At 54.4% G+C, this 68,889-nt stretch overlaps 2 protein-coding genes across 6 annotated transcripts; both read left to right on the top strand.

The window, feature by feature from the left end:
- Positions 1-9,851: 9,851 nt before the first annotated feature.
- PNPLA3 (patatin like phospholipase domain containing 3) lies at positions 9,852-25,982 on the top strand. Of its 2 annotated transcripts, XM_004771161.3 has the most exons (10): positions 11,182-11,463; positions 12,406-12,513; positions 12,751-12,983; positions 13,864-13,929; positions 16,559-16,768; positions 17,620-17,680; positions 20,283-20,498; positions 21,198-21,330; positions 22,482-22,586; positions 23,534-25,982. In XM_004771161.3, the coding sequence occupies exons 3-10, from the start codon at positions 12,771-12,773 to the stop codon at positions 23,622-23,624; spliced, it is 1,095 nt and encodes a 364-aa protein (XP_004771218.1). In that variant the 5' UTR covers positions 11,182-11,463; positions 12,406-12,513; positions 12,751-12,770; the 3' UTR covers positions 23,625-25,982. The 2 variants fall into 2 exon arrangements, with proteins under 2 accessions (XP_004771217.1, XP_004771218.1); XM_004771160.3 differs by lacking the exons at positions 11,182-11,463; positions 12,406-12,513 and adding an exon at positions 9,852-10,212.
- A 2,015-nt stretch (positions 25,983-27,997) lies between these two features.
- Positions 27,998-62,093, top strand: SAMM50 (SAMM50 sorting and assembly machinery component). 4 transcript variants are annotated; one of them, XR_001176274.2, is made up of 16 exons: positions 27,998-28,505; positions 32,888-32,998; positions 35,473-35,574; positions 37,643-37,730; positions 39,677-39,783; positions 40,484-40,614; positions 41,041-41,128; positions 43,142-43,270; positions 43,705-43,776; positions 44,587-44,673; positions 46,999-47,069; positions 50,211-50,278; positions 54,549-54,695; positions 55,391-55,532; positions 55,708-56,666; positions 61,937-62,093. XR_001176274.2 is itself a non-coding variant. In XM_004771159.3 (15 exons), the coding sequence occupies exons 1-15, from the start codon at positions 28,485-28,487 to the stop codon at positions 61,980-61,982; spliced, it is 1,410 nt and encodes a 469-aa protein (XP_004771216.1). In that variant the 5' UTR covers positions 28,324-28,484; the 3' UTR covers positions 61,983-62,093. The 4 variants fall into 4 exon arrangements, 1 of the variants encoding a protein (XP_004771216.1); XR_001176273.2 differs by lacking the exon at positions 61,937-62,093 and adding an exon at positions 57,613-58,317; XM_004771159.3 differs by lacking the exon at positions 55,708-56,666 and having other exon boundaries at positions 28,324-28,505.
- Positions 62,094-68,889: the final 6,796 nt, after the last annotated feature.

Raw genomic sequence — 68,889 nt, 5'->3', positions numbered from 1 at the left:
GGTCCAGCTTGTGGACCAGGAAGTGACAGTGCTGAGCTGGGAACAGAAGTGGTCAGTGACCTTCAGGCACACTCTCACGAGTTCCAGAATTCCCTGCGCACTCACGCCCACTCTCCCTCCCTGCCAGTCCCATACCCACAGAGCAAGCTTGGTCCTCCTTTGGGACAGGACAACAGCTCAGCCTGGGGAGGCCAGGAGGAGGGGGCGGAGCTCAGGGACCAGGGTTAGCCAGGCACAGCAGCGCAGATGGGACAGCAGAGAGCTGGTCCCCTGCTCGTTCTCTGCGGACTCCTTGTGGATGGGGGTGGGATGAGTGTGGTTCCAGTGGACCAGCTAAGGGGACCTGGAGACAAGAGGCAGGGCACGCAGACTGGACTATGGAACGTATCAGCCTTCCCCTAGGCAGTGTCCCGGGCAAGCCAGGGCATGGTCCAATGGTCCAGTGAGTGGACAGGGGAGCTCACAGGGACAGAGAGAGCAGCTGGGGCAGTGCAAGGGCAGGAGCCAGGGCTGGCCCACCTCTAAGCCCATGAGGACCCATCACTCTATGAGGCAGGACACCTGAGGGAAGCCCTGGGCACCTTCAGCCCCCACCGGCCACCTCGTTCCCAGCCCTGCCCATTGCGTCTTCCTCTGCCTCCTCTGTCCGACGGCCTCCCAGCTGCCTTTCCCCTTTTCTCTGACATTTATCCAGGGAATTATTTGGAGAACAGCCTCCCCAAAGACAAATTTTATCTTCTGTGTCCGGCTAAGTTCTTGGCCGAGGCCGGGAATCCACGTTGGTTCCACATGCTTTCTGCGGTCGCCCAGCTTTTAAGAAATACGATTATCTGGTGACTCCTCATGCGAAGAGCCTGAGGTGTCACGTGGGGTCTCACGCGGAGCCCTGAGGTCACCCAGCTGAAGGGGCCCACCCCAGCCTGCCAGTCCCACACAGACTTCCGGAGTGACCTGTACAGAGCCACGCTCCCTGCCCGTGGCCTCCTGGGTGTCCGCAGCGTCCCCTCCCCCACCCCCTGGCAGCCCAGTCCTGCCTGCTCTCTGGAGAACTGGGCAGGCCGCCCCATTTCAGGGCTGTTTCCAGGCGCAGAGCCCAGCCAGAAATTCCACCCCAGCGGTCTCCTGTTACCTCATGTTCTTCTCTGGGTCCTGTGTCTCCGATCATACCTGCGCCCCGCGCACAGGACAGCCCAGCGCCTTTCATCCCGGTGCTGCCTTTTCTCCCAGAAAGTGGGCCGGACACTCGTCCCCGCCGCGCCCTTCCCAGAGCCTGTCTGGCTGCTAAAGCCCAGCCTTCCCCTGAGGTGGCACCCAGGCAGCACCAGAGTGTGGGGTATTCGGGGTCCGAGGCCGGCACAGGTCTCCCCTGCTTTGTGTCAAGTGACTGCTTTGGTCTCCTCGGCTTCCCTCCACACTGTCTTCCCAGTTCCTTCCAGGGGAGTCTGTTTCCTTCATGACAAATGCCTCTAGGCGACTGTAAATAGACAGAAGGTTGCCCTTTTTTTAAGTAAAATTATATGTATCTATGCGCCAACCACCTTTTTTTGAAACACAAATTCTAATCTTTTCAGCACACCTTCAACTGTGCCGATTTTAAAAATTGGATTTCAACGTGGAGGGGGCCGTTCGAAGCCCTTGAGGGTGCCTTCCTCAACTTCCTCAAAGCTGTGGTCCCTGTGCCCCCACCCCCACACACGCAGACGGCTTCAGGCACATCTGGCCCCACCTCTTGCTGAGCCAGGCCCCTGGCCACCTGCCCAGGGTTGGCGGTCAACACCAAGGTGAGCCCCACAGATACAGCAGGGCGGGAGAGGCCTGGGGGCCAGCATGGGTGGAGATTCACAGTGGAGGCAAGAGCCAGCGGGGGCCAAGACAGTGAGGCGGGGCCCACCTGAGAGTCTGTGGGAGGTGGGCTTGGCTCAAGGCGAGGGGTCTGGGCAGGAGGTGCGGCCGGAGCCAGAGGCGGATTCTCCCCAAGTCTGGAGGAAAGGTTCTGTTCTCGAGCTGGAGGACTCTGGTTGTTAGTTAACACACACTTCTGGTCCCTTCTCCTCCAGCCCCCAGGGAAATCACTGAGCAGGCCACCACCTCCTCGCAGGGAACACCGCGTCCTGTGAACGTCTCCTGTTTTTTCAGATAATCCTCTCCCACACAGGGTGTATGGAATCCAGTGCCCTTTGGAAGAGGGAAATGTCCAGAAGGGTTGAGCAGAGTGTTCCCCTTTCCCAGCCTGAACGTCCTGCCCTTGTTCACGAGAGGAACATGGATATCAGGGAGGCCAAGTGGGGGTCGCTCGTCTGGGGAGTTGGGGTGGTTTGCACCTTACGGACATCTTAGATACCCAGTGAGACCCAGGATGCTCACTGTCCCTTCATTTCCCCACGGAATTGGGGGAGACTTGGGCCTCTGTGCTTTCACACTGAGATGAATGCTGAGTGCCCGGGCGCAGTGTGCTAGGAATCCGCCCATTTTACAGATGCAGAAACCGAGGCTCAGCAAGGATAGGTGACTTGCTTAGGGAACAGTGAGTAGGTTGCAGGATCAACATCCCAGATGGGATCTGTTGGGCCCCCTGGCCTGGTGAGAAAGCTGAGAGGGGCTAGGGCAAGGACCTGAGGCGGGTGCTGAAGGGATAGCTGTGGTTTAGCCCCCGGAAGCACAGATGGGGGTAAAGACGCGGAGGTGACTGACCCACAGCCCCCCGCTGTGTTTGAAGTGTTCCTGTGTTCCCACCACGTTCGGGGTGGGCCTTAGCTGTCTTCCTGCAACCCCTGGCCAGCCCTACTGGACCGGATCTTTAGGGCTTCATTGTCTCCTAGTTGGAGAGGTGGGGGAAGTATCCCTCCACATTCACCTTAGATGCGTCCCTGCCAGGGCTGCTTGGAGGGAGGCAAGGACGGGGTCCAGCCCAAGTGGGGCCACGGGATGCGGCAGGAGCCAGGCACACAGCAAGCACCTGCTCGCATGATGAAGCGTGTGTGGGTGAAAGAAAGAGGAACTTTGGCATCCGAGGTCTGCACTGGATTGCCAAGGAGGGTGTGGTTTTGTGGCTCAAGTGTTGTCTTGTAAACACCTAGGAGACAGCAGGTCATGGGGGAGGGGCCACGGACTGACCTGAGCCTTTGTCTCAAAAGGTTGCCAGTTCGAGCTCGGCTGGGTTTTCTTGATGAGGGTCCTTGCATGGACAGTCAGTAGTGTCCCCCTCCCCAACAGTGGTGCTGGTCCATGCCAGCACTCGCTCCTCCCTGCCCCCCTGCTCCGGCCAGAGAAGGTGGGAGGTGGGGCTCCCCCATCATCTCACCAGTGGGGTGCTCACCAGTGCTGCGAGGAAGCCTGCAGCGCGGTTGGCCTTTGACGGGTCCCAGGGCTCCTGAACTGCAGCCTCCTTGGAGGAGGGTTAAGTGTCTGAACTCATCACCGATTTGGACAAACACCGACACACCTGTCTCGGGCCTCGCCCCTTAGCAGGTGACCTGGGCTCCTTCTTGAGAAACCAAGCTCTGAGTCTGGGACTCCCTCTGCTTGGCTCTCTCTGCCCCCCCCCCCCCGAACCAGCAGCCCAGCCCTGGCTCCCTCCCCACACACCCTGTGTCCTGCTGAGCCCCTCCCATCCTCAACCATGCTGGTCCCCCCAGGAAGCCGGGTTCTCTCTCGGTGGGCAACGTCCTTGCTCCTCGCCTCTGCTTCCAGACCACCCATCTTCCTAGTCCTTCAAACCCCTGGTGCTTTGAGCCCCATGGCCGCTTCAGTGACCATACCCGAGCCTGAGCTGCCGGTGTCCGTGGATGGCCTCGTGCCCTGGCTCACTGCTTTCTCTGCACCCCGTGAGCTCCCTCGATGGCCTTGTCTTCCACCCCACTCTCCCATCCACCCACGCTCACGCCCTCACGTTATCACCTCCGCCAGCTGCTCCGCACCCGGGACCCCATTCTCATCCTCCCAAGCCAGGACCCCTGCCCGCTCCCCGGCAGGGTGCTTTCCCACCCAGTGGTGCTTCTGCCCCACCGACAGCCCCAGACCACTGAGCCTGCAGCTCTGCCCACGCCCACAGTCCCTCCTTCCCCTGCTTACATCCTGTGGTCCACCCACTGAAAGATACACTGAGGCGAATTCAAAATTGTAAGGGCGTATTAGAGCTAAATTGATTTGAATGAGGCAGTGCCAAACATGGAGTGGTTAGGAGTGCTCCCCAGCTGGAGGTAGGGACAAGACTTTCTGGAGAGGACAGAAGCAAAGCAAGGGCTTTACTCCAACTGATGGCACCTGGGGAGCTTGGCTTATTGGGGAAAGCTCTTTGGGTAGTCCTTAAGGTTTGATTTCTTTTTTTTTTTTTTAAGATTTTATTTATTTATCGGGGGGGGGGGAGAGCCAGCACAGGCAAACAGAATGGCAGACAGAGGCAGAGGGAGAAGCAGGCTCCCTGCTGAGCAAGGAGCCCGATGTGGGACTCGATCCCAGGACGCCGGGATCACGACCTGAGCCGAAGGCAGCGGCTTACCCAACTGAGCCACCCAGGTGTCCCAAGGTTTGATTTCTTAATCCTGAGGCATGACAGGTGTGACTGCTGACTTTGGTGCCACCTCCGTCTGATGGCCTCTGCGTTTGATGAACTGAACACACCATTGTACCTTTTTCCTTGCAAATACCTTCAATCCCTGCTCTTTCTCCCTCCATCACGCCACCGTAAAAATCCCAGCCCTCTCCAGCTGTTGTATACTTTCACAAGAGCGGGTGGCAGCTGTTAGTGAAATGGATCCAATCCCATGGCTCAGTCCATTCATGACCCCGGGACTCACGGGCTCGCACCCACGCAGCCCTACCCCCTTTGGAGGAAACTTTCTGTTCCAATCCATATGCACCTTCCTCACAACCCACTCTCACCCAGCGACTTCATCGTTGCAGAGAACACATGCAATCCCATGTCCCGTTGACCGACCCACTGGGCCACAGTCATGCCCCATGGTTGACTGCTTCCCAGCCCCATCTAGAGTCACTTGTCCCTGGGAACCTTCCTCCTCCCACTGGTCCTCTTCCCCAAGAGGTGTCCCGCAGGGTCCTCCTCTCTGTTGCATACAAATAATTGTATCTCTGCTGCATACAAATGTTCTCTTTCAAAAAGCTCCCCCCCCCCCCCCGCTGGCTTCCCTCTTTCCCTCCGTTCCCTCCAGCTCTTCAAGGAGCTGTCCCCTTTCTTTCCTCCACCCACTGCCAGCCAGTTTTTGTCCTGTGTGCACAGCCAAAGCTGCCCTTCCCTGGGAGTCTGTGACACCTGCTTTCTAGGCTCTGCCCTTCCCCCCACTTCAGCCCCTCCCCCAACGTGGACCTTCCCTGTTTCTCTGTTTACTCCTCCTGTGTGGTCTCCTCCTGTGCCTTGGCTTTAACTACCACTTCTACCCCAACCACCCTGAAATCGGGTGTTCTGGTTTCTCCCCGAGCTCCAGGTCTATGAGTCTCACTGTTGACCTGCCCTTGGTTGTCTAGCCTGCCGGTCCAGTTCAGCGTGGCCAAGGCAGGCTCCCCATCTGCCTATCTGAATTCGCTTCAACCCACCTGTCAAGTCCATTTTCTCTGCCTCCCAAGTAGCCCCCAGTCCACCCACCCCTCTGTGGCCAGCTGCTGGCTGGGGCTCCTGCAAGCGCCCCTAAGTGGCTGCCAGCATCCTGTTCCTGCTCCCCCTGCCCTGGGGCTCCTGTCCTGCCTGCGGCCCAGCCACCTGTTTCCACGAGCAACAGTGAGACCACACACCGCTTCTGCGAGGAAGGTTTTTCAACACATGAAATGAAATTTAAAGAATTACAAAGAAAACCGCTTATTGTCAAGTGCAGTTATCAAAATGTGTCTTAATTGTGATATACGAATGGATGTCCTTCTTTGTACATTTAATAAGACCTCACATGGGGGGGGGGGCTTTTCAGACACCGTGATTTTAAAGGAATAAGCAGAAATATTATCTGGACCTCTGCAACTGTAAGCTGGCATAAAAAGATCTGTGATTTCTATTAGGAAGAGAGTCCCGGGGGATTCCAATAATGCTACTGTAATTTCTGTCCCGCATTTGCATCTGATGGAAATACTAAATTGCAGTTAGAGGCGGTGAGAATGAAGGTGTCATTCTTTCCCATCTCAGAATTCAACCTACTGCATTCTCCCCGTGGGGTTTTAGACTGCGGGCGGGTCTTCCTGATTTGTGCATAGGACCCTCACCACTCTGCCCAAGCTCGCAGTTTCCCATTGCTGCAAGAATAGAATGGAGACGACTTAGTGGGCTGTCCCAGGCCCTTCCGCCTCCCTCCAGTGCCCCCCTAACCCCTCCCCTTCTCTCACCACCTGTCAGCCTTGGAGACCTTTTGCCTGGTCTTGAACTTTCTAGCAGTTGGTCAGCACCAGTGAGGTGATCTGCCCATTCTCCGCCTTCCACTCTCCTTAGAAGGGTGACCTTGCCCAAAGCAATCCATTCTTGGCAAATTATTTCTTTTCCCTTCCCTACTCCCTTCTGCCTTTGAAGTGTTCCCACCTCTCCCCAAGACATGCTGTTTCTGTAGGAGTGAGCCCCCCACCCCGTAGTGTCCTGCCTCTATGACTCCTCCCTTGCATCTTTCCAGCGTCTCCTGGGATCGCTCTGGACTGGAATCCTGGTTTCTGGGTCAGCTTCTGGAGGAACCCATCTAGGGACGATGCTGGTCAGTAGAAACACAAGCCGGGGTGTGTGGCAGGGAGTGTCCCTCTGACTTCTCCAAGGCTCAGTGACAGGACCCTCAATGTTACCCACGTCCTGTTAATTCTTTAAAGTTCTGGACGGGGACGGTTTGTGAGAGAAGCCTAGAAATGCATGAATATAAGTTTGTGACACAGGAGCCTTCATAAAGAAATGAAGACCCAAAGAAAGGGTTCAACTTGAATGTTTTTATGCTCAGTTTAACGAAGAGTGGAAAGTTGGGGAGAAATATAGGAGAACAAAAGACAGGTGGTAAGTGTAGTGAACTCTGGTGGAAACTTAGCAAAGCCCTTGGTTCGGATTCGTCTGTCCCCGAATCTTTGGCGAGAAGCATCCTGCTCTCCTCTGGGCATAGGGAAGGCACCTCTCACGTGAGGGTCTCTGACCCACTTCAGGGGAGGGACAGAGTCCTTCCTGGACCTGCCATTCCTCAAATTGCTTCAGCTTAATACATTCAACATGCCAAGATACTATATTTTGGGGTAGAGTGTCTTAAACCCCGTCCATACATAAATTGGGGAACTATTCAGCCTTAAAAGGAAAGGGATTCTGGGACTTGTTCCAACATGGTTGGACCTTGAGGGCATGGGACTTGTGAAACAAACCAGTCATAAATGGACAAATACTGCAGGATTCCACTTCTCTGAGGTCCCCAGAGTGGTCAAACCCAGAGAGATGGAAAACAAAACGGCAAGTGCCCGGGCTGCGGGGACATGGAAGAGGGACTGTTTAATGGCGATAGAGTCTGTGTTCTATGAGATGAAAAAGTTCTAAACGGAGAGTGGTAATGGCCACACACATTGTGAATGCACTCAGTGCCACTGAACTGTACCGTTAAAAATTATTGAAATGGTGAATTTTATGTTCCATATATTTTAGTACAGAGAAGATGGAGGAGGAAAAGGAGGAGGAGGAGGAAGGGGAGAACAGGGGAGGGGGAGGGGGGGGGGGGGGGGGAGGGGGAGGGGGAGGGGGGGAGGAGGGGGGAGGGGGAGGGGAGGAGGAGGAAGGGGGGCAGAAAAAAAGTGACTTCTAGCCAGAGCTGGGAGACTGAGCCCAGGCTGGGGGCAGAGGGCGGGCAGGAGGCTGACGCAGCACTAGTCCCAGTAGCCTAACTTGGCCTTCGGTGCTTAGGAAATGTCAAGCTTGAGTACGAGGCAGGGGGTTCAGAAGCAAGCCAGGGGCATTGAGGGGAGGATGATGAAAGGATCAGGACGCTGGGGTTGGTGGTTCCGGAAGCCAAAACCTCCCTCACACTAAGCTTCCAGACTAGTAACTGGGTGAAGGAGGCCTGCCCTCATGTTACCCAGCTTTGCAGGGAGGCGTCGCGTGGACTGAGCCAACACAGCGAGAACAGGCAACTCTGAGCTTCGGGTTCTATGAGGGAAAGAAACTCTGGAGCCCACGGAACGTACCCATGCTCCTTCGTGGAAGTCAGGAGACGGCCCTCATTATTCATGCGGTTATATCACTGAGAATTAGGCTTATCACACTCAAAGAGTGACCTCTGCATTGCTGTTCCTATAGGAAACACAGGGTGAGGCTCCTGGGTGCTTCCCGTCATAGCACTTTTGTCAACCAATCAATACATAACCTTGAGTTGCGTGTGATTTTTGTTTAGAAACATTTACTCAGTATATCCCGGGGTCTTGTTGACGTTGAACTCACAGCCACCAGTTCTATAACTTGGGCCTGGGTAGTTCCTATCTAAGAGTGGTATTTTCTCTGTAAAGCAGGACACAGCCTTCTTGCCCTTGGGAACACCAGAGAGTTCTACGGGACTACGTGTGGGGCCATTTTATTTTATCTTTTTTAAAAATTTTATTTATTTATTTATTTGAGAGAGAGAGAGCCCAAGCAGGCAGAGTGGCAGGCAAAGGGAGAAGGAGAAGCAGGCTCTCTGCAGAGAAGGGAGCCCGATGAGGAACTGGATCCCAGGACCCTGGGATCATGACCTGGGCCAAAGGCAGATGCTTGACAGATTGAGCCTCTGATACCCCATCTGGCAATTGTAAACAGCCATATCGCCAACAAATAGCACAACAATGTGGAATCAATCAGCAGATCACAAGAAAGACACTTGTTTACAGCAGGGGTGCTGAACCAAGAAGGCGGGGCATCACCTTTTCTGACCCCTGCTGGATTTGAGCACATTGGGTAATTCTCCAGCCGGTTCCCATTTCCCCATTGCCCCTGTGGGTACAGGCTCAACAGCAGCAGGGGATGCCTTGGACTTGGGAAGCTTTGTGGGTGGAGAGGTCACGCACAGGTGACATTTTGAATCCTGACTGCAACTGTTTTCAGTCGAGGACCCTGAGGCACAGAAAGGGGGAGGCCTGATTCCAAAGTCCACACTCCCTGCATTCCCCCTCCGGCCTTTGTGGAGGAGGGAGGGGGTTTCTCTGTGCCCATCAACAGGAAGTAGGACGGCCCAGGAGACCCGGATTTCTGGCTCTGTAACTCTGGGCAGACACCCAACCTCTTTGCTCAGGCTGCTGTGGAAATGCTCTGTGCCATTCACACCAGCCAAGGGACAGCTTAGGCACCTCACCTTCTTAAGAGCACCAGCAATGATTTAAGCCCCAGCCTGCCGGATTCCCACGTTCCCGCACCGCCCGCAGCCACACACCCCTAATTCCCAATTTTTACTTGTAAGTGAAACTTTGAAATGGAAACCTCATGTCACTCTCTTTACCACTTGCCACAAATTGAAACTATCTTAGGAAAAACTGCAGGAAAATCAACCAAAGCCGTTCAATTCTATTTAGATGCTGGTGCCTGCTTAAGGTTTGCTGTCCCCGAATGAAAAGGGAAAGGATAGTGTCCAAGGATGTTAAGGACCTAAGAGGGCCACCTTCACTTTCTCCCTGATTCAAGGGATGACAAGAAACGGAAAGGGAGCCCTCGGTCTTCAGGACATCCATTGCCATTGGGGGACGCACAACTGCTCTCCGATCCCCATCTGGGGTTGAGGCCCTCTTCTCCCTCTGCCACGGCCCCAGACTCCTCCCAGCACCCCAGCGGCGACAGAGGTGGGGTGAGAGAGCGCCCTGCCACCCCTCTCCGCCCCCACTGGGCGCCCGGAGGCTCGGCGGCAGGCCCGAGGGGCGGGGCTGCCGGCTGACGTCACGCAAGGACTGTCTGAGCGGCGGCGCCGTGGCCGGGCGGAGAGCGCGCTCGGGCCCGGAGCAGTGCCGGGCGGTCCCCAGACCCCGATCCCGACGCGGGACCCCTCCACCTGCTCGAGCGCGGGAGCGCGTTCGACTCCCACTGCGGGCTCCGAACCCGAGACCCCCGCCGTGCCGCCGCTATGTACGACCCCGAGCGCGGATGGAGCCTGTCCTTCTCGGGATGCGGCTTCCTGGGCTTCTACCACGTCGGGGCGACCCGCTGCCTGAGCGAGCGCGCTCCGCACCTCGTCCAGGACGCGCGCATGCTGTTCGGCGCCTCGGCCGGGGCGCTGCACGGAGTCGCTTTGCTCTCCGGGATCTCGCTCGGTACGTACGTCCGGGGGCCGCCGCCGGGGCTCCGCCGGGTGGAGCTGGGACGGGATACGGACACCGCGCGGTTCGTCCTGGGGTGGGGGGGGCGCCCATCCCCAGACCGATGCTACCTCCGCGGGTCCTCTTGCTCGGCGCGGGGTGGGGGTTTCTCTGGGGCCGGCCCGGGAGGGGGGTGCGCCTGGCCTCGGCTCTTCTGGGCGTGGGAACCCTAAGCGTATCTGCCCTACTGTGGCGCCAGGGCTTACAGGAAGCCCCTCGCCCCGGAACTGAGAGTGAGCTCAAACGGAGCATCGCGGAGGAGGGGGCAGGATGGGGGCGGGTGGGGAGGAGGTAAGGGTGGAGCTGGTCCCTGCGGTCCCTGCCATCAGGTCACAAGGCGCTGGACGTTTTGCTCTGGGTTGGACCCGGAGGGGGACATTTGGCTGTGTCCCTGGGCAGGCGCCGTCTTCCCTCTGGAGACTACAGGGACTGGAGACAAGCCTGGCCCCTGCTGGGGGTAGGGTGGGGTGTGCTGGATAGCGTTTCAGGAGGGAAACACTTCGGAGTCCTCCTGGGCAGGTTTACTGGTTTGGAGTGGAAGGGTCATGGGGGAGGTTGGGGGATGCTGTGGGGTGGGGGGCTTGGAGGTGGTACTAGACCTTTCCTACGGGCTGGGGTGGATCCCTGAACATCCCCCATACCATCCTTCCCCTCCAGGTCAGTGCCCTGGAAACGAGGTCCGGTGCATTTGAATCTCGTGCTAATTAAACATCTGTGTGTGTAGCTGGTGGTGGGAGGGCAAGATGTGGGCTTGTGCCCAGCTGGGCCAAACTAGGGTGTGGCCTGGGGTTCTGAGGCCCCGGGACAGGAACTGGGACAAGTGGCAGCTGGAGCTGTTGCCCCCCAAAACCCCTAGACGGGAACAGAGTGCCCCTCCTCTGACCCCTTTCAGCTTCCTTAGCCATCTACTCTTCGCTCTTCCCTGGGGACTGTGGCATTGGACTTGGCCGACAGGGAGTGACTTTGTTCCTGCGTGGCCAGGAGTCCCTGCCAGTAAGGTCAGCCCTGCCATTGGATAGGCTCCGTGAGCAGACCCTGGGCTGACCGGGAGGTGGGGATTGGGAGAGAGGCCCTGGCTGGCTTTTCCATTGATGGGAGGGGAGCAAAGGGCAGGAGTGTGGCCTCAGGGAGGATTAGACCAGCCACATGGCCAGTCCGCACACTCTGGGCTTTGGCCGCGATAAAAGACAGCCCTTGTATGTCAAGGTAACCTGTACTGACTCCAGGACAGAGGGGGTTCCTAACTGGCAGAGGACAGGTGCAGCCAGGGTCTGTACCCTGTGGGACAGGGGGAGGCTTGGGGACCACCAGGTCCTTGGAAGGTGGGGTCTAGAGGTTTTGGCAGGAGCTGCTCCTCCCATTCCATTAGCCCTGCTTTAAATTCCTGTCTCATTTGGGGACCACTGAGGGGCATTTCCTCGGGCCACAACTTGGAAAGAATTCCTGCAAGTCCTTCCAAGCCAAGTACTTGGTGGCAGAGCCCGGCAGAACGTGTCAGCTTTGCCCCTTCTGCCTGGGCTCAGAGGGGCCACATGTGTAGGGAGAGGCGAGCTGAGGTCAGAGGTCTGCCAGGATGGACAGGCTTATGTGTGTCCTTCTGCATCTCTTGATCTCCGACGGGCTTGGTCTTGGGCTGAGACTGGGGGCCTTGTATGTCAGGGCAGTGCGGATCAGCCGGAGGGCGTCCAGACCCAGGGGTGAGGCTTGACGGGGCATGAATGTGGCCTGTGCCCGTGAGACAGTGGTAATTCTGGTGTCAGAGGCTTAAGGGTAAGACTAGTTCTTCATGAGGAACCTTCTCTGACTTGAGGATATTACAGATGGTAGCTTATCTAATCCCTTGTGTCCCCAAAGTTAAAAATGCACAGTCTGAGATGGTGTGGGTCAGTGACTTTCCAAGGTCACGTGGCCAGTAAGAGATGGACTTGCCCTTGGGCCCCAGCCTGCACTGACTCTCTGCTTCCTGCAGAGTTCGGTCCTTTGTGCTAAAGCTCTGATGCTGGGGTGTTTCCACTTCGGGCTTTGGGGGATGGAGCAGAGGAGAGAATGCCTCTGGGCCTCGGGAGGCTCGTTCCTGTGGCGGGACCTAGGGCAGCGTTGTTCAGGAGAGATACAGGGTAGCCGTGTGTGTCATTTAATATTTCCCAGCAGCCACACTGAAAAAAAGTGAAAGAAGGGGAATTAATTTCATTGATCCAAATGCAGCCGGAATATTATCATTTGCGCACCTGATCAACACAAAACACGATTAAAGAGGTATTTTATTTATTTATTTTTTGTATGAAGCCTTTGAATTCCGACGTGCCGTATACGCACCTCAGACGGGAATGGCCACGTTGGAAAGGGGCCCATGACCGCACGTGGCTGCTTTATCAGCGTGGGCCTGGAAGCAGGCTGGCCGCTTCCTTGCCACCTGGGGTTCGGGTCTTGCCACAAAGCACTGCCATCGCCGGGGTGGCACAGTCCTTTGTGTGTTTGTCTCCTGCCCCCCAGACATCATCACGGAGATCCTCATGGACATCGCCCGAAGTGCCAGGAGCCGGAAGATGGGCATCTTCCACCCCGCCTTCAACTTGGGCAGGCGCCTCCGAAATGATCTTCAGACATACCTCCCAGACGACATCCACAGGCTCATCTCTGGCAAAATGTGCATTTCGCTCACCAGGGTGTCCGATGGGGAAAATGTGCTCGTGTCTGATTTTCATTCCAAAGAGGAAGTTGTGGATGTAAGCAGTTTGCTTATTTGGGCCTTGTCAAGTAAGAAAAGCTATTTCCCTTTGGAAGCAACACAGAAAAGGCTGCCAGCGGCCACCTGCCCCGTTTCTTAAGATGCAAAAGGCCCTGGCTGCCCAGGAGGCTGGCCGTCAGTGGTCTCTAGCGCGCATACATCCCAGAACGCTCCTAGTTGGTTTCAGATTCAAACACGACCTCCCCATTTTTCAAGACTTGGCTCGTGATCCCTTCTCCAGAGACCCAGTCGCACAGGTGTCCCACCTCCCACCACGTATACTCCTGGCACATATAGCATCTGTAGCATCCCAGCAGCCACGAAAACCTCCATTTAACCTTGTTTCTAAAAGCTTTTTCTGGATAGGCAGCACTGGTCCATTCCCATAGGAGCAGGTTTTTTTGCAGAGGGCTGGTCTTGCTTCCTGCCCCCTGCCGCCCGCTGGGATCCGCAGCATTAGCAATATCTGGAAGCTTCTGAAGCTTCATAGGCTTCCAGGCTCTCAGGCCCCTCCAGCCTGCTGCACCAGAATCCTGGGTGAGCCATGGACTCTGTGGTTGACCAGCTGTCCGGGCAATGATCTGTGTTTGCGAAGCCCTGGTCGGCTGTCTTCCTAGTCAGTCTGGGACTCTGTGAGGGCCCAGTGCAGCTCTCATGGGGAGAGGGACAGGGAGCTGATGTCCCAGCGTCATTAGGAGCTTCCACTTGGGCCCTGAAATACAAGTGTGTAGGTTCAGCTCGTTTATTAAAGCCCCCCCTTTGCAAAGAGCATCTCTGGCCTGTTGCTCTGTTCATCTGAAGAAGGCTGACGCGGGCCCCCAGGGGATCAGAAGGCAGGCTCCTCGGGTCTGGGGTTTCACTTCTTTTTGTCTTTGCAGGCCTTGCTCTGTTCCAGCTTCATCCCCTTCTTCTGTGGCATAATCCCTCCTTCCTTCAGAGGCGTGGTGAGTCTGCTTTTAAATTGTCTGCCCAGCTCCTGCCTGCAGGGCCCCAGCCACAGGCTCCCTGGGGCCTGTCCCCAAATGCAGAGCCTTTGCCTCTTGGCCTCTCAGACCGAGGTTCCCCAGCTGGCCCCCTTCTAGGTTACCTGGGCAGTACATCAACTTTCAGGTGGAATTAATTATCTCGCTATCTGAAAGGTAAGCGGTTTCTCTTATCTTCAGCTGAGCGCCCCAGATAGGTCCCCGCTGGTGTGGTTAAACTCCAAAGTGCTTCCGTGTCCATTCCTTGCTTGCGGGAGAGCTTTATTCTTAGCACTCCAGAGTCTGCGGCCTGCTCTGGCTCTGCCTTTGCCCTTTTAGGGCAAAGGGCTTTTGGGCAGAAGCTGCTGACAGGGCTTAGATTTGGTTCCATCCCACAAATATATGTTGTGACCGATGGCTGAGCCCTGGCAGGATTGGAGAGACACAGGGTATGCTGTGTTTTCTGAAGGCGCTAGACCAGATGCCAGGCCATGCCAGGCCACTGGCAGCCTCCTTTTAGGGCCATGGTGACCACCCCGGGTGATTCTGCTCCCTCCCCCCACCCCCGACCTGACCCCAGGACAATGTCTGGAGACAGTCTGGGTTGCCACAGTGAGGGAGTGCTCGAGGCCCGGGGTGCGGCTGACATCCCGCAGTGCGTAGGCTGACCCACTTCCTCCAAAATGACCTGTTCCTAAACATCTGTGGTGCCAAGCTAAGACATCCTGTCTTGCGAGAGCAGACACATCTCAATGTCCCAGGGCAGTGGTGTCCTCACACTGGAGAGCAAAGGCAGAGGCTTGTCACACCGAGCTTCCCTTTGCGCCTTCCCAAGCTTCCCAGCCCCATAACAGACACATGGTCCCTGCTTCTGGATGCAAAAACAAGCCTGGAGCTGCACAGGGGTCCACCCAGAAGCCCACGGCCTCTGCCTGGCAGACACACCCAGACTGAATCCCCTCTCCGGCACATGTTAGCTGGACCGCTTGGGATGCGTTTCTTTCTCTTTCTTTCTTTTTTTTAAAGATTGTATTTATTTATTTGACAGAGATCACAAGTAGGCAGGGAGGCAGGCAGAGAAAGAGGAGAAAGCAGGCTCCCTGCTGAGCAGAGAACCCAATGCAGGGCTCGATCCCAGGACCCTAGGTTCATGACCTGAGCCAAAGGCAGAGGCTTTAACCCACTGAGTCATCCAGGTGCCCCTGGAATGCATCTCTGAACCTTTCTGAGATGAGTTTGCAGGACGAGGGCTCCTCATAGTGCAGTGTGGTCGAGGTGTTGTAAGGCTCGCATGAGCGAGGGCCCTGAGCTGCTCGGCACAGAGCCTGGCCCAGGGGAGCTTGCAGGAAGTGGGGGCTGTTTCACCACCAGGGGAGATGTCCCTGCCTTGCCCATCTGGCCCAGGCTGCCTCAGTCCCCCTAGAAGTCGGGGGGTGGGTCACACATTCAGTACCCTCCAGTGAAACCCACAGAGAATCAGAACACCTCCTTCTTGTGATTCCACCCAGCCAACTCAGAGGGTTACGATAGGAAAATCTGGAATGAATAGGAAAAGTCTACGTGACAAGGCGCATTGGACTTGAGACTACTCTTTGCGTGAGAAACGGTCAGCCTGCTTCCTCCCTAGTGTTCCCTAAGGTTCCAGACGTTCCGGTCCATGTCCCCTTCTGCCATGAGGTTTCTGAGGCTTCCCTACATCTTCCATGGGAATTGTGTGGCTATGATTTTGAAAATACTGCATATACACGCGTGATCATCTTTTGGACTCAAGGCAAGACTCTCTGGATTGGCTAAGGCATGGCTGAGCACGGGTGGTTCCTCTCTGGACTGGTTGTAGATCTTGGGGAGGACGGGCTGTGATATTTGCAGGACTTTCTCTGTGGGTATCGACAGCGGGGCTAGGATGGCTGGGATTTGGGATTTGGGAATTTGGGTATCATTCTGGACACTGCTTTGAGCGATGCAAACTTTGTCCATATTGTACCCAAGCCTGCCTGTGCCAGCCAAAGGTTGTCAGAGGGGATGGATGCAGGAAAGCTGTTGCTCACAGCTAGGTTGTGAGTTCAGAGGGGGTTTCTGAAGGCTGCCCTGGACCCAGGTTCGCTGCCATTTGAGTCTCCAAAGCTCTTCAAGACGCTGGTTCTGATTTTCCAATCAGCAAAGGAGGGGGTCTGGAATTGAACACAGAAGAGACCTTCTGTCTCTTGGAAGGCAGGGTCTCTATCGTACCCTGAGAGCAGGGCACACAGAACCCCTTTCGTGCAAATTACACGGGCACATCTATAGGTACCTGCCTATAGATGCCTATAGGCTTTAGACTTGGCCAGCACAATATAGGCTGGGCTCCAGCTTCTGTCTGCCTCTTTGCCCAGTACTTTTTGTGCAGTGCACAAACTACACAACAGTACAGAGCACGTTCGAGTGCTAGCCAAGAGCCTGGCCTAGCACAGAAGTGCTCAGTAAGGCTTTGTTGAAAGTGTAGTTCTGGAACCTTGTCTCCCCACAACATCAGCCTGTGGCTCTGAGAAGCCTCTACCCATAATCTGAAAAAACCCAGAAGACGTCAGCCCAGAGCTTCTGACAGTATGTCCTTTTCTCCTCCCCATTAAAGCGATACATGGATGGAGGACTAAGCGACAATGTCCCCTTCTTTGATGCCAAAACGACCATCACTGTGTCCCCCTTCTATGGGGAGTATGACATCTGCCCTAAAGTCAAGTCCACAAACTTTCTTCACGTGGACATGACCAAGCTCAGTCTGCGGCTCTGCTCTGAAAATGTCTACCTCCTGATTCGAACCCTGTTCCCTGCAGACCTCAAGGTGAGTTGGGGGCTGTGTGTTCTGGGGGTACAGCTCCTTTTCGCCTCCCTGCTTGCCAGGAGACCTCCCATTTGTTCTTTCCGCAAACAGAAACAGATCTCCCTCATCAAATAGAAAGTCAGGGAAGGGTTTCCGGCAGCTCAGGGCTGCCCCACTCTGCCCATTGGAGTCTCCTGGGAAGACTTAAACAGCCCTGCAGCACAGATCACATGTCCAGGGGCTCTGATTTTTCAAATCAAAATGCACCCCCCCGGGTGCACCCAGGGGGCAGTGGTATTTTCTTTTCTTTTTCTTTTTTTTTTCTGTTATCCTGATGATTCGTCTCTGCAAGTGTGGTCAAGAACCACACTGCATTTGGTGGTTTAATCTTTCTTGCTTGTTACCATCAGGGGTCTTCTCTTCCTAACATAAAGAAAATGTGTGGACCATGTCCACTGATGGTTCTCAGGGGAAAAAGAAGGCAGCATGGACGCTGTATCCCCACAGCGTGTGCCCCAGGAGAGAGGGGAGGCTGTGCATTGCTTTGCATGTGGGGTTTGTATCCAGATGAGTGGAGAAGGCCATTGTTAATTGTCCTGTGACAGCTCGAACAGGACCCCGTATTTGGGAGGGTGGAGGCTCATCCGGGGACCAAGGGAGCCCAGAGAAACCAGTGCCTCTCAACAAAGGCTCCGCGGACAGGGCGTCCTTCGAGCCTGGTCAGGTGTGGAAGCGAACTTCTGTCCCCTAGGAGTGCGGAGCCCTGTGTCCAGCCTCGCTGTGGCCGCGCTGGGCCATGGGAGCAGCTCCGGGCGGGGAGGGCTCTGCTCTTGGTCTCTGCACTGCATTTACCTTACTTGATTCGTTGCCAGGTGCTTGGCGAGATATGCCTTCGCGGCTACTTAGACGCCTTCAGGTTCTTGGAGGAGAACGGTATGTACGCTGCGGGCGAGGTGAGAGCAGACAGGGCCTTTGAACCAGCTCTGCGCGGGCAGTCGGTCACCCGTGGCTGGGGTTCCGTAGAAAGCCAGCGCTCCGTGTCCTCGCTCAACACCTTGCTCAGTCCCCTCATTTGCCCCGGGAGCCAGGAGATCTTGGCCCCACTAGACAAATGGGGAGACGGAGATGAGCCGGGGACCTCCCCCCCCCCCGTGTCCCCGCCCTCTACCCCTGCAGTAACCCCGTCTGCTCAGTGAAGGCAGTCCTGTTGGTTTTTCTTTTCCCCGTAAACTATGTTGAACCTTTAGATAAACAAAGGAGGGAGTTAAGCGGGTTCCTGGCCCTAGCCCCAGGTGGAGAAATCAGGTCATGTGGGTCTCTGGCCACGCCCCCTGAGCTCCGCTGTCCGCTGTCCTTACCGGAGGGAGCTGGGCTCTTGCCAGTCTGAGATGTATTGGGGGCTGTTCGTCTTCAGGGCTAAGAGTTGGTTTCCCTGTTGCTTCTCTGTACGAGTCTTTGGCAGAGACCAAGGAGCGGCAGTTAAAAGGTCGCGCTGTATTTCTCGACACGGACAATGCGGATTGGCCTCTTCAGCGTGCCAAGCCAGTGGCTGGGTGCTGGGGTACCACCGGGAAGGGGCAGGTGTGGCTTCTGTCCCTCCTGGAGCTTAGCCTGTGGGCCAGGTGGGCCAGGAAGCAAGTGGAAGGACCGTGTGTGCCAAGTGCGCTGACAGGAAGCCACAGGACACAGTGGCATCACAGGGGAGGGGTCCGCGTGGCCCCCCGGGGGAGGGGAGGGCTCCAGGAGGATGTGAATTTGTGTTGCAACTTGGGATGAACAGGAGTGTTCTGGGCGTGGGGGCCGGGAGTGAGGGGCGGGGGTAGGGGCCACTGAAAGATGGGCGGCGGGGGGGGCAGGGGCCAGGCCTGGACCCGGTGGACACAGTAGAGGTTTGCATCCTGCAGCTGTAGGGAGCCACTGAGGGGCGCTGAAGCAGGAGTGGGGGAGGTCAGCCGAGGCCTTGGGCTGCCCGCCGAGAGGGTGAGATGCTGGTCTCCAGGGGACCCTTGAGGCAGCTGAAGGGTCATCGAGGGCCAGGGCAGTGAGGGTGGTGCAAGGGGCCCGAGGGAACAGGCCTCGCGGGTGACCAACCAGAGATTCTGGAAGGGCTAGACTCAGGAATGAGGTCGCGGCTTCTGGCTCTCGCAGCTGGGGTAGGGGTGTCCTGCTCCCTGGCTCAGGGCTCTCGGGAAGGGGAGGGGAAGCATTCTCGGGGAAGCCTGGTATGCTGTGCATGGGTCGGTGGGTGTGCAGAGTCCCAGGGCCATCTGGGGGCAGCTGTGCAGGAGGGAGCTAACTGCAGGGCCTGAAGTTCTGGAGAGCAGTCTGGGCTGGGAATGCAATGGAATTTGGAAGGAATCTAGGAATCAGGGACAGCCGCAGAGCCCTTAGGGGCACACTCAGGTGACACAGTGACTTTCATAACTAGAAGCCTTTGGGCAAACCACCTCCCTCCCTGGGCTTCTGTGTCCAGCCTGTAGCCAGGGGAACGTGGATTAAATGCCCAGGGGATTCTTGGTAGTTCTGAAGATGGGCCTTGGCAGCCTCTGGGTTGGGTTGGAGTCTAAAGATATAGGTGAGTAGATTCTGGGAACAGATTCTTTGAAACATTCCTGAGGGAGGGTACAGTCCTGGCAGATGAGGAGGATGCCTGATGAAAGTGGGAAAGATCTATGGGAGCAGAGGCTTTGAAGGCCCCTGGCACGGTGTGGATGCTGGTCCCTCCAGGAGCCCAGGGGGCAGCCGGAGGCTTGGCCAAGGGCCCGGTCACGAGGGTGGTGTGGAGATCAACCCGAGGAATAAGGCACAGGCATCTGGGAACACTCCTGGTCTTCCTAAGCAGAGGTCGGGAGCAGGAGGAGCCCCGGGGGGCAGCGTGGACACCTGGAACAGCCTGTTCCCTTGACCAGCCCAGCGAGCCAGTTCTCTGAGAGCGGGAACCACTCACTGGTATCAGCCAGTGGGTCCCAGCACCGGGGGCGGGACCTGCCCAGACTCCCTCACCCAGCACTGCTTTCAAAGCCACACGGTGGAAGAGCGGCATCTTTAATGTCAGACCTGGGTTCGAATGCTGCTCTTGCACTCACAGGCTGTGTGGCTTTGGGTGAGTCTCTTAACCTCTCTGTGCTTCTGATTTCTCAGCTGAAATGGAGGAGCAGAGAGACCAGGGGTAACAGTCCTAATTGTTACCAAGTTCCTAATCAGGGGCCTGAAACACAGCCTCACCAGTGATTCAGTGATTATAAATTAGTTGTAATTCTTATCTTCCACCTTCATAAATGCACCTGTGGCTGTGGAACTCGCACGGCTAGTGAGGGATGGCGCCTCAACCAAACTCTCATCTCTCTGGCTTCAAAGCCCCACACTTGTTCCTCTCGGTTACAAAAACCTATCTACCCGCCCTCATTTCTCCCATGGCAGGCCCGCGGCTCCCCCGGGGGCTGCCTGTGTCCCTGTCATTCTGCGGGTGCGTGTGTGAGTAGGGTCCCCTGCTGCCTGTGTTCACCTGCTGGCTGGTTTCCCGTGTCCCCGGTAGGCATCTGCAACAAGCCCCATCCGGGCCTGGATTTACCCTCGGAGGAGGCGAAGACCCTTACCTTCCCCTGGGGACACAGGAACCCGGAATCTGGCCCAAGGGTGTCTGCGGAGGGGACGAAGCCCGAGGGAGACGAGCTGCTGGACCACCTGCGTCTCAGCATCCTGCCCTGGGACGAGCGCATCCTGGACAACCTATCGCCCAGCCTCACTACAGGTGCCGACCGCGCGGGGGTCGGGGGGTGCTGAGGATGTGGTTTCCTGTGACACAGAGAGACTGAAGGGACTCTTCAGTCCAGAACCTTCTGGTGGGCCCTTCCTCCAGAACCCCTCTCTTCCTGCTTACCCGCTGCAAAGCCTTCTTTCTTGAGGAGTCCCCTTTCCCTGATTTCTCCTTGCCTCCAGACCTGCAGTTTTGAATCTCCATTGAGTGGCGATAGACTTTATCACGTGATCAGCTATTACGTGGACAGGTGTGCACACCAGCTTTCAGATCGAGCACTTGGAGAGATTCAGAGCCGCGGGGGACCTCATCCCTGGTCCCAGGGCTCTAGCACGTCTGTTGTGCTAATTCACTAGCCAGCACTTGGTGGAGGGTTCTGGGCAGAAGGAAACAAAGTCCAGCGGAAGGTTCAGGAAAAAACTCAAAAAAAATCGATGGGGATATTCGAGAAGTTTGTGTAGCCCTCCCAAAACAGTTGTTATTTAAAAGAGAGTGGTTCACTGAGCACCCTGTGTCCTGTGGGCTAGCCGAGGGCTGTTCTGGGAAAACAACTCATTTGATCTCATTGGTGAGTGCTTCTGAGTCTTCGGATGCCCGGATTGGTGTATTTCGCGGAAATTCCAAGCAGCCCCTGGGGAAGGTGGTTTGGTTTTTGCTCTGGTGGGAGACACACCTCCACGTTATATTTTTCAGCACTGAATAATGCAATTAAAGTGAAACATGGACAAGTGAGCAGGATTTACGATTTCTTACCGGTTAAGGTCATGTCGTATGTGATGCTGCCTTGTACGTTCCCCATGGAGTCTGCCATCGCCATGGCCCAGAGGTGAGCCTTTTGTGTGGCTTTGTGCTTTCCTCCCAGGGTTGGATGGAGATGGAGAGAATCCACGTAAGGGCGCTTGACCTGTGGCCTGGCTCCGTGTAGAATGCCACGGAGCCCACGGTCCACAAGGAGTGCCCTACAAGGTGCCTCACAGTGACCCCTCTAAAGCCGCCTCTTTTCTCCAGGCTCTCATTTGCCCCTTCTTAGTAGGTGTACACTTCCGTTTCGGGATTTTATTCATGGAACGTTGGGAGGCACACACTTGAATCCTGGGTATTTGTTTAACCTTTGCTTGCTTGCTTTCTTTCTTTTTTTTTTTTAAGATTTTATTTATTTATTTGAGAGAGAGAGCATGAGAAGGGGAAGGGTCAGAGCGAGAAGCAGACTCCCTATGGAGCCGGGAACCTGATGTGGGACTCGATCTGGGGACTCCAGGATCATGACCTGAGCTGAAGGCAGTCTCTTATCCAGCTGAGCCACCCAGGCGCCCCCAACCTCTGCTTTCTTTAGATTTATGTTGGTGTTTACGGTCTTTTTAGTGAGTCGGTGGACATGGCTTTTGGTCCATCTTGTAGAGGCCAGACCATCCTTCCGAACGCAGCTCGGTTCTCCTGACCAGACCCCCTCCCCACTCTACTGAATTAGCTGCTTGTTCCCTGACACCCCTGTCAGGGGTGAGGCCCCATCTGAGCTCAGCAATGGATCCATTTGTGCAGGGGTGGGGGCAGGGGGTGGGGAGTCCGCTGAGCTGGCGTGTGGCCCAGTGCCGCAGGGCTGTGCGGGCTGGGGAGGTGCCACCTTCACTATGAGATTCTCTGCGTCAGCTTCAGGGGGTACCGTGCCACAGAGAAGCCTGGAAAGCCCTCCTCTTTTATTTCCGCGGATAATCCCTTGAAGTTTCTGGAGCCCCACGTGACCTGACTTCACTTTCGGGCTTTTAGGGAGGTTTGCCTTTCATGTCATGTGCCTAATCTGCTTTCTGGGACTGATCAGATTGGGGTTAGATGTGAGTCTGGCAGTTTCGCTGGACAAAGGGCATTATTCTAGGGTACCTGCCTTTGGGTTTTGGTTGTAAGTGTGTGTTTTGGCTTGTTTTCATGCATGTCCGTGTGTGTGTGTGTGTGTGTGTGTGTGTGTGTGTCTCTCTCCTATAGACTGGTGATGTGGCTTCCAGACATGCCCGAAGACATCCGGTGGCTGCAGTGGCTCACCTGTCATGTGTGCTCTCGAGTGATGACGCAGCTCTTCCCCCACTCCAGGTCCGCGGCTTTGCGGGGGCGGGGGGGTTGCCTATTTATGCAAATTCCCATCTGACCTCAGCTTGCTGAATCATGGTGTTGGGGGGCCCTGGGGGTGGAACCCCGCATTCTTCATTGCTAACACAGCCCCTGGGATGCTGCTGCTTCTGAATTCAGAAAACTGATTCAGAGTGAAGAAGGGCTTTGTTGCAGCCATAAGGGTTGTTGGGTCTAATCTTGAAAATCATGGCCCTTGGCGGTCTCACCTGTTCCGTGTGGGTGATCTTCATCTCCTCGCTGGATTTCTGTGTGGCCTTTGGGATGGCACAGTGCTGGTCACATGGTGGGCACTCAGGAGATGGGGGCTCAGTGCTATTGGCAGACACAGAAGGGTTCAAATTGGGGCAGTGGAAGGGTCTGGTTTGCAGTGGGCAATGACTCTTGTGGCCATGGGAAAGAGCTCTCATCGCCGGGCCATGGGGAGGCAGGTTCACGAGCTAGAGGGCCACTGCACTGGCTCAGGCAAGGGATGAGGAGGGCCTGGTCTCACTAGAACCTGTGGGATGGAGCCGTTTGCAGGCTCTAGAGCCAGAAGGAGGTACCAGTTGCAAACCCCGGGGTCTGCCTGCATCCCGAGGGAGTGGAGCTGCTGGTCAGGAGGAGGCGGCCTGGGGATGGCGCTGCAGGCTGGTGGCTGAGTTGGTGGTCTACGTGGGGCCGGTTGATGGGCTCCATTGTGCCTGCAGACATCCAGTGGGAGCGATCCAGTGGCTGGAGGGCCACCAGTTTAGATTCCCAGGATGGTGACATCAGCCCAGCATGGGAGAGCATTGTGGTTTTGGACACCACCCCCCTGTAGTGACCCAAGCATGCATGGAGGGCCTGGTGGTGGCCATGCGTCCTTGCTGAGACCGAAGACCTCGGAGCAGCAGGACAGTGGCTGAGTCAGTATCCTTCACCTGTTTCAGATTGCGGACGCAAGCAAACGGCCAACAGCCTTCCCTGAGGGACGTGAAGGCACTGCTCCTGTCCCTGCTGTCCAGCAAGAGCCGGAGCTGAGGCCGCTGAGCGAACTGGTCCTCCTGTCTGGCCTGGTGTTTGGGGGCTGGAGCTGCAAGGGACTCCTCCTTTCCCGCTCGCTCTCCTCGTGCAGATGCGTTCCTGAGTCCATCGAGGAGACAAATCTAGGACACTCTTTCGCAGGCACTTCCCGATCTTTCTGCAGCTACGCCCACACTGGCTTGGATGCGCCCGGGTTTGACACACAGGGTCCTGCCTTGGTGCTGAAATTATGGTTTATTGAAACCAAAGGCAAACTACTGTTTTTAGGAAAAGCTAGGAAGCTACTTTTGGTGTACGTGTTGGTCTAGAGCTTAAGGAAGCCTGCTATTCAAGCATCTGAGTCTGTTAGCTCACTTGGCTGGGAAATGACACCAGGGAGCCCATGGCGGAGGGGCCACCTCCAACCGCCGGGCAGCCTTCCCACCGCAACATTCCGGAGCATCCTCTGTTGTGATGGGCTGGGGCTGTGTGGGGCTGGGGGCTGGGTGGGGGGGACTTACGGCTGGGGGTTGGGCTGCCCTTTGTGCAGTCTTGGGGTTTAGAAGGAAAAATAACGTGACCCCATTTCCCCAGACAGGAAGTGGTCGGTGTGGCAGGAGGGGGAGGCAGCGTTCCCCAGGGAGGGCACTGACGTGGTGGGCCAGTAAAAGATGCTCACTTATTTACATTTTGGAACACTTTTTTGACCTAGCCTAAATATTTGATAGAGTTTTGTATAAACTACAGAGAGTCTTATTATCTGTTGCATTGTGCGTTATGTGAATCAGGGAGGTGTTATTAAGTCTTACCAAAAAAAAAAAAAAAAATGCAGTGCACAGCACAGATAGGCATCCTGGGCTCCCAGGCCTTTACCAGCACAACAGATGGGCTTGTGACCTGTGCCCCTTTTTTCTTAATAGCCCCTGCCCATACTCCCAGAGCCTTAATGGAGACAAGCAAGAGATGGGCACCTACGTTCTCCCCAGGTGGGATGCGTTGGCAAGCACAGAGTAATGTCACTGCAGGTGAAATGTGCTGCTTTTCTGATTTATGCATTTGAGCATAACCAAAAGACAACAGCAATAAGCTCGAAATCCTCAACATTGGCAAAACATGCTACATCTCTCACCTGTACTGAGTCGAAGAACCAGAAGGTTCTTCTGGGAGTCGAAGAACCAGAAGGTTCCAACACAGCACTTTCTTACAAAGACAAGATCTTGAAAAGAGGAATGTGGTTCTCAGGGCAGCCTTCATGCGAGCCTGTCCCTTGAGCTGCCATGAGACTGTGGACACCTTGAGGCAGGCTCCTTGTAGGTGTACGGAGCCACTGCCCAGCACTCAGAATCCCCACCTTGCGGCTCCTTGCTGCGTCATTGTGTCTTGGGGACGTGGGTACGGAGGCTCCCGTTCTGATGGCGCTCCCCTCCAAAGGGAGGCAAGAGGGGCGAGAGGCAGGCTCTCCCAGCTGCTTGGAGCCCCCAGAACAGAGCACTGCCCCTTGCTTGCTGCGCTGGTCGGGGTGGGGGGGAGGCCAGGCCTGACACCCACCGGGCCCCTCAGAGCACTCTGTCACACGTCCTCCCGAGCCCCTGGTTCTCAGGTTCCCCGATGAGCTGTCTTTCTTTAGGAGCGCTGCAGGACCCCGCGGCAGACAGGAGCACACTTAAGCCGTATTTTCAGTAACCGTTGTATTTCTGCATAGTCCATATATAGGCTAGTTCCTCTGATTGTTCTAAGGAAGGAATTGTGTTAACAGCTGATAGGATCACATGCAGCTGCTTTTCTTGCTATGTTTTGAACTGTTCCAGCTCCTCACAGTGAGCATGTTTTATGATTGTTTTAAAAACGTGTGCTAACACAGAGGTCTCCACTCCCCACCTGTGCCTTACTGCCCCCCTAGCCCCACACCTCTCCCGCTCAGCTGAAGTTTCTGATCAGCACGGAACAACATTCTTTGAGTTCAAGCAAAGTTCAACCTTATCAAGGTTGAGTTCAACCTTATCAAGCAAAACTCCTCATTTATATGGCACACTTATGCTCTGGTGTACACTCCACAGGAAGAGTCAGGGATGATGACCGTGTGGTCCAGCGAATACCGGGGAGCAACGGTCTTTATTTGGTGAACAGGTAACAAAACTTGGTGCAGAGCGTGAGCCTCGTTTTGTTTTTAAAAAAACAACAAAACAAATTGTGGATGTGGATGTGTGCACAGAGGAAAGGTAGGGAACGTATCCCCCAGGACTGACAGTGGTGGTCATTGGCCATTGTCCGTAACTGCAGTCCATTTGTTGTGCTTGTATGTGGTTTTCAAATTTCTGTGGTCAACGTTTCTTTCATTGGAAAATAACTCACAATAAATGTGACTTTGAAACCGTTTTCCATCATCTCTACATCCTCTCGGGAGCCCTGCTTTGATTTTCCTTTCCTCACAGACAAGTTCCTTCAAATGTTGCCCACCTCCCCCAGATTTAGGACCCCACCAGCCAAGAGATTTCCTTGACATGCTCTGTCCTGGACGCTGGACCAAGAGCCCCTCCCCTAGAGTCCCTCTCCTTCCTCTGGGACACCAGGCTGTCCCGAGTGCTGGGCTCGTCCCCAAGGCTCAGCCTTGCCTCCTGTACTCGGAGTTCACAGCTGCTCCTGGGGGTGGTTCACTCTGAGGACCCCCAGTCTCTGGCTCAGGTGAGGGACGAGCCCGCCCAGCCACCTCCACCAGGCTACTCCTTGGCGTAATCCAGCACCTCAGCATAATCCTTCCTGTGTCCAGCTGCCCTGTATCTGTCAACTTCCAAGTCACCTGAGCCAGGACCCAGAGATTCACTGAGTCCCTTCTTCTTGCCTGATCCTGCCCCCTCCAGCTGGTCCTCTCCTGCTGTGTCCACTTCCACTTAAGGCCTTTGGAATCTAACCTCTTGTCCCCCCACCCATTCCATGGAGCCCATACCCCATGGTGTCCCAAACTAAGAGGTGAGTGACCTCAATGGGCATCTGTGGGAAGTCCCAGGGTCCCTTCCTTAGGACCTCTGAGCCTGAGATTTCATGTTATCAAGGGAGCCAGTGTGGTCACTGAACTGCGCTTCTACTACTCATGGGGCCAGGTCAACACGGTGGAAGCCAAGTTTCCTCAAAAAGCTGGCGTCCTTGCAGGTCTACTGGGTGATTTGACCAGTTAGGATAGGCTGGGTTATGCTGCATTGAACAAAGACTCCCCCAGAAGATTTATTTCTCATGCTATTTGCTCATCAGTCTTGGCTGGCCCAGCCTGAAACTGTCCCCCCATCTGGAGGGTCACTGATGGGGAGAAGGAGGGTCACAGATGGGGAGAAAGGAATACGGTGCTCTAAGGCTGTCATCCAGATACACCTATATCTTCTGTCTACAACCCGCGGACCAAAGCAAGTCACATGGATAGGGGGAGGGAAATACAACCCTACCTTTTGCCCAGAAAAGGAGCCCCAGAATTACTGGTGAACACCACTGAGGGCCAAAGAGCCTCAAAAGCCAAAACCCAAAGTCTCTTATGACCCAATCAGTTTAGGAAATAAGGGGTTCAAGAAAGTAAGCGAGGTGTAAGTGCTGCAGGACTTCTCAGAACCTTTATTTTTTTAAAAAAAGATTTTATTTATTTGGCAGAGAGAGATCACAGTAGGCAGAGAGGCAGGCAGAGGGAGGGGGGAAGCAGGCTCCCCACTGAGCAGAGCCCCCAATATGGGGCTCAATCCCAGGACCCTGAGATCATGACCTCGCCGGAAGGAGAGGCTTAACCCACTGAGCCACCCAGGCGCCCCTTCTCAGAGCCTTTAATATGTTATTATGCATTTTGACTGTCAGAGATGGTGTCTGAGGATGAAGCTGTGACTGTGTTTCTGATATGTCTTTTGTCACCTTGTCACTAGTGCCTTGTACCCAACAGACTTCAAGTATTTGGCACAGGGGCCTTGTTACAATCTGCAGGTCAACCTCATGGCTTACCTTTGGGAAGAGGCTTACTCAAGAGAATACTGAAGGAGAAAATCAGGAAGATCTAGTTTATTCAGCGTTTACGGTGAGCCAGGCACCTCTCCCCGTCGCGTCAAATCCCCAGCAGACCACCATGCTTTAGCGACTGCTGTACTCGCCACCCAAATGAAGCCCCGTGGCCTCTTGTTCCCCGCCCCCAGCCCATGCCTCGGACCACCTCGCTAGTCCTCACTGGCCGCAGCTCAGCGGAGATGCCACTGATTTCCCCACGGCTCACCGAGGGCCCTGCGACGGGCCGGGCGTTGTCACACACCCTCTTACTCCAGTCCCGTGACGCAGTATGACCCTGGCCTTCCCTTCACCAACCACCCTCGGGGCCTTCCGCCACTATGACGACCCGGCGCTCAGCAGGAGGGTGGCAGGTGCCCTCCCGGATCTGGGCTGCCCCTGACGCCGGGGGAGGCGAGCCTGGACGCTCCGCGGGCGCGTGGGGCCCGCACAGCACCCGCCCGGCAGGGGCGCCAGGAGGGTTCAGGGGGGGCCCCGGGTGAAGCCTTGGCGAACCCACCCACCGTCGGCTGTCTCCCGCGGGCGACACCGGACGCCGGCTCCCAGCGGGTCCCCACGGGGACTCGCGCCCACCGCGCCAGCAGCTGTGCGGGCGTTACTGGAAGTTCTGCGCTACAGTCGCCTCCAGGCAACGGGGCTTCCCGGGGCCCGTGTGAACATCCGGGTCACAGGCCCTTAAGGACCAATGAGAGGACGTGTCGTGAGCTAAGGGGCGGGGCATCATGGCTGCCCCCAGTGCGCCGCGTCCGGGGTCTGGCGGGTGTTACGCTGATTGACAGCTCCGTCCCCGCGGGCCGGCCCTCTGCGCACCCCGGGAAGCTCTACGAGGCGGCGGCCGGAGAGGGAGCCATGGGGACAGTGCACGCCCGGGTAAGAGGCCCAGCGACCCGCGGGCCGCGTGACCTCTGGGGCGAACGCCGCGGGGAGACGCTCTCGCGGCTGCGCCCGGGGTTCCCTCGGTAAGGGGGCGCCGAGGGCGGCGGGGCCTGGACGCCTCGTGGTGGAGGCCGCAGAGACGCTGCGAGCGGGTCCCGCAGACCTCGGAGCAGGAGACCGGTTCCCAGAGGAGGGGCGCGACTTGCCCAAGGTCACTCGGCGAGGCGGTGGCTCCGAAAGGACTGGCGGACTTTGCGTGGTGACCCGGGGCGGAGTAACAAGTTTTCCTCTTGGAGAGTTGACTTCTCTGGCCTCCGCCGTTTCGGGCGTCTTCTCTCCTTAGGGGTCACCTTCTGCAGTCTCCCGCTCAGCTCCTGCTGGGGTCCTGGTGGACCCCTGGAGCACCCAGTGTCCTTTGAAGACCCAGACCCACCTAGGAGCCGTCATTTCTCCTGCTTATGGTGCAGAGACAGAAGCTGTCCCTGCTGTAGTCCCCCCTTTTCAAGTGGAGGCAGGAAAAGCCCTTAACCAGTTTGTTGCCAGAGTTAAGACACAGTGGGTGAAAGTACTTGGGTGCTCGGGGCGTCCCCACTGCTTGCCAAACTGCTCGCCTTTATCGTAATCTTAAGTGAGAGCCAGAGAATATGTGTGAATATTTGTCCAAGGCCCCATTCGTTAGAGCCTCAGAATGTTCCAGAACCCAGACCTCCTGAGTCCCAGGCCTCCGCATTACTTTTCCGACCGTTTTCACTTGTCCTGCTCAGGAGTTTTCCATACTTTCCCGTCGCTTCCCAAAGAATTTAGCACAGACCCCTCAGCTTGGTGTGGGCGGTCGGACTTGACTCCCCTTCACAGATCATGCATTCAGATGAAACACAGCAGCTCTTCTGACACGGTCCTTGGGCTTGTCCAGCAGCTCCTCACTCACCCACCCCCAGGCCCGTCGTCAGCCGTGACCATAGTCCCATCTCTTAGAGCTCGGTTCGGGTCTCTTCCTCCATCAGCCTCCTCCTTATCTGCCCTCGTCTGGGCACGCTGATAACTTCCTTGATGTGTTTTCCTCTGGCGCCTGTCTTAGCTCCTTTTAGATTTTTCTCTTGCTGTCTTGTGGTCTAAGTTTCTGGATGTTACAGTAGGAGCTGGATCTTACTTGGTTTGCCTCCCTTGTAACATCTTCAACAAAGTAAGCATTCATTCATTTATTTCCGTGGTCTACTAGGCGCCTGGCACGGCTGATAGGGTTACAGGAAAAAAACAACAAAAGTCTTCATTGTTATTGAGCTCTTTGGGTGCTAAAATCGCTGCTTTGATAAATATGTTGGTAAAAAATATTCTTTAATGTGGGGGCGCCTGGGTGGCTCAGTCATTACGTGGCTGCCTTCAGCTCAGGTCATGATCACAGGGTCCTGGGATGGAGCCCCACCTCAGGCTCCCCGCTTAGCAGGAAGTCTGCTTCTCCTTCTCCCACTCCCCCTGCTTGTATTCCCTCTCTTGCTGTGTCTCTCTGTGTTAAATAAAAAATAAAATACTTTAAAACAATATTCTTTAATTTGAACTTTACAGCCCACTGGCCAGCATCACTTGAATGCTTTGGTCAGGATTCACAATCAGAAAACATTTTATGTTTGCCATCTAGTACCCTAACGCATATGGGAAACAAAAATTTTGTGAAACAGCATTTACCATGAATATCTGTTATGCTTTCTTAAATTTCCTATTTGACTTGAGCCTCTATCACTTTAAATATGCTGTTTATAACTCGCTAAATTGATTGCATGTTCTGTCCCTTCAGTTAGCACACCCTTGCGCAGTACCTGGCACACGGCGTTCAAGAAAACTTGCTGGTGGTGCCTGGGCGGCTCCGTCAGTGAAGCATCTGCCTTCAGCTCAGGTCCTGGGATGGAGCCCTAGTCAGGCTCCCTGCTCAGTGGGGAGTCTGCTACTCCCTTTCCCTCTTCTGCTCCTTTCCGCCTTGTGCACACACACACACTCTCTCTGTCTCACATCTCAAATAAATAAAATCTTTAAAAAAAAAAAAGAAAAGAAAACTTGCCAGCTGGTAAGCTGAGCTGCTGAAAGCACAGACCTAGATCCAAATATTTATTTTAATTCATTTCACCAAATACATACCCGTGCCTGCTCTGTTATATTCCAGACGCTGGAGTGTAAGTTTATGAGGGTGAGGAGCTTGTACGTGCTTGCCACTTGATAGGTTCTTAATATTTGGGGAATGAATGCATCTCTATTAGTAAGGCCGTTATTTTAGGGCATTAAGCTTTGATGGAACTGTGGAATCATAAAGACATCATCTCTTAAAGTTTGAGTTTCTGACTAAAATATACAGGTGGGCATGGCACATCTTTACTGAGCCTTATTTCATGCTTTGAAATTTTAGGAACTGTAATGGAAGTTTTTTTGTGTCGTGGAATGTAAACCTTGTGCCCAGAGAAAGCATATTTGCTAAACATTCAGATCATGTAGCGTGAATATGGGCATATCTTCCTAACCGTGGTAGACACTCTGCATACAGAATTAGCACAAATTTAATCTCCTTTTTTTACACTATGTGAACTTAAACACAGGAAGCGTATTTGTGAAATGGTGCAGATAAAAAGTTACTTTTTTTGTTAATATTTTGAGAGATTATAGTAACAATTCCGCTTTATAATATTACACCACAGAAATGAAAAGATGATGTGAAACAAATGATATATTCTTTGCCCAGCACTATTTTCCCTATTTACTTACCTAAATATTCCGCTTCAGCCACCACGAGGCCTTGGTCTGTCTCGCGCACTGCTGTCAGCCCAGCGCTGGGCACGCGGCAGGGTGAACTGCCAGCGGCAAGAGATGTGCCACTGCAGCAGGGACTGCTTCTGCCTGAAGAAGCAGGGATGGCTCACAGAGACGACATTTCGGGCAGATCATTTCAGGGAGGAGAGGAAGAGGTCTGCACCAACATGCGCATGAGGGTCGGGGGAGTGCTGGAGGTTGAACTTGGAGTTGCAGGTGTGGGCCTTAGGGAGAGGTTCCTCATGTGCCCTACTAAGGAATCTAGTTGCATTCTGTACCTCTAGGCACACTCGAGGGCCATCGCAGTCTTTTAGAGTGGTAGTGGGAAAGAGGACACGGCAGGTCGTTACCTTCCCAGACAACTGGGACATGGAGGAACATCACGAGTCTGTCGAGTGTATCTGGGGAAGGGGTAGTGTCCCAGGGTCTCCACTGCCACACATACTGCAGATGCCAAACGGCCGCACTTGAAAGCACTTATTGGCCGAGAATTGGTGGAGTAAGGAAGTGGCCAGATGCTGGTTAGGACAGTTTTCCCCAAACTTGCATAACTGTGCATTTGCCTGGTGCCACACTAGACCTTCTCAATCCATTTCCAGGAGTGTCTGGGAATCCCTGTATTGAAGCAGGCAGGTATGTAACATATAATATCATATGTGTGAGTAGTTATAAATCCTGTCACGTTGTCATGTCAAGTACTAGACCAGCCACAGCGTGGGGAATCCTTATTCAGAAGTTGCCTTAATGCTTTCGAGAGGAGAGGTCAGTTCAGGTTGTAGAAAGTGACAGCTCTCTGGTACATTTATGAACATAGGCAGTTCCTTTTAATGTCTAAATGAGACTTTCAGGGTACAGAGAAATATGGTTTAGAAATTCGACTTGTCAGTGTCATTATTCTAAAATGTATCCCATTTTGATAAAAAAAATTAGGATACTTTCTAAAACAAAATAGTTTTCTTCCTTTCTTCGATGTTTTTTAAAAAAAAAGATTTATGTTTTTATTTGGAGGCGGGGAGAGAGTGTGTCCACACGTGTGGGCCTGCCTGAGCCGGGGGAGGGACAGAGGGAGAGGGAGAGAGAATGTCAAGCAGACCCCCCGCTGAGAGCAGAGCCCAACACCCGGCTGAATCTCATGACCTGAGATCATGACCTGAGCCAAAATCAAGAGTCAGATGCTTCATCAGCTGAGCCACCCCGCTGACCTCTTTGATAAATGTCTTTTTGGCACCTTATTTTGTAACTATTTTTTGTCTTCAGATGGGCCCTAGGTGTCCAGGCCCAAATAGCCATAGCCCCAGAGGCCTCCATTCGTGACACAGTCGACATAGGTTCGTGCCTGTCCCTTTCAGTTATGTTTCATCCTTATTTTATTTATTAATAATACACTGGACACCAGGGGGCCCACAGCCCGTTCAGGACGTGTACGTCAACAGTGATTAGGCCTGTCCCTTGCTTCCCAGCCCCCACTCCGCGGAGGGAAACACGGCCCTGAGCTTCCTGGATCACCGTCTGAAGACAAAATGCAAAGATTTTTGGTTGTTTTTCATAAGTTTTTTAATCTCTGTTTTCTCCCTCCCTTTCAGAGTTTGGAGCCTCTTCCACCTAATGGACCTGATTTTGGCGCATTAGGAGAAGAAGCTGAGTTTGTTGAAGTTGAACCTGAAGCCAAACAGGAGATTCTTGAAAACAAAGATGTGAGTTTCTGCCAAAGGGCTTGATGCGGTTCCTGCTGGAGCCATTCGCTTCCCCAGACTCCCAGGGAGACAGAGGGATTAACCTGCCCCATTGCCTTCATTTAAGAAGACTTGGTATCCAACTACATTTTAGAAAGGCTGGTGACTTTAAAAAGTAGCTTCTGGTTTTAGAGTAATTGTTTATTTATTTATTTATTTATTTATTTTGAGATTTTATTTATTTGACAGAGAGAGAGATGGCAAGTAGGCAGAGAGGTGGGCAGAGGAGGAGGGGGAAGCAGGCCTCCTGCTGAGCAGAGAGCCCGATATGGGGCTCGATCCCAGGACCCTGAGATCATGACCTCACCCAAAGGCAGAGGCTTAACCCACTGAGCCACCCAGGCGCCCCAGAAATCATCTATTTATATGGGAAGTTTAAACAAATGCATTTTTGTATTTATGTTATAAGAAAAGAAGTATTTCAAGGACATACTCAAGTTATAATTAAGTGTATACTGTGTCCAGAAGAAAGAGCGAAACTGTTCCTAAACTTTGTTGTCTTTGAAATTTAAATCCAGCGGAAAGAAGTGTAAGCACATTTTCAGGGACTGTGTAGTTCAGGTTTTCTGCAGTCTTCTGATTACTTTCAGATATGCATTTTCCTAATATTCCCTGTTATCCCTGCTTTATTTTTCTCTGTTACTCATTACCATCCACTAAGCTCCACTGAGTCAGGAATTTACATCCTGTTCACTGCTGTGTCCTCAGTGTTTAGAATGATGCCTGGGTGTTAGGTGATCGGTACGTTGTTGAATGAATGAATTAAGTAAGTAAGGGTTCATGACAGGTAAGAGACTCTGAGCCAGCATTTATCGTGTTTACTGATACGCGCACAAGCTCTCTAGCAAGATGCACAGTTATTAAATTGGGGGTCACAGCTTCGGCCCGGGGCCAGTGCTCTGGGCAAATGCTGGGAAGGCTACACGGGGCCTCTGCGGCCTGCTTGGAATTAGGACCGTTATGGTCCTTGGTCATGCAGCTACACAACACTTGTAAGTCTCAGGCACAGGAAATACAGACCTGGCAGAGGATAAGTTCAGGTACCCAGATTTCTAAAAAGGCAGGAAAGTAAATAAAGTCTGGAATTAAGAAGTATTGGTCATTAAACCTAAAAGAAAATCCTTGAATTAACTTTCAGACGTTTGTCTTTAGCCTGGATGCCTGCTCTCTTGTCCCATATCATACTTAATAATCCGTGTCCCTGCAAAAGAATGAACCTGGAGCACTTTCCTACACCATACACAAAACATTAACTCAGAAGGCACTAAGGACCTAAATGAGTCCCGAAGCCATTAAAATCCTAGAGTAGAGCACAGGCAGTAATGTCTCTGACGTCGGCTGTAATGGCTCTTTTCTAGATAGGTCCCCTGAAGCAGAGAAACAAAAGCACACTAAACTCTTGGGACTGCATCAAGATAAAAGCTTTTGCGCAGCAAAGGAAACAGTCAACAAACCTAAAACAGGACGGGAGAGGATGTTTACAAATGACGCCTCCAATAACGCGTTAGTGTCCAAAATACATAAAGAAATTACAGTTAACACTAAGAAAACAAATAATCCAATTAGAAAATGGGCAGAAGACAGGTATAGACAGTTCTCCGAAGAAGACATGCAGATGGCCGATGGGCATAAGAAAAGATGCTGCACATCACTCATCATTATGTAACTGCAAATCAGAGCCACAGTGAGGTATCACCTCACACCTGCCAGAACGGCTCAAATGAACAACACAAGAAACAACAGGTGTTGGCGAGGATGCAGAGAAAGGGGAGCCCTTGTGCACTGTGGGCGGGAGTGCAGGCTGCTGCAGCCACTATGGGACACGGTGTGGAGGGTTATCAAAGTTAGAATTGCCCTGTGATCCAGTAGTTCCACTGCTGGTGTTTCCCCAAAGAATATGAAAACTGAAATTGGAAAAGATTGCACCGGCATGTCGCAGCAGCATCTGCAGTGGCCAAACTGTGGAAGCCGCCAAGTGTCCATGGACTGACGAAAGGAGGAAGACGTGGTGTAGCTGCGTAACGGAGCGCTCCTCAGTCTCGAAAAAGAACGAAAGCTTGCTGTTGGCAGTGACATGGACGGAGTTGAGAGTGGGGTGCTGAGTGGAATCTGTCGGAGAAAGACAAACGCCGTATGAGTTCACTCATATGCTGAACTTAAGAAACAAAACCCGTGGACAAAGAAAAAAAGACAAAGAGAACAAAGTGGTGGTCACCAGCGGAGAGGCCGGTGGGGGGTGGAGGGAGCAGGGGACAGGGCGGAAGGACGCACTTGTCCCGATGAACGCAGGGTGAGGTGCAGAACCGGGGGCTCCCTGTGTTGTACCTGAAACTGAGAACATTGTGTTATCTACCCTGGAATTAAACAAACAATAAAAACAGACCAGCACTTAAAACCTAAAAAAAAAGTAATCCATGTCCCTTCGTCACACTTAGGTGGTTGTGCAACACGTTCATTTTGATGGACTTGGAAGAACGAAAGATGATATCATCATATGTGAAATTGGAGACGTTTTTAAGGCGAAAAACCTGATTGAGGCAAGTAGTCTCCCTGCTTGGCACTGTTTGTCGTTCCTTCTGAACAACCTCCAGATCTCCTGTCCCAAAGCCCTGAGCTCCCACCCCGAGCCTCTCTGCACATGACCTTGCCTCCTACCCTGAAGGGAGCCTCAGTGCCCCCGAGCCGAGCCCCCCCCCCCCGGCCCTGCGCGCTGGTGCCTCCCGCAAAGCTAACCTGTGTTTGCTTCCGCCCCTCCCTCCAGCCTCTCCTGCCGCGGAGGCCAGTCCCGCTGTGTGTTCTTCACTAACGCCCAAGCACGGAGCCAAGTCGGTTGCTTGCGGAGTCCCTCCCCGCATGCTCTCGTGTTTGGCCATTCTCACTTTAGAGAGAATTGTTAGTTTTTTAAAAAAAGATTAAAGTAATATATAAGCACAATCTTAAAAAAGCATCTAGCCATCTGGTGTTTGAGAGGGCACTGTCCTGCAAGGTAGGCATGTCCCTCCCCCGCCAGCCTCAGTCTCCCTCCCCGGCGGTCCTCGGGCTGGGACTCCCACGCAGGGTGAGTAGCACACGTGTAGACACGATAACCCCATTCCCCACATTTTCCTGCATCTTTTGTGTTTGATAGTATATGGAGATCTGTTCACATTAACATGTTTAAAGTTCTCGCCCACCTGTCCGGTGAAATACTCGGTGCCCTGGTTTTCACTGGGGCTTTTTCCCCGTGAATGAGTTTGAGCGCCTTTCCCAGGCTTATTAGCCGTGCGAGTATCTTGTGAATTACCTGTTGGTGTCTCCCACTTCCCGTTGGATTGTTAGGCTTTTATTAATTTGTAAGAGCTCCTGGCATAGGACAGACGTGATCTCTGTCACCGACATGGAATGCAATTCTCTTGTTCTGTTGTCTTTCGAGGTTGTTTACATCTACTCTCTTTCTCAGCATTTACTCTCCCCCTGATTTCCACTGATCCCAAGCTCTCCTGGGCTGCCTGCCCCTCTCCCCATGTTCACATTAGGCTGCACCGTCAGCTTCTCTCCTGTGACTGTCCTTACATGTTGCTTTTCCATGAGGATCGTCTCCCAGAGGCTCTCACCCACAGCCTTAGTCTCACTACAGCCTGCACGGGACGCCCCTCCATTGCCACTTCTCACCAGGCCTCCAGGTTGAGCTTTGACCCCGAATGTGCCCCTGCCTCATGGGATCTCTGCAGACCTCTCCAGCCCTGTGTGGCTAGAGACAGAACTCACCGTCCCTGACTTCTCTAATGCTACCCAGAGGCGCTTAACCCAGAGCGGGAAGTTGATTCCGCCTCCTGTCTCTCCTGCCCTCCATCCAGGCAGTGACCGTCCTCGGGCTCCACGTGCGACGTGTGTAGTCTGTCCTCCTCCGACACCATGACCTGTGCTCGACAGCTTCCCCCTCAGCTCCCGGGGCTGCTCTCAGCAGCTTCTCCTGCCTCCCTGCACTGCTTTTGCTTTCTCCATGTTCATCCACACCATCATTGTCTCTGCTGAGGAAATTCTACCCTGGCTGTCCCATGCTAGACACTCCAGAGTGACCCCCCTTTTCCTGCCGGACAAGCTGTAAACCGTGCATATTGGGAGTCCTGCCCCACTCTACTCCCTGAGAGCCTTTCCTGCGCTGTCCTTCTGCCTGTCCATCCAGCGGGAAAGGACCCCTGGCATCAGAAGGCACTGCTGTCAACGCCGGAGAGAGAAAAAACGGCAGAGCGTGGCTTAGGAAATGGGAGCAACCCAAAAAGGCACAAACGACACGGTGTCTCCTGCACCAAACACAACCACTGTAACGATGGGTCGACCCTCTGCGAGGGCTCCTGCTCGGCGGAGAGCATCTTGACTAGCGTTTTGTTTGTTTCTGTGAAAGATCGTGTTAATGCACCTGCTTCCTGCCCTTGCCCACGGTTTGTGCTTCTGAAGGGGGCTTCGCTGTTGCTTCCTGAGTGCTCGTCCGTCCCTTCACCTTTCTGGGCTCTGTGGGGCTTCTCGGTGACTCAGCAGCAGCGCTGACCCCCCGGCCTGATCCGACAGCCACCAGCTGCGTTTCTGTCCTAGACGAAGACCTTCTCTCATTGTGCTCTCTCGCAGGTGATGCGGAAATCTCACGAAGCCCGTGAAAAGCTGCTTCGACTGGGAATATTCAGACAAGTGGATGTTTTGATCGATACGTGTCAAGGTACCCACCATCGCGTGGTGTCTCCCTCTAGCCTTCCTGTCCGTGCTGCAGGTCACAAAAGCTGAACGTGTGGCCAGACGTGGCGCCTGGAGGGTTATGAAGAAGTGTGGAGGTCTTGATAGTTCAGTGTCCGCCGGGGGGTGGTGACTGGATTTTTTCAGGCTGAGGGGGAACAGGTGAACTGTGCAGATGCTATGATCTGAACCGGTTGTTGGTGCACATTCTAGGAGGGCTCCGAGGAGGGAGCCAGGCTTCATTGGGATAGCCCCGCCCTGCCCATGTCCCCGCCTGGGTCCCCTCGGGCTCTCAGCAGAGGGGCTCCATCTGCATGTGTGCTCTCAGCCGGAGAGCACCGGGCATAAGATTTTTCTTTTCAGTGTTTGCTCGTTTGCTTGTTTGTTGTTCGACTTTGCACAAGTCAGCTGGCCTAGTTGACATGTGCTCGGACTGATGGCACCTGCTGCGGGCGGGCCCTGTGCTGGGGACCAGGGAGGGACCAGGAGCGAGCAAGGCATAGGCTGCTTCCCAAGGGGCTTCTGTTCCAGCAGAGCCGGGTCGGGGGCGGTGGGGCGGGACAGCCAACCTTTCCTGCCCCCTCCGAGAGGGCAGTGACGCAGCCGTGCCCGGCAGAGCTCTGGCAAGCGTGTGGGTGTGCAGGATCCCTCGGAAGGCTCGCCAGAACCTGGGGAAGTGATGGGCGTTATTTTAGAACAGGTGTTTTCCAGCTGGGGAAACCGAGGCTTGGTGGTTTAACTTGCCCCAGGCCAGACGCGTAAGTGACAGAAGTGGCCTGTCCACGACTCAGGAGCGCTCTTCTGGGAGGCATGTCTTGTTGGCAGCGTTTCCCCTTGGTGCTCTCCTGTCTGCCGTCCCCTGGGGGGGCTTCCGTGGGGTGCCTCGTTCCGGCGGCGGCTGGAATTACCAGGAAACTGGGGAGAAAGCGTGGTTGGGAGCTAGAAGGACAGCTCTGCGTGATTCTGTGGTGCAGTGCCGGCCGTCATCCATCCGTCAGACCCTCTAGAGCGGACGGCAGCGAGGACGAACTAGCAGCTCCCACCGTGATCCCTCCCGAGGCCTCGCCGGGGTTTGTGACTTGGGACAAACGTTACCACGTTAATGCAGGATGATCGCAGATGGAAATGTGTGTGTCTGTGGGGAGGCTCTGTGGGAACACTCTATACTTTGTGCTCACTTTTTCTATAATCCTAAAGCTGTTGTAAACAGTAAAGCCTATTAACTAAATTTTTAAAAAAAAAGTGGTGCCGGGGCTCTGGCCTGGGCTGAGCCTGAGCATCGAGGAGCCGGGGTGGAGACCGCTTCCCATGTGCGGCCGCTGCCCCACCAGGGCTGTGGGGTCCGCCCTGCCTCTCTGGGAGAGGCTCCCCCTCCCCCGTCCTTTGCAGAGCTCCCCCGTGCCGTCCAACACCCGGGGCCCCTGAGGTCGCTGAGGCAGCTGCTGCAGACTCGGGCCCTGGTCATCCGGTAGCCCCCGCTCCCCTGGCTCGCGGAAAGATAGGGGCAGTCACCCCTTAACTGGTGTTGGTGTTTCTTGCTTCTGTTTCAGGGTTCCTAGAGTCCCTCTCGTCCCAGGGATTCTGTGTTTTGGCGGCAGTTGAGTTGCAGCCCCAAGTATTCTCCGGGACTCCCTAGGAGGAGAACAAATGCCCTTGCAGACAGCGGGCACTTAAAGCACCCCGCTGGCGGCCGCTCCCCGCAGCAGAGGCCGGCTGGTTCGCCCTCTTCTGCCGTAGGAGCTAGAAGCCGCTGTTCATGTGCAGAGGTGTCTTGTGATCTTGTGGAAGGATGTTCTTGGACTTCAGAGTAGAGGGTGTGTTTGGCAGATGAAATGAACCTCCAAGTGGCTTTTTGTCTTTTTTTAGCAGTGGGACCTAAAATGAAACCGCACACTCCAGCCGTCTTACTGGTGATATTTTTTGTGCGCGTAGGTGATGGTGCCCTTCCAAACGGCTTAGACGTTACCTTCGAAGTAACCGAACTGAGGAGACTGACGGGCAGCTATAACACCATGGTTGGGAACAACGAGGGCAGCATGGTATGATCTGCGTCCTCCTGGCAGAGCTGACGGGAACGGGCTCGTAAAGCGTGATCGTTCGTTTCGAGACTTTCTCCCACACCGTCATCTGTGTAGGCTAGCACGTGGTTGCTCACCGGCCTCCCCAGAACTGATGAGAGCAGGTTTACTTTTCATTTAATTTAAATTCCCGCGGCCACTGGAATTTAACTCCTCCAGTGTTAGAGGAGTTTTGGGTACACAGCAGAGCGAGTCCCCACTTCCACACATCACCCAGGGCTCGGCACAAGAAGCGTCCCCCGCCCCCCAGCTGCCTCCCCTGCTTCACTCCATCCCGACTGTGGTATGTTTCAGATTGTTTGAAAACAAAGATACCATCAGTGGTTGATTAGGAGTGGTTTGGAGAATGTTTGTATTAGGTTTCTTCTTCAGATGCCCTTGAATTCCAAATATGTTGATTTTCCTGGCTTTGCAGTCAGCAAGCAAGCCTGCCCCATGCCTCGAGGCGTGTGTGTGTGTGTGTGTGTGTGTGTGTGTGTGTAGGGCAGGATGTGCACCCAGCAAAGGCACGTTTTAGAGAGTAGAAGCAGTTATGGAAGGAAGGCCAGACCCGTAGTCCGCGGTTCTGTCCTGGGTTTATGAGGCTCCTTTGCCAGCAAGTCTTTCTTCACACTTACCCTTCCTACCATGTAAACCGCCGCTGTTTTTCTGTTCCTTCTAGGTGCTTGGCCTCAAACTCCCTAATCTTCTAGGCCGTGCAGAAAAGGTGACTTTTCAGTTTTCGTATGGAACCAAAGAGACTTCGTATGGCCTGTCCTTCTTCAAACCACGGCCCGGAAACTTCGAGAGAAAGTAGGAAGCCAAACAGACTATTGAGTACAGTGGCCTGGTTCTGAGTTATAGTAGATGCATTGGTTGTGAAAAGACACTTGGTTGGACCAGCTGGCCGTCGTGTGTCGTCACAGCGTGCTGTAGCTTTCCTTGTGAGGATGAGCCCCGGAAGTGTATTTATTTTATTTTATTTATTTATTTGTCAGAGAGACAGATGTCAGAGAGGCAGGCAGAGGCAGAGAGAGAAGGAGGCTCCCCACTGAGCAAGGAGCCTGATGCAGGGCTCGATCCCAGGACCCTAGGATCACGACCCGAGCCGAAGGCAGCGGCTCAACCCATTGAGCCACTCAGGCGTCCCAGAAGTGTATTTTTAGATCTGTTAATTTAGATGTGTACGAGTTATAATCACTGTTGCAGCATCTAAAGCTCTGTCCTTTTGTCTCCTAGTTTCTCTGTAAACTTATATAAAGTTACTGGCCAGTTCCCCTGGAGCTCGCTTCGGGAGACAGACAGAGGAGTGTCTGCTGAGTACAGCGTGAGTAGCCTTTCGTCCTTCCCTTTGTGCCCTTGAGTGTGAACAAGGCAGCTCTTTTGCTGATCGCCTGAGTCAGCAAGCGGGGGCGGGCCCAGACGGGCAGGCCTGTCTGCGATCTGGAGCCTAGAGCGCGGGCCTTATGGCCGGGGTCACCCTCTGCCCTTCGCCCCGCTGTGGGTTCCTTCCGGGCTGGGCGCCTCTCCACAGGCCGCCTGCAGACTGCCAGGGCCAGAGGGTCGCTCTGCTTCACAGTGGCTGCTCTGCTCCTGGCTCCCTGCAATGCCGTGTGTCTGGCCCTCCTCGTGTGTGCGGAGGTTGATAGTTCTGGTAGCCAGCAAGGTCACTCCGCAGTGACCGGAAGCTTTCCTCATTGGTTGGCACTTCCGTGCGCCCAGCGGGATCTGACGTAATGCAGCGGATGGAGTTCCTGCCGTTTGACCACCAGTGACCACCGTTCGGCCTTACGGTGACCCCGCCCTCCTCCCTTCCTCTCTACTACACTGTGCGGCCTGCTCCCCTCCTGGTCCGGGCCGTGGTTCATGAGGGGTGGCCCGGACACGCCATATAACAACAGTAGTTCCCCAGGCACGGCCTGCGGGCCAGCAGCGTGGCCTCACCCGGGAACTGGTTAGAAATGCAAGTTCCTGGGCCCCGCCTGCCTGCCGAACCAGCGTCTTGGGGAGCACACCTGGCGTGTTCTCTGCTTCCACGCCGTGGCGCCAGGGGCGTGGAGCCCCCAGCACCGGGGGGATGGCTCGGGGATGCGACGTGAGCACTCGCAGTTCCATTTTCGGTTCTCCGTGTGTCCCCCTCGTCTCATCTGCCGGGAGTAGCCCTCAGCGCCTTCCTGCTCTGAGCAGGGGGGGGCCCACCCGGCTGGCACCACCTCCCAGCCCCTTCGCCAGCAGCTTTCCAGAGGCCATTGGCAGTGAGCCCCGGTGTGCGGGCTCCTCCCCATCTTTCTCTCACATGCCCCTTTGATCACTGTTTTCTAAGTCTTTTTTAAAGAGCAGATCTTCGGAGATCTAGAGCTAGCTGGTTTAGCCCCAGGGCATCGCCGAGGTGCGAGCTATCTCTGCTGGAAGAGACCGTGGGAGAGGCTCATGGAGGAGAGGGGGGTGGGAGCACAGAGGACTGGGAGCTGGTGGCCCTGGGCTTGAGAGATGAGCCCCTGGAGGAAAATGGCACCATCTGGCCCCTGTCCCATCCTTGTGACCAAGAACACCGAGACGTGTGTCTCCTCTGGGTGGTCAGTTTCTCCTTAAGGGCCGCCTGTGGGGAGGGAAGCAATGGTTTAGGCCAGCCGTGCAGCTCTCGGGCATTTGGGGGAGTAGCTGAGTCTCGAGTGGCCCTCCGTGCAGAAATGGCCGGCGGGCAGGAAAGACCGCTCCAGTCGGGTGACCTGGCTTCCATGCAGGAGTCCCGTCGTCATCGTACTTCCTGAGGCCAGCAGCCAGTGTTCACAGTTGCAGAGCAACCCTAGTGTGTCTCTGTGATGGGGACCTGAGATGGGCGGGCCTGACTGCGGGGCCCGAGGGTCGGGGCAAGAGGCAGGTGCTGCTTGTCCTGGGGTCACGTGACTCGGGCTTCTGGCTGCAGGAAGGATGCCCTTCACTCGTGAGCCCCGTCTTCTCCTCCCTCTTCCCCAGGGCCTGATGTGGGTCTCTGCTGTCACCCATCCTGAGTTTGGACCGCGGACTGGGTGGCGTCGGGCAAACATCAGGTCACAGAGCCGGGAAAGCAGCCTGTGGGTTACGGAGCTCTGCACCGGTCACCCGTCTCCTCGCCCTGAGACTGTGGCTTTGAGCAGGACCGTAGCTTTCTCCCCTTCTCCTCCCCGCTCCGTTCCCCGCCTAACCTTCCCTCCTTCCCGCCCACCATAAAAAAAAACAAAAATGTATCCTGGGCGTTTAATTGGAACGAGATTTCTATGCCTCGTTCTGAAGCCTGATTGGGGCCCACTCCCCGTGGCTACAGCACAGAGAGGCTTATCGTCCCCTCGTGTCCTTGCAGTTTCCCATATGGAAGACCAGCCACACCGTGAAGTGGGAGGGCGTGTGGCGGGAGCTGGGCTGCCTCTCCAGGACGGCTTCCTTCGCTGTCCGGAAGGAAAGCGGGCACTCGCTGAAGTCCTCTCTTTCGGTAAGCGTTTGCCTACGTAGTTCGATGCGCTGGGGGAACAAACAGCCTTCCCCAGCAGTGGGACCGACCCAGCAGGGTCACGGGTTGGGTGGCTGCCCGTGGCTTTGTGAGTTTCTGGGCACCCGCCCTGTCTTACTCTGTGGAAGCATCGTCCGTGGAGACGGGAAGATGTGCTTGAAGCCGGCGGGGTTCACTTAGGTCAGGGTCAAGCTCCTTGAGAGGATGGGCCCAGTGACAGGTCGTCAGCTCCCAGCCGGTGACCGTGAATTGTCTGCCCCAGCCTCTTCGTTCCCTCACCTGTGAATTAGGGACCAGGAGCTACCTTCCCAGAGGGCTTTTCGGAAGGGGAAGTGCTCTGTGGGGGAGGGGCAGGGCACGACCTGTGGTCAGCGCCCAGGCGGTGCGTCTTCTTACCTGACACACGTTTCTTTCAGCACGCGATGGTCATCGACTCGCGGAACTCCTCCATCTTGCCCAGGAGAGGGGCTCTGCTGAAAGTTAACCAGGTAGGACTCCATCACCTGCGTGCGACCTGCTGGCTCCGTGACCCGGGACGGGAGAGAGGACTGCACGGCACGCACATTTTCTATCTTGAATGCCTTCCTTTAATTATTCTAGATTATTCTAATTATTCGAGATTGTTCTAGAATGGCTGCAGGGGTGTCGGTCCCTTCGTGAGGGTCCTGGCTCTGGAATGGCTCCATGTAGTGCAGTGGTCTGCCCCCACAGAGCAGAGGAGGGAGAAAGTTCTGGCCTCTGGGATGGGGTCTCTCTCACTAGGTGGGGAGGAAAGTTGAGGGTAGACTGAACGAACCCCTTGGTCACCGGTAAGACAGCACCTCCAGGCAGAGAGGGTAACTCGTGCGCCATAGGGTCCCTAGGGTGGAGGCCGGCTGGGGGTGGGGCACAGTGGTGCTCTGTTGGCCTCATCTTCAGGATTGCAGGACCAGCTAGAAATCAGATTTTTGTATCGAATATGCCCGATAGTGCAAGATTGGCTAATACTTTTTTCCCAACACCGAGTAGGCCACGTAAGCCGTATCACGCAACAGAATGTTCCCATGGCCAGTGTCTCTCAGCCACAACGGAAGTAACATAACATATTCTGCACAGTCTGTGTGTTTGAGGACGCTGTATGTATGTCAGTCCCCTGGGACCATCTAGAAGGTCTAGAGTAACAACCAGAACGGAACCATTTCCTGCCTTTCTAAAAACACAAAACAACAAAATTAAGTAGTACCTGGAGTGACATGGTTTTGGAGGCGGTGTGGGGAGTCTCTCTGCTCTGTTTCGACATGTGGCTCGCTTGCCGACAGGAGCTGGCCGGCTACACCGGAGGGGACGTGAGTTTCATAAAGGAAGATTTCGAGCTTCAGTTGAATAAACAACTTCTATTCGATTCGGTGAGTTTCCAGCCAGCACGCTCACCTGTATTTTTGTCCCTAGTTTTTGGAAACTCAGTGCCTGAGGAGAGAAAGCGCCCTCCAGAGGGGAAGCCCGGAACATTAGTGCCTGAACCTGACGTGCGGGATCTTCTCAGTTTAGCCGGAATGGAGGATACTCTGGGGAGAAGTGATCGCTTTTCTCTTCAAGGGGAACCCGTCAGTCATTTTACATGGGACCCCAGGAGAGCCCTTTCCGCATTTGTCAGCTCGGGGCCGTTGTGGAAACGTGTCCTGAAGTCAGAGGAATGCTCGTCCTTTCCCTCTGAGGTCCCTTCCATAGAAATTCCGAGTCTTCTCCTTATTTTGCTGAGACTACAGGGCTCTGGACGCTTCTGGGAATTTCTTTGTAAATCTTTAATCCAGTTTGGTTTGGTTTCTCCTGATGTGCTCAGGAATGAGGAGTAAGTGACCTGATTCTCACGGAGGCACAGGAGCCCCTGGCTCGTTCTCCAGGCCTCCCAGAGCCGGGGTGACTGGGGACAACTCTCTTGCCCCCGCACAACACACACACCACCTGTGCCCTTCTCTACCACAAAACTCGGGGCGAGGAGTGAGTTTTAATGAAATGGTACGCGTGTCGACTTCTAACGTCACTTGTCACTGGTCCCAGTCGGTCCTGGCGTCATCACTCCTTGACTCTGGTTCCTGCCTTTCCCCCACCACTGCTGGTCCAGAGGCTCCCGCGTTGTCCAGTCGTCGAGCTCCTCCCGGTCCCCTCCCCGGCCCTCGCCACCGTGCTCGATGCTGTCCCCTGGACTCCATCATGACTGTATTTTCCTCCCACGTGTCCGCTTCCCCTTCACCATACCCTGCACCCGGGCTCCCAATTCCACTGGCTGGCGCGGCTGTTCCGCCAGCTGCCCTTGACCCCCGGAACTGCTCGGAGGAGTCCTCACTCTGAAGGCGGCCGAGCACCCGGCCTTGTGTCTTGTGTCACTCAGACCCCACACTGCGTTTTCTCACCTTGGTGGTGATGTCCCTTTCTGGTGCACGTCTCCCACCGCAGACATGCTGGTCTCCGAGGTACAGGCCTTCCAATACCGCTCTGCCGCGTGCAGCTGGGGTTACTGGCGTCGCGCAGTCTTGGGTCTCGTCTCTCTCCCCCGCCCCGTGCTTTGGCTCTGCTAAACTCCTTCTCGTTTCCTGAAAGGAGGAGCCTCTCCTACTTCCAGGCACTTGTACTTTGTCCCCTGCTGGCTCTAGGTCCCCTCCTTCAGCTGTTCGCTGGCCCCACGTTCCCTGCCTTTTTAAGACTTCGGCATCGGCGTGCCTCCTATAGAGCTCCTCTGATCTCCAGACCAAGATCGGGGTTCCTGCGTGTCCTTCCAGTCCCTGTGCTCTTTGGGAACCGCTCACCTCCCCATCCGCCCCCTACATCTCCGTCTGCTGCCCGGCCCTGTCGGGGCCTGAGCCCTGCCTCAGTCGGTAAAACATGGTTCCCACTCCCTCACGTTCTGGTGAAGGGAGACCCACGAGCAAGCACGTGTGTGCACAGTTGAGCAGGTGGCAAGTGGTCGGTCGGAAGATGCTAAAACAGAGTAAAAAGGAAGTGGCCCAGAGCGGGTGCAGGTCTACCGCAGGCAGTCGGGGAAGGCGTCTTGATGGGGCGGCGCAGCCCGGAACCTGCTCAGGGAGCCCGAGGTGGGCTGTCCGGGCAGCAGCTACAGCTCGTTCCTGGATGAGCCGGGGGGCTGCCCTAACCAGACAGAGTAAGGAGAGGGACCGCGCGGGAGGACCGAGGTGGGACCAGATGGCAGAGGGCTTGGGGCCCCTGGTTGAAACTAGTCTCTGTTTGGAGGCAGGCCCAGTGTGGTGTCACCATCAGGGCCAGTGGTGGGGGCACCTGGGGGGAAGCAGGAAGGGCTGCAGGCCGCACTCCGGGCCTGCTGAGGATCCGGGGCTACGGGACAGCGTTGCTGCCCCCCGCCCCGGCCGGATAGCATACATTTCCCCACTGTGCTCAGCCTTGGCCCATGTGGAAGCGGGGGGCTGCCCCGCGTTGGAATGGAAGCCGCAGAACCCCTGCCTTGCCTGGGCGTGGGGCTGGGTGAGTGCTTGTGTTTGCTGTGTCTTCATGGGAAATTTGAAGTCTCTGGTTTTAAAAATATCCACAAAACACCATCAACTGCGGCTCCTCAGCCACATGGTCCCGTTTCTGGCCTGTAACCCCTACGCTCTGACCCAGGGCTCCACACCAGAGGGCCTGCAGCCAGACCTCAGTGTGCCAGCCGGCCGCGGGGCAGGAGCACCCAAGAACATGACCGTCTGCTTGTGTCTCCGCAGGTTTTCTCAGCATCTCTCTGGGGCGGGATGTTGGTGCCCATCGGCGAGAAACCGTCCAGTATTGCAGACAGGTGAGGAGGGGCCAGTGAGTGGGTGACTTGCCGATGCTCACCTTTGGCTCTTTTGGGTTGTTTCCTTACAACTTATTTTAGAGAAGCTTCACTGTTTAGGAGAGCAGATATTTCAAATTGTACTCCAGTTTTTCTGTTGCAGGTAACTTCAAAATATCCAATATACTTCATGCTTATGTTTTTGCTTTTTTGAGAAAGAGGGAATTAACTTCATAATGTGGAAAATCTTACATTCTCTTTTGAGCATGAAGGAATACAGTTCACATGCATCGCAGAAATATAGAGAAACATTTAAGGAAGTAAAAAAAATAATCCTGCTCAATAAGAAGCAGAGGTAATATTTGGGACGATTTCCTTTGAGTCTGTTATTGGCTTTGTGCACGTGCATACATGTAAATTTACGCACACTTCTGTATCAAGTTGTTGATGTACTGTAATCTGCATACACTTTTGTGTTCTCTCTGCTTTTGATTTTTTAGGTTTTTTTTAAAAAAGATTTTATTTATTCACTTGAGAGACGGAGATAACAAATAGGCAGAGAGGCAGGCAGAAAGAGAGGAGGAAGCAGGCTCCCTGCTAAGTGGAGAGCCTGATGCAGGGCTCGATCCCAGGACCCTGAGATCATGACCCGAGCTGAAGGCAGAGGCTTTAACCCACTGAGCCACCCAGGCGCCCCTGATTTTTTAATCTTTTAAAATTTTGTTTTAGGGATGCCTGGGTGGCTCAGTGGGTTAAGCCGCTGCCTTCGGCTCAGGTCATGATCCCAGGGTCCTGGGATTGAGTCCCGCATCGGGCTCCCTGCTCAGTGGGGAGCCTTCTTCTCTCTCTGCCTCTGCCTGCCTCTCTGCCTGCTTGTGTTCTCCCACTCTCTCTCTCTCTAACAAATAAATAAATAAAATCTTTAAAAAAAAATTTTTTTGTTTTAAAGATTTTATTTTTAAAGTGATCTCTGGGGGCGCCTGGGTGGCTCAGTGGGTTAAGCCTCTGCCTTCGGCTCAGGTCATGATCTCAGGGTCCTGGGATCAAGCCCCGCATCAGGCTCTCTGCACAGCAGGGAGCCTGCTTCCTCCTCTCTCTCTGCCTGCCTCTCTGCCTACATGTAACTGTCAAATAAATAAACAAAATCTTTTTAAAAATAAATAAATAAATAAAGTGATCTCTGCATCTAGTGTGGGGCTCGAACCCACAACCCTGAGATCAAGAGTTACATGCTCTACCTGCTGAGCCAGCCAGGTGCCGCTTTGTTCTCCCTGCCTTTTAAAAAGTTTTGAAGAAATAAAGAGTAAACCTATTCATCAAGTCATGAGAAATTATTCAAAAGCCACATTTTAATTTTTCATTATTTGCATGTAAGTAACCCTATAAGCTTGACTCTGTCACATTTTGTACTTTATTTTCTGAGGGGAGATTCCTGAATGTGGAAGTGCTGTCCCAATATGAACGTTGTTTTGAAGCTTATCAAGATGTTGTGGGAGAGTACTTTTTAGAAAACTTACAGCAATTTATACTCTTGTCAGCAGAGGATGAAATCGTGTTTGTTGGCTTTGAAATACTAGTAATTGTTCTTGAGGGCAAGAAACTTTTTTTCTTTTAACCTTGCATTAGTTAAAATGTTTTAGTTTAAAGTAGTTCAGCCTCGTTCATGGGAGACAGTTTGAAGTATAAAAATGTTTAGTTTTTAAGTTCTAGGATCCAACACTTTCACCTTGAAGAATTTAATTTGCAGAAATACATTTATAAACACAAAGAGGTTCATGTACAAGGATGTCCATCGTAGCACCGTCGAGAAGCGCAGGAATTTGAAAACTGCCGACACAGGGTTATTAAATTCAAACACAGGCATTCAGAGAGACTGTAATGATGAGTGAGAACAAGGTGGACACCCACGAGTTAAAACTGTCACGTGCTCACGTCGAGTGAATTGCTTTTGCACCCGGCAGAAGCTCCCCTGCGCATGTCTGTGTTTGCATGGATGGCACCGAGGGGTCTAGAAGGTCGGCCACCAACCCAGTGATAGCCGTCCGCTCTGGAGATGGGCAGGCGGTGGGCCGATGAGGGAAGGGGGCGAGGACTTCTTTTGTGCTTCCTGGATCATTTTAATCACTTCCAAAGAACATGGTGGGATTTATCATTTTTTTAAAAAAGTAAATGGAGCTTGCTGTTTGTTTCCATAATGTTAATGAGGCGTTCAGAAAGGCATCGCTTCGAAATCCCAAATGTTAAAAACACATTTTAGACTTTTAAACTCGGGTTCAGACGAATACATTCATCGAGGCTTTATGTGGTTTGAAAATGGGAGAAATAGTGCCCTATCCCCCCCCCCCGCACTGTTGCGGGAGTGTGGACCCCTCCTGCAGCCAGCTGTGGCATTGCCAGGGGGCACCGCGGCGGGGCAGCCCCACTGGAAAGAGCACACACCACTTCCCTCATTATTCAGTACTCAGCATGGCCTAGGGTTGACTTCCAGTAAGGTGTTAGGTTTCACAGAAAGGGGGTTTCTAAGTAATTGTTAATATATGCCTTTAATTTTATTCACATACCCTTCTTGAGAGTGTGATAACCCAGTCCATTAGGAATACACAAGGAATTCATTTTTTAATTGTAATAATTTTTTTCTAATTATATGCTCACTGTAGAAAATACAAAAAAAAAAACCATTTAGAGTAACAGTAATTCTATTTTGGTCTGTTTTCTTCTAGTATTATTTTCCTCTTATTGTAAAATCAGGATCATACTGTTAAATAATTTTTACCTTGCCTTTTTTTAACTTAACATTGTGTGTGAACACATCGGAGGCCGTTTTATAACAGAGCTGTTACATAATGAATTCTCACTGACGGCAGATAATTCCTTTGTAGTAGACAGTCCGCGTGTCCCTCTTTTCTAAAGAAGGGTCTTTAGTTTTGTCTTTTCTGTCACTTACATCCCCAGAAGCTTGAAGTGTTTAGATTGTGGTTTGGATTTTTTTGAAAGTCCGCCTACTCCAGTGCCTCCTCCCAGTTCTTAAAAGTTCTGCCGTGGGACAGTGTCGGTGACAACCCGGTACCAAACATGAGCCTCACTTGTGTGTTTTCTGCACTTCACTGTATTTTGTAGTTTCCACCTGGTGGCTTTCTTCTGACCTCTGCCGTTCCGTTGTAGGTTTTACCTCGGAGGACCGACCAGTGTGCGCGGGTTTAGCATGCACAGCGTGGGGCCACAGAGCGAAGGTGAGTCTTTCCCCAAAAGTCCGCTACGCCGAGATGAGGGTCACATCTCATTTGTGATAGGGTGACCCTAGACCCTTGCACAGCAGAGTGGGGAGAAGGCCAGGGGCACCTACCAGAAGCCTCACCAGTAACGTAAATAGTAAACACGGATTTTGTAGGCTGTGTGGATCATACTGTGTGTTCTCATGATGAGGGGGCTTAGCGAGAAGAAAGTGTGGTTAAAAAAACCAGAAGGAGAAAGCACATTCGCAGAACCGGGCTGATGGGGAAGCTCGTGTGTAAGTGGGTTTGTCCGGTTCCCAGCGTCCTGGTCCAGGGTAGCTATGTGTGTTTCAGTTACCACAGTGACAGACGTCGTGTTTCACCCCCATGGAATCGGCACCTAAGGCCACACTTATCACATAGCAGGCGTGGACAGATACCTGTCGAGGGACCTGTAGAAAAATGAAAAAAATAGATCCAAGCAAAGAGTGCCCGGCTCCGACCCGTGACCTCACTGCCCGGCGACGGCAGTGCAGGAGCGTTTGCTGTTTAAGCAGGCTCGCGTCTGCGCTCGAGTTTGGTACTTTCCCGGCTGCGTCCTGACCTGCTTCTCCCACTGCCCTTAGTAACGCACATAGGACAGAGATTTTTACGGGAGTGAGTGCTCCATCATCTTTAATGACCGTTTATTTCATCTTCTTGAGCTCCTGTAACTTGGCTGGATTAATGGGTGGTGAGAACAGCTGTAGGTGTACAGAAAAGCTGGGCCGAAATCACCCGAGTTTCCGTGGACACCGCCCGGGTGTCCTCCGTGATTGGCGTCTTGCGTTAGGCAGGCCCGCTTGTTGTCTCTGTGAGCCAGTATCGGCGTGTGACTACTGAATGCACCCACGGTTCCTGCTCGGGCTCTCTGTGCTCTGCGGTTCCATGCGGCCCGGACCCACCATGGCAGCACCTTCCCAATTCTCCGGCCGCCCTCCCCGCCGTGCTCCACGGACTCCTCCCTCCTGCCCCCGCTCCCTGCCTGACAACCCCGAGCTGCTTCCTCTCCCCTCAGTCCTGCCTTTGCCAGAGTATCACATAGCTGGAACCCTACAGTATGTGCCCCTTTCAGATGGCCTTCTTGAGCAGCAGGCGTGTAAGGTTCGTCCTCACACGTCAGCAGGAGGGCTCCTGTTTCTAGATCGCTGAACGACACTCCGTCGCACGACTGTGCGTTCTCTGCTTACCCATTCACCTCCCGGGGAAGGCCGTCTGGGTAGTGCACATCCAGCACATCCAGTTCTTAGCAGTCATGAATAAGGCTGATACAAACAGTCACATGCAGGTTTTTGTTTGGACATAAAGTTTCAGTTCATTTGGGGAACCGGAAGTTAGAGTGGTTGCTGGATCGCATGCACTCAGTGAAGTGCATGATCTTTGTAGGAAATTGCCAGGCTGTCTTCCAGAATGGCCATACCGTTGTGCATTCCCCGCCAGCAGCAAATCAGAGAGAGGAAAATTCTATCATTTTCCATGGCTTCATGTTTCATCTTGTTGCCAAAGTGGCATCTTTTTAAACCAAATCCCAAGTGTCTGACGTTTAGGCTTTCTCTTTCCTTATGATCATAAAACATTGTATCTGAATAACCTGTGCTCATCTCTAAGTTTTATTTTATAACATAACGTTCTAGATGTGGAATCCCTAGATCAAAGGGTTTGCAAGGTTTTGAAGCTTTATGTTGTTCTCTGGAAAGCCTGTTTCAATCATCCCTGTTTCCTGGATCCCTTTCTGACACTTCGCATTCTATCCAAGGCATTTCCACATGTTCTTAAAATCTTCCAGAACATCATTTAAATGTTTGCACACCATTCCATTATAAAATATCCTACCCTGATTTTCTGAACCATTTTTTTTTAACATCTCTGTTGGCTCCATTTTATAATGACTGCCCGGTGCATAAATTTTTGTACGTAACACACATTTCTTGTCATTTGTTTTTAGGGTGCTTTTTTAGTATGTCTTTTTTTTTTTAAAGAGAAGTAACGTCTTAGGGATGGTTTTGTTCTTTTTTCCTTGTAAGGAAGTAGTATACAGTGACTATGTGGAAGTGTAGGAGTCTGCCATGTGCCTGAAAATTAAAACGTGACAATGTTCCACTTAGTACCATGCTAGGCCATCGGTGAGACACTACGGGCAGGAGAGTAAATTATATCCCTTTTAGTGGAAGCGGTTTGACAGTGTGTATCAGGAGCCTGAAATACATGAGCACAATAATAATAGCTCCAAGCTGAACACTAGACACCCAAAGGCCCATCAACCCTAGAACGAGCAAATAAATAGTGGTATCTTCACACCGTGGACTGATCCGTAGTGAGGCGGGTGAGCGGGGTTAGAGCCACGGACTGAACATGGCACGAACCAGTGTCAGAAACTTGCAGGACCAGCAACAGCAAGGGCGGCCCCAGAGGAGGCGTCAGGTGCAGCTGGGCCCACATGAAGTTTCGAGATGGGCGAGAACGATCCATGCTGCTGGCCAGCAGGGCCGGGGTTAGCAAGGAGAGTGGAGTCTTTGGGGCTGCATGTGCCCAAGTCTCAGTCTGGTGCTCGCTCTGGCGATGTGGGGTCTTTGTAGGGAAGTGTACTGAGGAGTGTACTTAGGACGTGCGTGCTTTTCTGTATGTAGATTCTACTGCAGGACAAGGTTTTAAATGTGTGTGTGCAAGGAGACTTATAACAGACTGACGAACGCTCGCAAGAAATTAGACACCAGTGTGACAGTAGACAGGATTAGGGAAGTGTGGTACCTGTGGAATGATTCAGGCATCTTGGTCCCACTTCCAGGGACACCTGGCTGGCTCAGTCGTTCTAGCCTCTGCCTTCGGCTCTGGTCATGATTCCAGGATCCTGGGATGGAGTTCTACATCGGGCTCCTTGCTCAGTGGCGAGCCTGCCTCCCCCTCTGCCTGCTGCTCCCCCTGCTTGTGCTCGCTCTCTCTCTGACAAATAAATGAATAAAATCTTTAAAAGAAAATTCAAATCACATTTCCAAACAATAGAAGATATTAGATGACAGTGTTTATGACATATGAAGCTTTTAAAGCAGGACTAGAGTATATATCCACGTATGTACATATGCGATGACTCACACTTTTTTATTCTCAGTTATCATCACACTTCACTGGATGAAAGGCACCAGGATGTTAGCTGACGATCTCCGAATAGGAGAAATTGAAGGATACTTTCCATTTTTTCTACTTTCCTTCACTTACCAGATTTTCTACAATGAGTGTATTGCTTTCATGACCAGAGTAAAATAATTATTTTATTTAATAAGATTATTTAAGAGGTCCGTGGTTCCTGGGAAATGAAAAGCAAACACAGTTGACCTCCTGTTACTTGTCCATTTTTAGTCCCTCTAGAACTTTGGTACTAAAACAGGGACTGAGGAGACAGCTGATCTTGAGGTGAACAAGCAGGTTATCCCTTGAGGTCAGTCTTGGAGAAAACTCACTTTTCTTCCTTATGAGCCATCATTTTGTATTAGTGAATACAAAGATACTTTGTAAATAGTATTTTGCAACAAAGTACAAAATATTCAGGGCTATTTTATTTTCTTGTTGCTTCAACGTCATCGCTAGTCATAGTTAAAATGGACCAGATAGGAGCATTTTTTTAAAGAAATAATTCATTTATATACTCTCAGCAGATAGTCTCATTGAATTTTGTCAAAAAGTAACCTTTTGCAAAAACTGATAAACCCTAAGTGGTCATGAACTTTCAAAAACGAGCCTTTTCCCTGGACACATTGAGGATGGACGCTGCTTCCTTACCCGGTGGGCAGTAGACATTCTGTGCCTTTTGATGAGTAGTGTGTACAGAGCCTTCCAGAGACTGCAGAGGCCCATTCTGCGTGCTGCCTCCTGTCTCGTGGCCCTGAAGTGGTTGCCAAGGCCACCATCTGATCGGCCAGGCGGCCACGATCTGGTCCTCCGCAGTCGTGGACAAGGGGACGTCCGTGAGCTCACCTGTTTCATCCCAGCCATTTTACAGTCCTGATTTCTGACGTCCTTCTTTTACAAGCTACACTAGCATTTTTCTTTCCAGTGAAAGTTTATAAAACAAGGTAGGTGAAAAAGAAAGACTTCAAAGTGAGGCTGACCCCGGAAGTTAGACGGGACCCCTCGCGGAGCCCGGGCACGGTATGATCCGCTCACGGCTCACATCTCATTGGTGGAGCGTGTTGGACTCGCGTGTGGTTCCAAATACACGAGCCTCTGTCTTATTCTGCACCTGTTCCCCTACTAGGCGACTACCTGGGCGGAGAGGCGTACTGGGCCGGCGGCCTGCACGTGTACACGCCCCTGCCCTTCCGGCCGGGCCAGGGCGGCTTCGGGGAGCTGTTCAGAACGCACTTCTTCCTCAACGCCGGCAACCTGTGCAACCTCAACTACGGTAAGGCCCGGGCTGCCCCGACACCATCCGGCGCTCTTGGCCTCATGTTCCCAGCGCGGCGCCCGAGCAGCTGCCCACGGTTAGATGACGGCGTCGTTACGATCAGGGAACAGGCCTCCCTTTCTCCTACAGTGCCTGATAAGGGGAGCAAAGTTGTTGAATGAAACACACATGAGAAAGCGCCATCAGAGGCGGTCTTGCAAAATCTGCTTACTCATTCACATGGCAGACGTCTTTGGGGCGCCTGCTCTCCGCTGGCCGTTATGACCCCCGAGCTGAGTTGGGTTTGCCTCTCCCTCAAGGGGCTCGGGGCCGGAGGAGAGTCACGGCCGACGCCTCCAGCCAGGGGGACGTGAAGAGGTATCTGGAGCGCTGTGCAGAAGACGAGGCCACCAGCCTGTGGCGTGGAGCCCGGCTTCCCGGGTGGCCGGACGCAGGGGCAATGCCATTCTAGGCAAAGGGGACAGAAGGGGCCAGGCCCGGAGATGGCTTCTGGCGCACTGAGTGGGAAGTCAGCTCCCCAGCCCTCCCTTGATTTCGGTGCTAATCCCCCTTCATGGATTCTCCTTGAATGTCCAGGCCCGGCTTTAAATGCGCCCAAAGGCCACACAGCAAGGCGGAGAGCCAGGGCTTGTGTGAGGACAGCTGTGCGAGGGGCTCCGCATTGTTGGTCACATCCTCTTCTCTCTCTCCAGGGGAGGGCCCCAAGGCTCACATCCGGAAGCTGGCCGAGTGCATCCGCTGGTCTTACGGTGCCGGGATCGTCCTCAGGCTTGGCAACATCGCCCGGCTGGAGCTGAATTACTGTGTCCCCATGGGCGTGCAGAAGGGGGACAGGTAGGTGCTAGGGGTTCTTCTCCCAGGTGCATTGCACCGTCTAGCAATTCCGTTTTGTTGCAGACATGGTCAATCGTTTTATCGGTGCCTTTAAGAATCCAGGTTGGAGTAGAAACGGAATAGTCTGCAAAACCATGAAAGCAAATTGTTCTCCGTTGGGTTTTTCTCTATCCAGTTTGGAGGAAAAATGTGACGTGTCCCCTCCCCCCCAGTCTTGTTGCACTCTCTGTCGCCAAGTCGTGGGGGCCCCTCCCCAGGTCCGGTCAGAGGAATCGAGAAGGCATTATGGATCCTGCTTGTTAAAAATGGAATGAGGTATTTCTGGTGGGTGACTTTACAGGCCAGGAATTCAGAGTTGGAGGGGACAAGGCTCTGCTCCTGGCCACAGAGGACTCATTGCCCAGAGCCTTCTCTTGGGAGCAGAGGAACCTGCCAGCCTGGACTTTCTCCCCCCAGTCCTCATACTGAGCAAGATTTGCAAAATATGGCCGAGGTCATTTACAGTTACAGAAATTCCATTTCTTGGTTTATCTGGCATCCGTTGTATACATTTTGAGAAATGCGGAAGCAGTGCCTTGGATCCGTATCAGGTGGGGCCGCCCTGACAGAGCACCGCACGCTGGGGGCCCGACCTACAGATGCGTGTGTCTCACGGTTCTGGAGGCTCCAAGTCCGGGACCAGGGTCCCGGCCAGTCCGGCTCCTGGTGAGGGCTCTCTTCCCAGCTTCCTAACGTGTCCTTACCTGGCGAAGAGAGAGCGAGCTAGCTCTCTGATGCCTCTTCTGATAAGGACAGGGACCCCCCCCCCATGGGGACCCCACCCTCATAGCATCATCTGAATCGAATGAACCTCTCGAGGCCTCACCTCCGAATACCATGTCATGGTCCGGCTTTCACACGTGCGTCCCGGGGGCGTGTCGGCCTCCTGCCCGTTCCTCCCTCGTCACGTTCACGCTAACGCAGTCCGGGCTCTAGGCTGTGTTTTTTTCCTTTCGGCGTTCTGTCTACACTTACGTGGCCACCACGGGGTGGTGCTGGCCGAGTCACAGCCCGAGTCTCAAGCGGGACGTTGGAGTTCGTCCTCACTGGAAGAAGAGCGGTGCTGCTTCTCCTGCCGTCTCCTGCTTCTGTGTGGTACGTGGTGGTGCCTTTACCGGGTGGCTGCTTCAGCGGCTTTTAAGGAAGCACCAGCTCTTTGGTGCAGCTCGGGAATCTGTCGTCCAGAATCCTTATGGTGATGTAGTCCCTGGCAGAGTCCTGGTCTCTCTACCCGGGAGGCTGATTCTGGCCGCCGGGCTGCCCTGGCTCCCAGGGACGTCCGCGCCGCCGCCCCCAGCCGCTACTCTGATCGCCATCCACTCCCCTTCACCCGGCGCCTGTTCTCCGCACCGCGCCAGAGCTGGAAAGGGTCTGGGTGCACGGACTGTCTGTGCGGGAGCCCAGCTATCCACGCGAGGTCACAGCTCAGCCGTTCTGTGGCTGTGTGACCCAGGGCGAGTGACTCAACCCCTCTGGGTCTCAGTTTTCTTGCCCAGAGGGTGGGCACTCACGACCACGCCTGAATGAATCCTTGCGCAGGAAGCCCTTAGAATGGTGCGCAGCGTTTTGTCGGTAGATATTGGTGCCCGCTCGTGTTGTGGCTCCTGGCAGACTCACTGGGGCCTTTTTCACTAAGGAAGCCAAGCGCGTTCCCTTCGGAGACATTGTCTCTCTGCTTCTGCATTGGCTGCCCCTGGCTGTGTTTGAGATGCGCCACAGATGGGATGTCGTTTCCCGGTTTCAGAGATAATGACGTGAAAACGGGCGTTTTTCTCCTAGAGCAAGGTTTGCACATTAGGTAACTTTGTAGCAGATTCCGCACACGTTTACAGGCCCCGGTAAGTGAGTGGAGTGTGGCAGGCTGCGTTCTGTGAGGCCGTGTTCCCACCGCAGGAGACAGTGTGGGTCTCCCTGGCCCACCCCACTGGGTGCTAAGTGGGAGCATCAGAGGGGCGGGTGTCCCCAGGATGAAGTCAGGTGTGGGTGCCGAAGCCCCAGGAGCAGGCGCTTCTCAAATCATAACGTGCCCCTGGCTCCGCAGGGGCTCTCGGAAAGGCAGACCCTCCCGGGTGTGGAGTGACCTGCAGACACTGTTGCGCTCCTCGGAGAGACTGATGCTTGTGGACCAGCCCCCCTCGGAGGGAGACCGACCCGGGTCCCTTCTGAGAGCAGTTACAGCGTTCTGTGGAGGGACGGCGATCATTCGCATTGACTGACTGCGTGCCTCCTGTGAGGCCCCCGGCTAAGCCCTTGACACCATTCTGGAAGCCTCCCAGCCGCTCTGTGCAGGGGAGGGTGTTCCCCTCTTGCAGACGAGGACAGCAGCCTCGGTGGGGTCCGCGGTCCGCTCGGCAGCAGGACCAGGCCTGCTTGAGGCCAGACCTTGTGCCTTTGCCTCCGCACCAACACCGCGCGAGCACCAGCACCAACACCAGCACCAGCACCCCCCTCTCCTGGGAGCCTGGACGTGGGCATGCGGTGCTCCTCGGAGCCCCACGCCGCTCTCTCTGCGCCTCGGGCGTTCGCTGCGGGAAGAGAAAAGCCCTCTCCTCCGTGCTTCTCTTCTGGGAAGATCTTCCTCGGACTTGAATTCTGTACGCGCTTTCCTGTCTCAGAGATTGTACAGGCTGTTTCCACGACGATCGATCCGTTTGGGTTAACTGTGTCAGTGTTAGTGCAAGCTATGTAAGTAAATGTATTCTAAATATTTTTTATTACAAAGACAACTTCAGTGCCTGTGGCTTTATAGCCGTGGCTATCGTGTCTGTGTCACGGAATGATCGTCGACCACGGAGAACTGACCACTCCCCTCTCAGCCGGTTTCCAGAGAGCAGCAGACGTGGCGCTGCAGGCCCAGCCCTGCCCTGTCCCTGTGTGTCCCCCTGCCCATGTGACTTGGGGCACGTCCCTGGGGCTGTGGGCCTCCTGTCCTTCAGCTCAGCCGCGGCTGCTGTCCCCATGGCTGCAGTGTTGTTCCAGGCCACTGGATGTCGCTGTGCTCCGAGGATCGCTGCCCCGCTCCGGAGCCCCGCGTCTTTCCCCTGGTTCACGGAGTCCTTGCGGGGAGCGCTTGCTTCCTCTCACCTGTCAGCTTTGCTCTCTCTAAACGGGAAGAATCTGTTTCAGAGACGAATTTCAGATGCGGCTTGCTCTGGAAGGAGGAAGCTTGCCGTGCACGCAGTATTTAAAGGCCAGAACACAAGGAAGCCCCTCCTCCCCTCCAGCCGGGCTCTGCTCTGTGACCCCGACCGTGCTGCTTGCCGCAGATGCGTTTTGTGTCCAGCGTCCCCCACGCAGGGTCCGCCTGCTTATCCCGAATGTGAGACTTGGATGACTCCATGCGTGGCTGTGTTTGAAGCGTCATCATCGGACTGGGAATTGTGTGAAGTTTGGGTCACATCGTGAGAATTTGATCTTCATTTTGGAAATCAGGCAGTGGCGGGACAGGATTACGTGTGTGAGACCCGCCTGGGGATTCCCCCCACTCTTAACGCAGACACACTCCGATTAGGATTTCAGACCTTTCCACGAGCGGAGAGAGCTCTGAAATGCGGGCTGCATTTCGTGCGGGGGGGATTGACGGCAGGCACCGGTGTCTGAGCCCTGACCGTGTTCTCTCAGCCAGGCTCACTGACGGCGGCCCTGGAGGTGCAGGGGTGAGTGAGGCGGGTCCTGAGAACCACTCACTCTAGGAAGCGGGAGATGAGAAAGAGACTCATCTCGCCTGGGGAGGGTGTATGAGGGCTTCCCCTGGGGAGGTGGTTTCTGGGCTGGGGACTTGCAGGGGCGGGCGCTCCAGGCCACTGAGCCGCCCAGCCCAGCGCATAAGCCCAGAATGCCAGGGACTGTCATTCTGCAGGAGCAGAAGGGAGTTCGGGGAGGGAGCCGCTTGGTCCCGGCCGCTGCCCTCTTCATCCTCTTTGGCCTTTTCACTTCGGGCACACGCACAAGGCCAGTGAGTTCTGGCCCCCATCTGCCTTGTCCGCCGCCGTGGTCCCTGGCCGGCACCTGGTGTCCCCGTGTGACTGCCGAGGGGCCATGCTCAGGTCTGAGGCTTCAGCAGTGGGAGGGTGCCGGTGGGACCCTCACAGAGACCCCTATGGTGGCCGTCGTGGTGTGGAGCGGGAGGCAGGGGGCTGCTGGCAGGGGCTCCAGGGTGCACACAGCCAGGCCTGTTGGGACCCTACTGGAGGGAGGGGACCCCGGGGAGACCCAGACGACCTAACTCTGAGGTAGACCCACGACAGGACACATGTTTTGGTGACGCTGTCTCAGTGGTATCAGCCTCGTATAACTGTGACACGCTGTTGTGTTCTCGGTGGGCGCCTACTCTACTGGCACGGGCAGGGATGCAGGCGTGGGCCCCTGTTACGGACCCAGTGGTATGCAATAGAGAAATCATTTAGATTCGAGCAGAACCTGTACAAACACAGCCCTGACTTTAGCTGTAGGTCTTTGCCTGTCGGAGGACATTGGTGTGCTTTGCCGCCGTCACCAAGGGCCTGCCACCGTCCTGACGGGGGCCCTCCTCGTGCCGTTGGCCAGAGAGCACCTCGGTCCCTCAGGGGGTCCTGGTGACGGGGACAGGGGTCCGCCTCGAATCTCTTCATAGATCAGGGGTTTTATTCACTCACTTACAGGGCGAAAAAGAGAAACTTCTTGCAGGTGTTCATACTCTGTAAACCCTGACACTGGGCAAGGGCACAGGGGTTATGCCAACAAAGTTATCAACTTTCCTTTCAACGTAGGAACAATTCTTTTTTTTTTTTCTTTTCTTAATTTTTAAGTAATCTCTGCCCCAGTGTGGGGCTTGAACTCACAACCCCCAAGATCAAGATCGCATGCTCCACTGACTGAGCCAGCCAGGCACCCCTGAAGGAACCAGTCTGGCTGTCCAGTTTTTCTGGAAATTTACCCCAGCTGGCACACACGCTGTTCTGCAGATGCACGGTCGGCTGCTGTTGGGATTCAGAATAGCAGTTGCCATGAAGCGTAGGCCTCCTGGCGCTGATGACCCCGGGCCAGGCCCCCCGTCACACGTCTGGCCGCTGTGCAGGCCCTGGGCACAGCCTCCAGGTGGGCAGAGGGGCGCAGCCAGGCAGGAGTCTGCCCTCCACCCCGCGCCGTGCTTCTCCGCCCGCGGCGCACCTGCGTTGCTGTGGCGTCAGCAGGACGGGTGTTGGCTGCGGCCCGGGGACTCCTCTTCTAGGGGTGGCCGGGCTATGGCCTGGGCCTTCATGGGGATAGGAGCCTGCAGGTGCCCTGGTGTCTGGGCACAGGGGCCCGCTGTCGTCCTCCTGCTGGCACAGGAGCCTCGCCCCTCTTCCTCCTTGCTCTCGGAACGCGGGCTCGGTGGTTCGTCAGCAGCACATGGAGGAAGACCCACAGAGTAAAACCTGTAGAGCGTCAGCTTGTCCCAGGATCATGAGCAGCGTGACTCCTCTGCACCCGTCCTTTTCCCGGGTCAGGAGCAGGTTCTGAGAAGTGGCAGGGGCAGCCCTGCTGGGCTGCGGATGCTGCTGTGGTCTTTAGCCGCGGGACCCTCCTAGGGTCTGGGCCGGCTCGAGCTCTCCACCCTCCGTGCGCCCCTTCCTTCCTCCCCATTTCTCCTGCTCCTCTTGCCCTCCTGCACCCTCCCTGCTCTGCGTCCTCCCGACCTCCCCGTCCTCCCCGCCCCCTCCTCCTCCGTCCTCCCCGCCCCCCCTCCTCCGTCCTCCCCGCCCCCTCCTCCTCCGTCCTCCCCGCCCCCCCTCCTCCGTCCTCCCCGCCCCTCCTCCTCCGTCCTCCCTGCCCCCCCCTCCTCCGTCCTCCCCGCCCCCTCCTCCTCCGTCCTCCTGCTCCCTGTGCCTCCCCGTCCTCCCCGCCCCCACTGTGTGCTGTACTTCGCCGCGTGCCTTCCACAGCCACCTGTGTTCCTTCCAGCCAGGACACCTCCTGTCCCCGCTCCGCTCTGCACAGAAAGTCCCTCACAACTTGCTCCTTGCCTGGCCGCCTTAGAAACCGCACAAAGCCATTTCCCCCTCAGGGGTTTTACTGTTCATGTCGTTTCTGCCTTGGCTCCTTCGTTTCCTTTTGCCACTTGGGTCAGAACTGGGGGACCGGAAAGGAGGGGGAGGGGCCGTGAAGGGGTCTGTGTCCCCGCGTGCTACTGTGTTTTTAGCCTCCGGAAGCTGGTTCTTAAGGCAGCAGGGGAGGAGGCTGCATCCTCGCGGGCGGGGTGGGGCAGCCGCAGAGGAGGGCCGGAGTTGGCGCCGCCTAGAGTGGCCGAGTCCACGACGGCTTGTGCCGGCGGCAGGAGGGGAGGTGCCCGGGATGCGTTGTGATGACGGGCGTGAGCATTGATTGTCTGCCCTTTGCTTTTTTAGGATATGTGACGGTGTCCAGTTTGGAGCCGGGATCAGGTTCCTGTAGCTGCCGCGCACGCTCGGGGCCACGGACCTTCTCGCCGAGGAACCGTGTCCGCGCCATTCTTTGTAGCCCTCGTGGGAAACCACACCAATAAATTTTAAAGACAAACACTCAGAGACACCGTGGGTATGATTTGCTTTCCGCAGCTCTGTGTCCCACGCTGGCTTTTCCGGAGGACCGCGTGGAGGGCGGGGGGGAACATTCAAAGTTGCCCCAGGCTATTCACGTGGACAGGCCAGCCGGGAGGTCCCGTCGCATGGCGCCCCGGTTGCTTTCCCTCCCAGGCTCCTGGAGCCTCCTCATCTGGTTCCTGCGCACTAGAAGCCCCCAGCCGCGCCCCAGGGGAAGCCCGGGCGCTGGTGGAGGGCGAGGGCTCTGCTGATGCCAGGGGGGAGCACGCTGGTGGGTGCCGCAGCCGCAGTTCCGGGGGCTGGAGCCCTTTAAATGCACGTGGGTGGTGTGGAAGAGTCATGTGGCATGTTGGGGACACTGAGGCAGAGACAAAATAGGTGTTCTTTAGAGGTAGTAGCATTAGTGAGATGGGTACACCAGCTGCCCGGCGCTGCTCAGACTACCCCAAACCTAGAGCTTAGAACAACACGAACCAACCGGCATGTGGCCTGGAGGCCTGAGCTCCTGACTGAGCCTCACAGGAATCTGTGTCCGCACCACCGTGGTCCTTCTGGAGTCTCCAGGGGAGAATCCGTTCCCCGGACTTCCGGCCTCCAGGGGCTCCCGTGTCCGTGGCTCCCAGTCCTGTCCTCTATTTTCTAAGCCAGCTGGGGTTCATCTTCCGGTCTCTGTCTCTGCTTCTTGCCTCCCCAGTGCGTTTTCAGACCCTCGTGAGTGCGTTGGGCGCTCCTGGCCAGCCCAGCTCCTCTATTTTAAGATCAGCAACCTCAGGTCTGTCGGTGACCTCAATTCCCCCTTGTCGTGTTACGTGATGGCCACAGGTTCCAGGAATTAGAATACGGACATCTTTGGGGGGACCTGTTACTCCCCTGCACATACCTTGTATTTCTCAAAGGGATATTCTCAGGATATACTTAATTAGTCACATGAAAAAAAATTTTTTTGAAAGTTAAACCTCCTTCGAATTCTTCTGAAATGTCCAGGGCTGCAGATGGTGCCCAGGAGCGTTTTCCTAGTGGGTTTTCCCTCTCTGAGCTCCTGTCCCTTGCAGTCCTCCCTGTAATCAAGTGAGCTTGGGTTTCAGGAGCCGCGTGAGACCAAGACCCCCTCCCGTCCCAGGCCAAGCTCTCAGGCCCCCAGGGACTGTCTTGCTCCCATTTCCTATGGGAACTCTGCGGATTTTGCAAGAATGTGTAAGAAGCAGCAGTTTTGCCTTTCTGATAAGTTGGGAATGTGGGGAAATACGCTTTTTCCCCTGAGTTATTTTATTGTTTATAGTCTCACATTTATGCCTTGGACAAAATGGGAGGCCTGTGCCCTAACACTGTCATGTTCGGACTGTAAATTAAGTAAAACCCGAAGAATTCTCTCCAACACTGTGACCTGTGAGACCCGGTCTCCCGAGCCAGCAGAGAGCCCGAGAAGTGAGTTTTGGAAGCCTGCAGGACCCACCCAGCCCTGCCTGGGCTGCCGCCCCGGCTCCTCCGTGAGATCACGCCAGGCCCGGCGGTGTCGGCCGCACACCCTCCGCAAGGGGGAGTGGAAGTGGGTGGCAGTGGGAAGTCTGCCCGGTCCCAGGTGGGATTCGGGGGGCAGACAGGAGCATGAGCAAACGCTTCACGGAGTGCTTCCCAGGAAAGGCCAGAAACCAGGCGAGTTCCGTTGGGGGAAGCAGTATTTCAGGCTGTCGGCGATGGTGGAGAAGAAACGTGAAAAGCTAACGAACCCCTCCAGAGTACCGCCCTGCCTCGGGGAACCTTTGCATCCTCGTGCCGCTCCGTTTTTCTGTGACTCCCTGCGTGTCCGGGACCGGAACCGAGCGGGGTAAGTTTCATGCGGGCCACGAAGCCCACTTCTCTGTCCGGACCGAGACCGCAGCTGCTTTCCCCAGAGGCCACCTGCCGCCGTTTGTGAGGAGGAGACTGACCTCAGGGAGCCCGATTTTCACAGGAGGCAAAGCCATGTCCTCCATTACCATGAACTTGTGTCTGTGCACACAGCGAATGACCTCTACCGGCAGCTTCCTGGGCAGCCTGCTCACTGGGCAGGGCGAGCGGCTCTGCGGGGCTGACAGTCCAGCCAGGGAGCAGGCTGTCCTGCCAAGTGCCAGCGTTCCTGGGCCAGGGGACAGCCGGCAGCCCACACCAGGGAGCCTCTGCCACCGGCACCTCGGGTCACATGTCCCCTTGCAGCTTCCAGCAGAGGCCCTGCCTTCCTCACACACGTGTCTCCTCCAGCTAAGAATTCTCTTTAGTTTGTGGGTTTGCTTTCTTTTTTTAAAGATCATATAAACTCACCTTTGGGACAGTTAGATGTGTTCAACTACAGTCTGCGTTCAGAGGTCCCCAGAGAGCAGAGGATTCCTGAGCCCAGAAAATGGGAGCCAGACAGCTACGCTTTATTACTTTATTTTGATATTTATTTTGTCTAAAGTAGGCTCCATACGCATCGTGGGGCTTGAACCCGTGACCCCAAAATCAAGAGTCACGTGCTCTATCCACTGAGCCAGCCAGGCGCCCCAGGAGAGCCGGGTTTTAAATGAAGTGTTTAAGATCAGGTGGCCGTCCCCAAAATTCACATCTCTTGCGTCTCTTAAAAAACTGGGTCTAACAACACGCCCAGGGCGGCCGGCAGAGGGCTGGAGCAGGGCCAGGCCTTCGGCTGGTGTCTGGGCACCCCCACCCCCACCCGTCTCCCCCAGGCAGGCCTTCTCTCTCCTCTGCGCTTCCTGCCTTTGGCCCATCAGGAGGGGAAGCAGGGCTGGGGAGGAGGCAAGTCTTCTGGGGGCAACTGTCAGGGTGGATAGACGGTGAGCCCCAGGTCGGGGCCGGGCTCTAGCTGTGCAGGCTGTTCCCCAAATCCCCTTCTGTCCTCAGGGCCTCTGGTTGCATTCTGGAGGGGATTTGGGTGGTTCACCTGTCTGCGTTGGAGAGCATGGTCCTAGCCGGCTGCCTGCCGCCCGTGGGTTTTCTCCGGTCCTTCCTCTGCCCCAGCTAAGTGCCAGCCCACGGGTCGCACCACAGACTGCGTCGTCTGTTGAGCCGTCGGTCCAAGGAGTAGACAGTAGGCACTGGCTTGCTGTTCAGCTCTGCGGCCAGCCAGATCTGATCTGGCTTCTTCAGCACTAGGCATGACACTCGCAGACATATCTAAAGCCATCAGGTCCCACTCGCAGGTGGGGACACAGCCAATGAGCTCCATCGTGTAACCCCTGAAAGCTTGTTCACAGCATCCAAAATGGGAGCCCCGGGAACGGCATATAAATTCCTTTGTGTCCTTTTTTTTTTTTTTTTCTTTTGCACTGATCTTGCTGGATGATTGTTAAGTCTAACAGCAGTTCTCAAACTGTTTAGTCTCAGGACCCCCTCGCACTGTCAAAAATTGCAGAGGAATCCCAGAGAGATTTTGCTCATGTGGTGGATACTAATACTTAACACACGGGGTATGGAAACTCAGAATTTTATTTTATTTTTTTAAAGGTTTATGTATCTATTTGAGAGAGAGAGAGAGAACACTTTTAAGCAGGGGGAGGGAGAGAGAGACTCTCAGTCAGACTCCTCCCTGAGCTTTGTGTCTGACACAGGGCTCGATCCCAGGACCCCAAGATCATGACCTGAGCAAAATCAAGAGTCAGGTGCTCAACCAATGGGGCCACGCAGGCGTCCCTGGAAATTGAGAATTTTAAATACATATTATTTTCTTTAACAATAACATACCAGGAGTGCCTAGGAGGGTACTAACTAACCCTAACCCGAACCCTAACGCTAACCCACACTCAGCATGGAGCCCACTTAAAAAATAAACAAACACATAAAAATAAAATAAAAAATAAACGTATTCCTCGCTAACATAAGTAACACTTTATGAAGAATGTATTTCCCGAAGAGATTTGGTGAGGCGAGCGGTATCGTTTAGCAATGCTGCAAATCCCTTGACTATCTGTCTTCGAAACACGGATTCTCACGCCAGCCTCTGCCTTCAATGTCTTGCAGGTGAGGTCGTTGAAAGGCCGTGAGGGAATCTGTCCCCCTGCGGGCAGGTGTCTGGAAAAGAGGACAGTATTCTAATAGCCTTTTCAGGGTACTGTCACTATTCTTTGCTATTTCACCAAAACTCAGGACGTGACAGTTTTTTACAGATTAGTACCAGTTTGGAAGCAAACACCTCAGTGACTTTTCATAACTTCCCACAGATACACTAAATCCACGAGTTCACCCGGCGCCATGACTGGATCTTTTCTCCCCAGGCTTGATTTTATGACAACGTCTTGCCCTGGTCCTTTGGGAAATCCTGGTTCACCAAGTTAAGCAAATCTTCCAAATACTGGCCCATGTCATGATCGCATGAAATAAAAAGATCACGTGTAATTTTTAAAAGATTTTTATTTTATTTGACAGAGATCACAAGCAGGTGGGTGGGTGGGGGAAGCAGGCTCCCCGCTGAACAGAGAGCCCAAGGGGGCTCAATCCCAGGACCCTGGGATCATGACCTGAGCCGGAGGCAGAGGCTTCACCCACTGAGCCGCCCAGGCGCCCCAAGATCACGTGTATTAATGTCACTCCTGCTTTCCTCAGAAAAACCCTCACATGTGGTGAAGCTGCCGAGCCCGCGGTGCTGGATACAAGTTCCCCCAAGTGGCCAGTTCTCCCGTGGACGCTCTCGTGTCCTCATTGACAGCAAACAGCTGTCAGTTGCTTTCCCGGAGGAAACCCCCTTCATTCATTTTCAAGGAAATGTCCACCAGATACCCAAGGCCGAGTCACCCGTCATGGTGCGGCGGGTCCTGCCCGAGTCCCAGCCCCGTAGTACATTCCCCGGGCGGACCGTGCCGCCGCGTGCAAGCTCTCCGCAGGGCTGAGCTCTAAGGGAACCGGCCTTCTCCGCTTTGCTGAGGCCGCACGGGCAGGAGCACAGTGACCACTAGGCGGCGCCCTCCTCCGGCACCAGCACTGATACCCACTGCAGCTCTGGCACCAGGAGAGCCAATGTCCCCGTGAGCCAAGTCACTCAGTAATATCTTGGTCGTAGGAAAATCCGTTTGACCTCACAGACCCTGGAAGTCTCAGGGACTTCCAGGGGCCCGTGGACCATGCACCCATCTCTCACTGTCCGAAGCCTGTGATTTCAGACTGCGGGGTCCCCCCCAGACAGCATGGTGGTGTCAGCTGTAGCCTCATGCTGGGGACGCCAGCAATGTGAGAGCCTCCAGACGGATCTGAAGTGGAGGGACAGCTGGGAATGACAAACCCTCTTAGCATCAGATAGAAATCATGTCCCCTCCCCGCCCTCAGACTGCTCTTGTGGTGGAAACTGTGTAGCAGGAAATGGATGTAAGGGGCTTGGTGCACCGCCGGAGCTGAAGGCGGAAGCCCCGGTTGCGCTGGGGGTGGAGTTAGTATGGGAGGGGGCCGGGGTGGGGAAGGGGAGGGGAGGCCGGTGGACTCTGCCTTGGGCTGTAGATGTGATCCAGAGGACAGTGCGTGAACAGGGAAAAAATGGGAGTCTTTTCTGTATTGGTATTTCCTAGAAGTGCCGTAAAGCAAAAACATAACGGTATGAAATTGGAATGAAATGTCCACGTCTTAACGTCCACACTTAGAGCTCCAGTCTGAGATGTGAGCTGTGGGAAGCTGTCCCAGCCCTGCTGTCCCGGGGTCAAGCCAGCTGTCCCGGCTTGGCAAATGAACCACGCTTGCTGGAGTGGGGTTGACGGTCATCCGGACAGCTTGTCCCCACGCCCGAGTTGTGACTTTCTACGTGGCATCTTTGTGACAAGTGAATTACTGGATTCCTCTGCCAAATCATTAGATAACTTTAAGAACAAAGAACGTTCGTGCAGAAGATTCAGCATTATCTGGCCGGGAAAATAAACAGTAATCAGTTTTGGAAAAGAAAACACATTCTGTGACTCTGGACAAGCTGAAAATTACAGCCTCTCTGCCCGGTTTTTATTTCTATTTTTTTTCTTCCCCTTTTCAATCAATTAGTTTCTAATGGAGGAAGCGTTTCCCACATTCATCACTAGATAGATGAGCCGGTCAGTTAGAATCACTGACTTCGGATGGTTGCGAGAATAGCAAGCCCGTAGCCGTCCATCACTGCGGAGGAGAACGTGACCTCATATGGGGTCAGAGACCCAGAGACAATTGCTTCGATCTTATTATCATACCCAGAAATTACCGCTCATTGAAGTGTAATTTCCCTGAAATACTAAAGCAGACAGAGCTGCTGCTAGAAATATTAGAACAATAAAGAGACCGCGTATGGCGTATGGCCTTGACATTGAGCACGAGGGATGGAAACTGACATGCTATCCTCTCCGGGAGCAAGCACGGGGTGGAGGGTGGCTTGGAATTTCCCGAGACGTTACCATGGCAGGTAAAGGTTAAACAGGGCTCATCCCTAAGCGGTGATCCAGACGCCTGGGCACCGGGCACCCCCAGGAACCAGCCGGAGCTGCCCCGCCGGCAAGAACCACCCCAGTATGCCCTGCCTCAGTGCTCAGTGCTGCCCCAGGGGCCTCGGTGCCTCTCTGTCTGAACACAGCCTCCCGCTGCTCCTCTGCACAAGTGCGGGGAACAGCAACCTGGCTCGGACTGGAAGAGCACGGCTTGGGAGTCGGAGCCTAGGCCGTCTGGAAACTCTCCTGTCACTTCTGCTCACTCACTCACACCTTGCACGCGCAGCTGTGAGGGCTGGACCAGGTGCCTCCAATTCGAATGTATTCGATCTGTTTCCCGGGAAACTCCTCCTGGCGCGGTCCTTCCCAGCCCTCAGC

The sequence above is a fragment of the Mustela putorius genome, unplaced genomic scaffold (genome assembly GCF_011764305.1).
Source record: "Mustela putorius furo isolate JIRA1106 unplaced genomic scaffold, ASM1176430v1.1 tig00000738_pilon_pilon_pilon, whole genome shotgun sequence".
NCBI lineage: Eukaryota > Metazoa > Chordata > Mammalia > Carnivora > Mustelidae > Mustela > Mustela putorius.
This window is presented reverse-complemented; position numbering and strand designations above follow the sequence as displayed.

Coding starts and splice junctions, on each gene's coding strand:
- SAMM50 (XM_004771159.3), top strand. CDS start 28,485: ATGGGGACAGTGCACGCCCGG. Junction 40,615..41,040: donor CCCGGAAACTTCGAGAGAAA/GTAGGAAGCCAA, acceptor TTTGTCTCCTAG/TTTCTCTGTAAACTTATATA. Junction 41,129..43,141: donor GAGTGTCTGCTGAGTACAGC/GTGAGTAGCCTT, acceptor GTGTCCTTGCAG/TTTCCCATATGGAAGACCAG.
- PNPLA3 (XM_004771160.3), top strand. CDS start 10,026: ATGTACGACCCCGAGCGCGGATGGAGCCTGTCCTTCTCGGGATGCGGC. Junction 10,213..12,750: donor GCTCTCCGGGATCTCGCTCG/GTACGTACGTCC, acceptor CCTGCCCCCCAG/ACATCATCACGGAGATCCTC. Junction 16,769..17,619: donor TGTTCCCTGCAGACCTCAAG/GTGAGTTGGGGG, acceptor ATTCGTTGCCAG/GTGCTTGGCGAGATATGCCT.